This window comes from Pecten maximus, chromosome 6 (genome assembly GCF_902652985.1).
Source record: "Pecten maximus chromosome 6, xPecMax1.1, whole genome shotgun sequence".
Taxonomy (NCBI): domain Eukaryota; kingdom Metazoa; phylum Mollusca; class Bivalvia; order Pectinida; family Pectinidae; genus Pecten; species Pecten maximus.
This window is the reverse complement of record NC_047020.1, coordinates 9,114,430-9,172,171: the sequence shown is the minus strand read 5'-3', so window position 1 is coordinate 9,172,171 and position 57,742 is coordinate 9,114,430. Positions and strand designations below refer to the sequence as shown.

The window sequence follows — 57,742 nt, the reverse complement described above, 5'->3', positions numbered from 1 at the left end:
AAATGGTTCAATATGCATTTGACTCACACCCAAACGAACGTCACTGTCCATTTTTGACAACAAAGCATTGCTCAGAATAAATTTGAGGCCGCTATTATACCACAATCGATGTAAATGCATATTTAATTTCTACGGAGTAGGTTTCTCACAACAGTCAGTTCTTACCAGTCTAATATGCATCTGATATATATAGCGATACAAACGCAACAACATACAATGGGCACATTTATATGAACAAGGGAAGTTATGTGCTATTTGTCTCCAATAAAATAAGATAACACACCACATTTTTTAGTAAATAAATCCTGTATGTTGTTTACATGCATCAATATGAATTTCACATGTAGAAAATGCAACAGTTTCGTCTCCGATACCATACTTCAAGATATATTATTATTATTATTATTTCGTTCACGACAAACGTGTAACAAGAGGCAAAAAGAAAAAAGAAATGTCGGATGGACAGAGTAAACAATACTAAATTCGTCATACAATATACATTTGCATAAAAATTCTACAAGCCTGAACAGATCTGATAAAGGTTCATTTCTAAACATATTGAGCAGCTTAATGAAGCCCTATATTAAGGGACTTACTTTACTGAACACAGAAGTATTATATATATATATACATTGTAGTTCCTTATATTCGTTATTACAGTCAAATAAATAGTGGTATTCATCTCCAATACAGTTTGTGTATAGGACATAACCTTTCCTCGCGAGGGACGTTATTCCATCTTCCTGTTTCTATTGGGGGCTTTAAACAAGAAGTTCTAAATTTACGTTAAAATATTTATTCATTGTGACTAAGCTTCTCCATTTCATTGAGTGCTTACATGTCATTAAATCCAGTATTATTCGATATCTAACCGCTTAGAACTAAAAACTAAATCCTTGTGCAACTTATACATTAATTCATACAGCGCAGTAGATAATTTCGTTATAAGTGGTAGAAGTTCACGCCAAAACATAACCATTCTTGTTTTTATTCCAATTTCTAAGGGGAACCTGTCCAATTCACCAAAGTTGAGTTTCGCCAACTCAGTTCTCATGTTAAGAACGCGACAATGCCTGGATTCGATTAGATGAGACAGAAGACGATTAATTTCCGGAACGCCTGAACTCTGGGAGGCTACTAATGGGAGATCAAGTAATCCCTCTCACACCTTACAGGGAGAACCCACAGGAACCACTCATGGTGTCCATTGCTAGGACAACTATTCCCTCAACATGAACTTATTTTGACATTTTTCATCCTTATTATCTTTTCTTAATAATTTGCGGTCATACACGTATATTTAATCATTTATGTTTTACGGGAGAAGACGGATCATAAGGTGTTTGATCCTTACTGTACTTAAGTAGATATATATATATTTATATATACACATATGTATAACAAACATAACACGTGGTATTAACACAGTTCCTGGTACACCAACTTTAATTCGCTTTCGAATTTCGGTCTGTGTGAATGCCGTCAGAAAAGTTATCAAAGTGTATTTACTCCAGACAATTACGTTAAAAACAACAGAAAATGATTTAATCTTAATTGTAACAAGTATTTCTAATGGCTTAAAAAATGACGTCGTCGTTTGTAACGCCGCTTTTGATTGGCTGATACGGTGGAGTACTAATTTCTAAGAGTTCGTCAATAAAAAGTGAATTTCCACAGGGATTGCCTCCTCTAGATTGAGTAACAAGGATTAACTTGAATATCTATTTTATGCTATGGAGGTATAACACGAAAAACCGCAGTGTGCTCTCATCCTGAACGCTTCTTGGTTTATTAAGAGTACACTCCCGATTTTTGTGTTAAATCTCCAATACATCAAAAAAAGATATCTATCCAAGTTAATCCTTAAATGCTTTTACATCCGAATGATTTCCTACTTTTCAAAAACATGTTGAATGAACAGTTTTTTTTTCAAACGATTGATACTGGCCATACAGTAGCTACCATGGTCAGTCAATCAGATCTGATGTATGTCGTGGTTAGTAGGTGATTTATTCTACTATCACGTGACAATAGCTCTCGGTGTTATTGGTTTATAACAACATTTTTTGGTACTGTTAACTTGCCTTAGAAAAGTAAAAAAAAAAAAAAAAACCTGCATGCATGAACAGCATTACTTGTTTTCATTATAGTGCCATTTACATTGTACACGTATTTCAATTCTAGAGTATTGTGCAAGACCTTCATTTTCATTAATATTTAATGTTTGAACAATCATTTGTGAGATATAAAACATTGAATAGTGTAAGATGGACATTACTATTTGTTTTAATACATTAGTAATAAGACAGTGTAGCGCTATATACCTGTAGTGTAATGATAGTTTGAGTTTGGAGCAAATCAGAAAGGGGAGTAACTACATATTGGAGCTGATAATATACAAATATTATATAATGTATGTGTTCCTGTTTAATTTTGCTCCATTATAATACATAAGAAATTCAATTTTGGACACATGTTAGCATATTAATCATTTTATTTGACACACCATTTCATATTAAATTTACATCATTTTCACAATGTTCTTAAATTTGTTCCTCCATTACATGTGGAATGAACACATTTGTTCTAAACATATACAGAATAACTTCGCGTTTGTCTTTCAGTCACTGTTTGTTCAGAAGCTGTTTGAGAATTACCCTTGCACTTTGAAAACGAACATCAACAGATTTCCTCTTAGCTTGACTGGCTAAGTAATCTAATAGGTTTTCCTGATTTCGTTTAAGTTTTGCCTTTTTCTGAAATGGACAAAAATACAAAATCAATACATCTCATTTCGTAGATTTTTTTGTTGATGTGGTTGATAATGATAAATGTAAGCTGAGTTATACTGTTCATGTCATGTTAATCACAGCTTCACTTTATAACGATCGTGTTCTAATTAATCAAACATTGAGGCAATCTTTTAAAATGTTAGGTAAAAAACATTCTAAAAGGACCTGTTACAAAAACAGGAAGAAATTTTGCCCACAAACCAATTTGGTCGAAATTGCATGTTCTTTGTAGTAGCACAAGAGGCGACCGATAATGTGTACTTAAACAATCAAAAGGTCCCCTGGGCCTGTGCTATGACCTACTTAGTATTGCCGGCAACAGGTATATATGAAAGATAACTATGTCATCAATATAACTATTAGAAGATGGTTGCTCTCTAATCGTATAGTGTTTTAAGAGTTTATCTGTTGTTAATTATGAACTCAAATATTACAGTAGTAGCTTAACATTGCACAATAAAAACCTTTAACAATCTTAACACATAAACTGAATTAATAAATATGCATATATTTCAACCATGACACTTTTGTCATCGACGTGATACAATACTTCAAATCCTATGTTTCCTGTACATTCATCTTTAGTTATTATTGTTTCATTATGTTGAGTGATGATGGTGATTTTTTTTAAACTCAACAGCCGATAATAGTTCCAATTACAGTAAATTATACTTCTAAATTATGTTGTATAAAAAAAACATTTGGTATAGGACGATGTTCATAATTTGTTCTTTAACCAATAACCAGAAGTGGGTGTCACTTCCGTTTAAACCTGACATGGCTAAAACTGTGTAGCAAAGGAAATAAACTACATTCAATTCATATCTATATAAATCAATAATTATGTGAAATATAATCAAAGAGAGAGTAGACAATATTACCGGATTGGATCCCTGTTCAAACTCATCCAAGACCTGTTGACAGATATGTTCCAGCTGTAAGGGATCTTTATTTCCCGTTAATTTCTTTTGTCTAATGTGATTTAAACGGGCCTCTGATGGAGGGTTTTCCAACAGCTCATCCAAAACCTGAATTACAATTTACTGAATATGTTGGCAAGGTATGTATTTCAGAGATAAATTTATTTTACAGCTTTTCCCATTGTAGGCATTCCACTAAATTATGATCGCACTAACTGCAGTTTCTTTATGTTGTTTATGTACGATTACAGTAAGGTAATGTTTCTGATATAATATTTCAAAACATATTCTTTATATTTAATAGCTACCCTGTATCAAAATAAATTACTGACAAAGATGATAATTTGAATGAAAACAACCATGGTACATACCTTTCACCAAGATTGATACAAGAAAAACGTATATATATATTAAATTACCTACATGACAATACATTAAATTATCAACAGGACAATATATAAAGGATATTGAATGGTTTCCCGTTTAATATAACATAATTATATTTCACGAGTATGACAGAATATCGATATTTTAACGAGTGCGAAGCACCAGTGAGAAATATAGAAATATTCTGTCATACGAGTGAAATATATGTTATATTTAACAGGAAACCATTCAATTTTCTTTTTATTGTATTTCATATGATTATTTTTTCTTTGTTTTCATGGTAAATACTCAAATGTGATTGGTCGGAAAATTCTTTTCATTCTTCTATAATTAATTTTTCTTTGTTTTCATGGTAAATACTCAAATCTGATTGGTCGAAAAATTCTTTTCATTCTTCTATGAAAGAAATTCCGAGAATGGCGCGAAAAATGTGACGTCACAATACGACAATTGACGTTGCGTATTGATTTGAGAAAAAGAATCCCATTTAAAAAGAGTAAAATTGTACATAAAACATGTTTTAAATCAGAAAATCATTTTCAAAAATTAATTATAAGCGTTGATGTCAATTATTTTTAGTTTCATCGGGGTATGAAACAAATTTTGTTTGCAAACTTCTTTTAGAATCCGTTACCCGGATTCATACAGTTTGCAAACAAAATTTGTTTCATACCCCGATGAAACTAAAAAAAATGACATCAATGCTTAAATACTTAAAAAAAAATGGAAACATTGAAAATGAATATTGTCAAAAAGTGCGGGAATCAGTAATGACGTCATCTCTTTGTGACGTTACTCCACGTCAACTTGCCGGCGCCATTTTGAAAGGACTGATAAGTGTTTTCTGCTGTTATCGGAGAATCTGTTCATGAATGGCTAACGTCAAGCGAGTATTTAGTCAAAAACTAGTCCGAATATTTAGGAAATACAGCAAAATAACTCATTTATCTATCTCCGCTTCGACTGGAAAAAATTGGCAAGTTTCAATGAGGTGAATACAAAGGTCCGTTCTGATTGGTCAAAAACGGAAAACCTTATATTTTCACTGCAAAACTTATATTTTCACTGCTCATCGCTGCAGTGAAAATATAAGTTTTTATTAGTTTGATAATTTTTCTGTATTTCACTGGCAAAAATGCAATAAAATAAATTATTCCCAGGACCATTGATACATTAAATTGATGACAGGACAATTCATTCAATATTGACGACAGGACAATACATTAAATTACCCACAAGACAATCAATACAATAAATTACCCAAAGGACAATTGATACAATAAATTACCCAAAGGACAATTAATACATTAAATTACCAACAGGACAATACATTAAATTACCCACAGGACAATTTTACATTGAATTTAGGAGTTTTAATGTCCACAGGAACAGTTTATTTATATATGGAAGCAGACTTACAATATTATGATGTGTAACAAGAGGACCAATAGGCCTGTACTGCTCACCTGGCTCTACAGCAACTTTGAAGATGATCTAGGTCATTTCTGCATATGCTATGCTGATAACCACTTTATTCACATATTAAAGTAAAGTTTATTCATGTCAATGAATTTTCTAGTCTTCATTGCAGAATGCAATTGACAAAATACTAGTATCAGGTCTCGGAGTCTCTTGGCTATCGAGTAATCATTGTTTAGATAATACAGCTTATAAGACCCCTGTGACCTTGAATGTAGATCTAGGTTATTCATTTGAACAAACTTGCAAGCCCTTCACCCCAGCATTTTACAGGCCAAATACCAAGTCTCTTGGCCTCTTGGTTATTGATAAGAAGTCATTTAAATATTTTAGCCTATTTGACCCCTGTGACCTAGAATGTAGGTCAGGGTCTTTCATTTGAACAAACTTGGTAGCCCTTTACTCCAGCATGAGTATCTGGGCCTCCTGGTTATTGAGAAGAAGTCATTTAAAGATTTTAACATATTTGACTCCTGTGACCTTGAATAAAGGTCAAGGTCATTCATTTGAACAAACTTGGTAGCCCTTCACCCCAGCATGCTACAGACCCAATATCAAATATGAATATTAAAAGGGATTTTATTGGTTATGTTATTGGATAATGTATGCTACTGGATGATATAAATATATCTGTTTTTTAATGTATATACCTATAGACATACAAATATATCTAAAGACATGTACATAAATTGCTATGTATTTTCCTTACCCACATAAAATTTTTCACTGACATCACACGTAGATTACACAAATCACATGCCTCCCCAAACATCTCTGGACTCATTTTTCTGTAAACAATGGAAGTAGTCATTCAATATGTAGTTATCAATTAGAATTGATATCCAACAATACCTATCCAACTGTCAATTCAGGCTTAGCATGACATACATAATGTTACACTTGTTAAACTGGCATAAAATAAATACATCAAAATAAAATCCTGAAATACTGAAGTAAATGTACATCAAAATAAAACTCCAAAATACAGGAGTGATATGTGACGGATCTTATTTCGGAATATGAGATAAACATTATACATAATACTGAATAAATTATATCTGCATAATAATGAAATGGAATTTGTCAATTAAGATATATAAATTGGAAGCTACAATTCAGTTAAACAAAACAAAGCTGTTAACATGTTGCCAGGGACATTATACATATACATATGTATACATTGTATGTCCCAGTTAATGCTTTCAAAATTTACTATTAGAATATGCTTAAGATATACCATCCATCATTTTGTCACTATATTTCCAAGTGTCTGTCTTAGTATTAGATTTTACGATAAAGACAATGTAGTTGTTCCCCTGATAGGCCGGTATCTGTCCCTCGAGATCATATACTTTATTTTAATTTACAATACCTATTGTTTATGTTACCCCAGACCTAATTCACCTAATAGGTTCCTTGCAAATGAGTTAAGAAATAATTAAATAGTACAGAATTGATACTTACACATCCTTGAATTCAAGGCTCCGTTTATTCATTAAGCCTAACAGTTCTCCCATCATACGAACTGCTATATATTGAGGGTCTGTAGGTCTGGCCTCAACAACTTTTTTGTAAAATTCTGTCATACCTGGCTTCACCTATGTACAGAATGAACATGTACAATGTAAGCTAGAACCAATAAATACTTCATCGTTACAGCCACATTTACAATGTTCAGCAACCTTCACATCATCAGTCTGATCGCCAACCATAGATACAGCAGGACATTGTTAGTAATTGTGATACGTCAAAAAGATATTTCTCTATGTCAAGCAATGAAAGGGCAGTAACTCCTATTCCTTTACCCTAGTAAGTTAGTCTATTCAGCAGTAAGAAGAGTTGACACGTGTCACAACATTTTTCAGTTGTATCACTATTAGCTAGCTGTCTATACAAAATTAAATGGTATTGTTATAATCTGTCTTAATTACTGGAGATGTCTTTTCCTTCAGTGAAAACATATCCTTGATTAACACCCTTTGCCCAATACTTGATCCACACAATGTGCGAAATAAAAAAAATCCTAATTGTGAAAAAAACTCTAATATTTAATAATATACAATATGTATAATACCTCTTAATCTCAAGGTTTCTGAAGTTTTGTCGACTTTTGAAAATCTGAAATGGGCCGACTAACAACAGAACTCCTGCCATAGAGAAAATGGGGGACAAACAACCGGCTCTCTGGTCAGCGCTTCAGTGTGTTTTCAACTATTGAATACCGCCATCACTGTTTTAAAAACCTGACTATATATAGACATACATGTCACCACACATAAACAGGTCATGATTCATATGATTAAAATCTCACAGGAAACTATTTTCAGCCTGAGTATTACCCTGTGTCACGCGAGATCATGACAGGTGACATGAATGTGGTCAATACAAATATTAACACGAAATGTATGTATAGTCAGGTATGTCAAAAAATATTTGATGTTTCGATAATTGTTATTTTCTATCCATACTACGGTATTGATTAGTTGAAAACACACACACACCGTTTCCACTATGGAAGGAGTTCTGATGTTAGTAAGCCCATATCAGATATTTAAAAGGCCAATAAAACACAGGGAAACTTCAGATTAAATATCTCTTTGCATTGTTGCTTTATAATTTTTTTAATAAAGTTAAACCCTATGACCTTGAATATGGGTCAAGGCCATTTATTTTTTACAAAATCTATCAGGCTTATTCCCAGATACCTACATGTACATGTGCGCTAATTAAGTATCATGATTCAATTTCTTCCAGTTACTGAGAAGAAATTATCTAACTATTTTTAAAAATATGAACACAGTGACCTTAGATACTTGTCAAATTAATTTCTTTTTGGAAAATTGTAGAGCTTCCACCTAGGAAGCCAGTGCCCCAATATCATGATTCTAAGAAGAAGTCCATTGAATGAAAAGTTCATCAGTGGACAGATATACCACACCATAGGAATGAGCTAGCTCACTTGTCCTTTAGATATACGTAGGTGAGGTAGTAAATGACAAGATGCTAGTTCTTTAGCTCTGTTGTGAAAAACTAAACCTCAGAAGAGAATTTGAGGGATTTTACCCATGTTTTTTATGAATCTAAAATTGATGACCAAGCCATATGATTCAACTCATATTTATACAGCTTGTTATGACAGACTTTACAGGCAAACACATTTCATTCAGTACAGATAGTGTGATCCTTTAGATGGAAGAGACATTGAATTTTGACAGTGAAATGTTGTAGTCTCCATGGTTACAATTATGATAATAAAACACTGGTCTTAATGGCCCATGTCATTGTGATCTTGACTGCAGCCTCGATCAATGCATTAAATCCTATGTAACACAGTGTTTATATATGATATCATTGTGCAACTATTACTGAACACTAAAAATTAGATCCGTAAAATCTGTACATAAAAAAGTCTCCTTACCACAATTCTGTGTGCATATAAGTCAGGTAAACCGTAATTCTTCACTAGTTCTTCTTTTCTTTGAGCTGGAAGGGGAGGTAATTGTTGTTGAAGAACATCTATATTGACAATCTGTGAGGAATGAAGCCCTTCAGGGACAGTGGCATTATCATACACATGCAGTGGTGGTAAGTTTGGTTCCGGCATAAATCTGTAATCCTGTTCTATTTCTTTGTCCCTCATAGGAAGTGTGAACCTTAACATATTGTATAAAATAGGTTTTACAAATCATAAAATATTCACAAAAAAAACTGAATTGTAATGAGTTTGTTTGATCCCAGCAGCTGTAAGTATGTACAATACTTTACACCTACTAACGTTGAATACTCATTGCAATATATATTATTTATCGGAATAGGTCTATGAAGTTAAGTAAAAGCTTTGTTTATTATTTCTTATAACTACAGACTAAAATTTAATGCACAATTTAAATTAATTGTGTTTGTAATCTATACATACGTCCTTATTACAACACATTCCATATTTTCGTAAATTCACAATATTGATCATCCTATCTGAAGAAAGGAGCATTGATTATGAATATAACCCATGCAGGCCTGCATGTCTACCTATTGATATCACAATTTAACTCCCCACACACACTGTTTACAATAGTACTTACCCCGATGCTATATCAAAAGATCGTGTATCATTAATAATTCTTTTGTCCTGTTGTAACAGCTGTGTTTGTCTCTTTATCTCATAATCTGTGGATTAAAATGCAACGTCTTAAACTTTTCATTGTCTATGGTCTATAAAAACAATTTCTTACATTTTTCATTTCCCGTGGATTAACAAACATTTTCTTAGATTTAATGCATTAACAAACAACTTTTTCCTCGATTTAATCGACTAACACACAACATTTCTTTGATTTATTTAACTACTTTCTTCCCATTTCATCGTCATGTACAAGCAGTAATACTCACATTGACAAATTTGGCCAGGGATATGGAGCTCACAGAGCCAAAATCGGCCAGGAATATAGTGCTCACAGAGCCAAGATAAGTAAGGCAAATGAAACTCGCAGACTCTATATCAGTCATGAATACAGAATATAATGAGCCTAGCTTAGTAACGGCACAAAGCTGACAGAGGTTCAGCGAGGGGAAAGAGCTCAACTGATCAACGGATCATAAAAGGAAGTAAGAGCCCAGATTAGAGAAGAGGTGATGAAGCTTAAACAGAGGTTCTATCTGACATGGCAACACTACATACCAATGGTGTTCTTTATCTGACATGACAACACTACATACCAATGGTGTTCTTTATCTGACATGGCAACACTACATACCAATGGCGTTCTTTATCTGACATGACAACACTACATACCAATGGCGTTCTTTATCTGACATGGCAACACTACATACCAATGGTGTTCTTTATCTGACATGACAACACTACATACCAATGGTGTTCTTTATCTGACATGGCAACACAACATACCAATGGCGTTCTTTATCTGACATGACAACACTACATACCAAAGGCGATCTTTATCTGACATGGCAACACTACATACCAATGGCGATCTTTATCTGACATGGCAACACTACATACCAATGGCTGACATGACAACACTACATACCAATGGCTGACATGACAACACTACATACCAATGGTGTTCTTTATCTGACATGACAACACTACATACCAATGGCTGACATGGCAACACTACATACCAATGGTGATCTTTATCTGACAGGACAACACTACATACCAATGGTGTTCTTTATCTGACATGACAACACTACATACCAATGGCGTTCTTTATCTGACATGGCAACACTACATACCAATGGTGATCTTTATCTGACATGACAACACTACATACCAATGGCTGACATCACAACACTACATACCAATGGCTGACATGGCAACACTACATACCAATGGCGATCTTTATCTGACATGACAACACTACATACCAATGGTGTTCTTTATCTGACATGGCAACACTACATACCAATGGCTGACATGACAACACTACATATCAATGGTGATCTTTATCTGACATGACGACACTACATACCAAAGGCTGACATGACAACATTACATACCAATGGCTGACATGACAACACTACATACCAATGGCGTTATTTATCTGACATGACAACACTACATACCAATGGCGATCTTTATCTGACATGACGACACTACATACCAAAGGCTGACATGACGACACTACATACCAATGGCTGACATGACAACACTACATACCAAAGGCGTCTTTATCAGACATGGCAACACTACATACCAATGGCGTTCTTAATCTGACATGACAACACTACATACCAATGGCTGACATGACGACACTACATACCAATGGCCGACATAACAACACTACATACCAATGGCGATCTTTATCTGACATGACAACACTACATACCAATGGCTGACATGGCAACACTACATACCAATGGCGTTCTTTATCTGACACGACAACACTACATACCAATGGCGATCTTTATCTGACATGGCAACACTACATACCAATGGCTGACATGACAACACTACATACCAATGACTGACATGACAACACTACATACCAATGGTGATCTTTATCTGACATGACAACACTACATACCAATGGTGTTCTTTATCTGACATGACAACACTACATACCAATGGTGATCTTTATCTGACAGGACAACACTACATACCAATGGTGTTCTTTATCTGACATGACAAAACTACATACCAATGGCGTTCTTTATCTGACATGGCAACACTACATACCAATGGTGATCTTTATCTGACATGGCAACACTACATACCAATGGTGTTCTTTATCTGACATGGCAACACTACATACCAAAGGCGATCTTTATCTGACATGGCAACACTACATACCAAAGGCTGACATGACAACATTACATACCAATGGCTGACATGGCAACACTACATACCAATGGTGTTCTTTATCTGACATGACAACACTACATACCAATGGCTGACATTACAACACTACATACCAATGGTGATCTTTATCTGACATGACAACACTACATACCAATGGCTGACATGACAACACTACATACCAATGGTGATCTTTATCTGACATGACAGCACTACATACCAATGGCTGACATGGCATGACTACATACCAATGGCTGACATGACAACACTACATACCAATGGCTGACATGACAACACTACATACCAATGGTGATTTTTATCTGACATGACAACACTACATACCAATGGCTGACATGACAACACTACATACCAATGGTGTTCTTTATCTGACATGACAACACTACATACCAATGGCGTTCTTTATCTGACATGGCAACACTACATACCAAAGGCGATCTTTATCTGACATGACAACACTACATACCAATGGCGTTCTTTATCTGACATGGCAACACTACATACCAATGGCGTTCTTTATCTGACATGACAACACTACATACCAAAGGCGATCTTTATCTGACATGACAACACTACATACCAATGGCTGACATCACAACACTACATACCAATAGCTGACATGACAACACTACATACCAATGGCTGACATGGCAACACTACATACCAATGGCTGACATGGCAACACTACATACCAAAGGCGATCTTTATCTGACATGACAACAGTACATACCAATGGCTGACATGACAACACTACATACCAATGGCTGACATGACAACACTACATACCAAAGGCGATCTTTATCTGACATGACAACAGTACATACCAATGGCTGACATGACAACACTACATACCAATGGTGATCTTTATCTGACATGGCAACACTACATACCAAAGGCGATCTTTATCTGACATGGCAACACTACATACCAAAGGCGATATTTATCTGACATGGCAACACTACATACCAAAGGCTGACATGACAACACTACATACCAATGGCTGACATGGCAACACTACATACCAATGGTGTTCTTTATCTGACATGACAACACTACATACCAATGGTGTTCTTTATCTGACATGACAACACTACATACCAATGGCGTTATTTATCTGACATGACAACACTACATACCAATGGCGATCTTTATCTGACATGGCAACACTACATACCAATGGCGATCTTTATCTGACATGGCAACACTACATACCAATGGCTGACATGACAACACTACATACCAATGGCTGACATGGCAACACTACATACCAATGGCGATCTTTATCTGACATGGCAACACTACATACCAATGGTGATCGTTATCTGACATGACAACACTACATACCAAAGGCGATCTTTATCTGACATGACAACACTACATACCAATGGCTGACATCACAACACTACATACCAATAGCTGACATGACAACACTACATACCAATGGCTGACATGGCAACACTACATACCAAAGGCGATCTTTATCTGACATGACAACAGTACATACCAATGGCTGACATGACAACACTACATACCAATGGCTGACATGACAACACTATATACCAATGGCTGACATGACAACACTACATACCAATGGCGATCTTTATCTGACATGACAACACTACATACCACAGGCGATCTTTATCTGACATGACAACAGTACATACCAATGGCTGACATGACAACACTACATACCAATGGTTATCTTTATCTGACATGGCAACACTACATACCAAAGGCGATCTTTATCTGACATGGCAACACTACATACCAAAGGCGATATTTATCTGACATGGCAACACTACATACCAAAGGCTGACATGACAACACTACATACCAATGGCTGACATGGCAACACTACATACCAATGGTGTTCTTTATCTGACATGACAACACTACATACCAATGGTGTTCTTTATCTGACATGACAACACTACATACCAATGGCGTTATTTATCTGACATGACAACACTACATACCAATGGCGATCTTTATCTGACATGGCAACACTACATACCAATGGCGATCTTTATCTGATATGGCAACACTACATACCAATGGCTGACATGACAACACTACATACCAATGGCTGACATGGCAACACTACATACCAATGGCGATCTTTATCTGACATGGCAACACTACATACCAATGGCGATCTTTATCTGACATGGCAACACTACATACCAATGGTGATCGTTATCTGACATGACAACACTACATACCAATGGTGATCTTTATCTGACATGACAACACTACATACCAATGGTGATCTTTATCTGACATGACAACACTACATACCAATGGCTGACATGGCAACACTACATACCAATGGCGATCTTTATCTGACATGACAACACTACATACCAATGGCTGACATGACAACACTACATACCAATGGTGATCTTTATCTGACATGGCAACACTACATACCAATGGCTGACATGACAACACTACATACCAATGACTGACATGACAACACTACATACCAATGGTGATCTTTATCTGACATGACAACACTACATACCAATGGCTGACATGGCAACACTACATACCAATGGTGATCTTTATCTGACAGGACAACACTACATACCAATGGTGATCTTTATCTGACATGACAACACTACATACCAATGGCTGACATGACAACACTACATACCAATGGTGATTTTTATCTGACATGACAACACTACATACCAATGGCTGACATGACAACACTACATACCAATGGTGTTCTTTATCTGACATGACAACACTACATACCAATGGCGTTCTTTATCTGACATGGCAACACTACATACCAAAGGCGATCTTTATCTGACATGACAACACTACATACCAATGGCGTTCTTTATCTGACATGGCAACACTACATACCAATGGCGTTCTTTATCTGACATGACAACACTACATACCAAAGGCGATCTTTATCTGACATGACAACACTACATACCAATGGCTGACATCACAACACTACATACCAATAGCTGACATGACAACACTACATACCAATGGCTGACATGGCAACACTACATACCAATGGCTGACATGGCAACACTACATACCAAAGGCGATCTTTATCTGACATGACAACAGTACATACCAATGGCTGACATGACAACACTACATACCAATGGCTGACATGACAACACTACATACCAATGGCGATCTTTATCTGACATGACAACACTACATACCAAAGGCGATCTTTATCTGACATGACAACAGTACATACCAATGGCTGACATGACAACACTACATACCAATGGTGATCTTTATCTGACATGGCAACACTACATACCAAAGGCGATCTTTATCTGACATGGCAACACTACATACCAAAGGCGATATTTATCTGACATGGCAACACTACATACCAAAGGCTGACATGACAACACTACATACCAATGGCTGACATGGCAACACTACATACCAATGGTGTTCTTTATCTGACATGACAACACTACATACCAATGGTGTTCTTTATCTGACATGACAACACTACATACCAATGGCGTTATTTATCTGACATGACAACACTACATACCAATGGCGATCTTTATCTGACATGGCAACACTACATACCAATGGCGATCTTTATCTGACATGGCAACACTACATACCAATGGCTGACATGACAACACTACATACCAATGGCTGACATGGCAACACTACATACCAATGGCGATCTTTATCTGACATGGCAACACTACATACCAATGGTGATCGTTATCTGACATGACAACACTACATACCAAAGGCGATCTTTATCTGACATGACAACACTACATACCAATGGCTGACATCACAACACTACATACCAATAGCTGACATGACAACACTACATACCAATGGCTGACATGGCAACACTACATACCAAAGGCGATCTTTATCTGACATGACAACAGTACATACCAATGGCTGACATGACAACACTACATACCAATGGCTGACATGACAACACTACATACCAATGGCTGACATGACAACACTACATACCAATGGCGATCTTTATCTGACATGACAACACTACATACCACAGGCGATCTTTATCTGACATGACAACAGTACATACCAATGGCTGACATGACAACACTACATACCAATGGTTATCTTTATCTGACATGGCAACACTACATACCAAAGGCGATCTTTATCTGACATGGCAACACTACATACCAAAGGCGATATTTATCTGACATGGCAACACTACATACCAAAGGCTGACATGACAACACTACATACCAATGGCTGACATGGCAACACTACATACCAATGGTGTTCTTTATCTGACATGACAACACTACATACCAATGGTGTTCTTTATCTGACATGACAACACTACATACCAATGGCGTTATTTATCTGACATGACAACACTACATACCAATGGCGATCTTTATCTGACATGGCAACACTACATACCAATGGCGATCTTTATCTGATATGGCAACACTACATACCAATGGCTGACATGACAACACTACATACCAATGGCTGACATGGCAACACTACATACCAATGGCGATCTTTATCTGACATGGCAACACTACATACCAATGGCGATCTTTATCTGACATGGCAACACTACATACCAATGGTGATCGTTATCTGACATGACAACACTACATACCAATGGTGATCTTTATCTGACATGACAACACTACATACCAATGGTGATCTTTATCTGACATGACAACACTACATACCAATGGTGTTCTTTATCTGACATGACAACACTACATACCAATGGTGATCTTTATCTGACATGACAACACTACATACCAATGGTGATCTTTATCTGACATGACAACACTACATACCAATGGTGATCTTATCTGACATGACAACACTACATACCAATGGTGATCTTTATCTGACATGACAACACTACATACCAATGGCTGACATGGCAACACTACATACCAATGGCGATCTTTATCTGACATGACAACACTACATACCAATGGCTGACATGACAACACTACATACCAATGGTGATCTTTATCTGACATGACAACACGACATACCAATGGTGATCTTGATCTGACATGACAACACGAGATACCAATGGCTGACATGGCAACACTACATGTACATACCAATGGCGTTCTTTATCTGACATGACAACACTACATACCAATGGCGATCTTTATCTGACATGGCAACACTACATACCAATGGCGATCTTTATCTGACATGACAACACTACATACCAATGGCGATCTTCATCTGACATGACAACAGTACATACCAATGGTGATCTTTATCTGACATGGCAACACTACATACCAATGGCGATCTTTATCTGACATGACAACACTACATACCAATGGCGATCTTCATCTGACATGACAACACTACATACCAATGGTGATCTTTATCTGACATGACAACACTACATACCAATGGCTGACATGGCAACACTACATACCAATGGCGATCTTTATCTGACATGACAACACTACATACCAATGGCTGACATGACAACACTACATACCAATGGTGATCTTTATCTGACATGATAACACGACATACCAATGGTGATCTTTATCTGACATGACAACACTACATACCAATGGCTGACATGGCAACACTACATGTACATACCAATGGCGTTCTTTATCTGACATGACAACACTACATACCAATGGCGATCTTTATCTGACATGGCAACACTACATACCAATGGCGATCTTTATCTGACATGACAACACTACATACCAATGGCGATCTTTATCTGACATGACAACACTACATACCAATGGTGATCTTTATCTGACATGGCAACACTACATACCAATGGTGTTCTTTATCTGACATGGCAACACTACATACCAATGGTGTTCTTTATCTGACATGACAACACTACAAAGGGTGATTTTATCGGCATGAAAACACACATACCAAGGCGCTTTACGACATGGCAACACAAATACCAAGGCAAATGACAACACAATACCAATGGCGACATGAAAAACACTACATCCAAATGGTTTTCTTTATCTGAATGACAACACTACACCCCAATGGCTGAATGGAAACACTACAAAAGGGTGATCTTTTTGACAGGCCCAAACTACTCCCAAATGGTTTTTTTTATCTACATGCAAATCATACCAATGGCGTTTTTATTACATGGCAAAACACATACCAAGGGTGTCTTATCTGACATGAAAACCACATCCCAAGGCTACATCACAACCCAATCCATGGCTGACATGGAAAAACACTAATCCCAATGGGATTTTATCTGACATGACAACCTACTTTACCAATGGTGTTCTTTTCTGCAGGCAAACCTACATACCAAGGGCCTACATGACAACCTACATATCAATGGTGATCTTTTAAACTGACATGACGACACTACATAAAAGGTGAAGACAAACTACATACCAATGGCTGACATGCAACACTAAACCAATGGCGTTTTTTAAACTGACTACAAAACAACATACCAATGCGATCTTACTGAATGAGACACACATACCAAACTGACTGACGACACTACAACCAATGGCTACATGCAACACTCATCCCAAAAGGCGTCTTTACAGACTGGCACACTACATACCAAGGGCGTCTTAACGACTGACAACACTAATACCAATGGCGACATGACGAACACATCCCAAGGGGCCGCATAAAAAAACCTAAAACCCCAAGCGATCTTTCTAAATACAACACTAAAACCAATGGCTAATGGCAACACTACATACCAAAGGGCGTTTTTTTATCTGACACACAAAAACTAATAAAAATGCGACTTTTTTTGACATGGAAACACTACATCCCAAAGGGGTGACATGAAAACACTACATACCAATGACTGACATGAAAACACTACATTACCAAGGTGATCTTTATCTGACATGACAACACTACATACCAATGGCTGACATGGCAACACTACATACCAATGGTGATCTTTATCTGACAGGACAACACTACATACCAATGGTGTTCTTTATCTGACATGGCAACACTACATACCAATGGTGTTCTTTATCTGACATGGCAACACTACATACCAAAGGCGATCTTTATCTGACATGGCAACACTACATACCAAAGGCTGACATGACAACATTACATACCAATGGCTGACATGGCAACACTACATAACAATGGTGTTTTTTATCTGACATGACAACACTACATACCAATGGCTGACATTACAACACTACATACCAATGGTGATCTTTATCTGACATGACAACACTACATACCAATGGCTGACATGACAACACTACATACCAATGGTGATCTTTATCTGACATGACAGCACTACATACCAATGGCTGACATGGCATGACTACATACCAATGGCTGACATGACAACACTACATACCAATGGCTGACATGACAACACTACATACCAATGGTGATTTTTATCTGACATGACAACACTACATACCAATGGCTGACATGACAACACTACATACCAATGGTGTTCTTTATCTGACATGACAACACTACATACCAATGGCGTTCTTTATCTGACATGGCAACACTACATACCAAAGGCGATCTTTATCTGACATGACAACACTACATACCAATGGCGTTCTTTATCTGACATGGCAACACTACATACCAATGGCGTTCTTTATCTGACATGACAACACTACATACCAAAGGCGATCTTTATCTGACATGACAACACTACATACCAATGGCTGACATCACAACACTACATACCAATAGCTGACATGACAACACTACATACCAATGGCTGACATGGCAACACTACATACCAATGGCTGACATGGCAACACTACATACCAAAGGCGATCTTTATCTGACATGACAACAGTACATACCAATGGCTGACATGACAACACTACATACCAATGGCTGACATGACAACACTACATACCAATGGCGATCTTTATCTGACATGACAACACTACATACCAAAGGCGATCTTTATCTGACATGACAACACTACATACCAATGGCTGCTGACAAAACCCCTCCAATGGGATCTTATTACAGGGCCCCACTACATACCAAAGGGATTTTATCTGACATAAACCCTACATAAAAAGGCGAATTTATCTGAAAAGGCAACACTAAATCCCCAAAGGCTGACATGAAACCAAACCAAGGGCTGACGGGCAACACAATACCAATGGTGTTCTTTATCTGACATGACAACATACATACCAAGGGTTTTCTTTATTAAATGAAAACCCTCAACCAAAGGCTTTTTTTTTATCTGACTGACACACTACATACCAATGGCGACTTATCTGACAGGCAACACACATCCCATGGCGATTTTTTTATCTAAATTTTGGCAACACAAAAATCAAGGGTGACAACAACACTACAACCCCAAGGGCGATCTTATCTGACAGAAAACCTAAACCAAATGGCGACTCAAACAACATCCAATGTGAATGACAACACTCCAACCAATGGCGACATGGCAACACTACATAAAAAGGCATTTTTATTGACATACAACATACTCCCAATCTGCAGACAAACAAACATACCAAGGGCTGACTGACAACACTATATCCCAAGGGCTGACATACAACAACTCCAAGGGCGATTTTTATCTGACTACAACACTACTACCACAGGCGATTTTATCTCATGAAAACAGTACATCCCAGGTCAGAAAACACTACTCCCAAGGTTATTTATCTGACATGGCAACATACATCCAAAAGGGCGTTTCTTTATCCAGGGAACACTACAACCAAGGCGTATTTTTAATGGCAAACACTACTACCATGGCGATTTCCGAAATGACAACATACATAAAAGGGCTGACTTGGCAAACTACATCCCCAAGGGTGTTTTTTATCTAATGACAAACACATACCAATGGCTCATGGCAACACTAAACCAAGGGTTTTTCTTTATCTGACATGAAAACATACATACCAATGTTTTTCTTTTCGACTGACAACACTACATACCAATGGGTTATTTTTGACTGACAAACTACATACCAATGGCGATCTTTATCTGACATGGCAACACTACATACCAATGGCGATCTTTATCTGATATGGCAACACTACATACCAATGGCTGACATGACAACACTACATACCAATGGCTGACATGGCAACACTACATACCAATGGCGATCTTTATCTGACATGGCAACACTACATACCAATGGCGATCTTTATCTGACATGGCAACACTACATACCAATGGTGATCGTTATCTGACATGACAACACTACATACCAATGGTGATCTTTATCTGACATGACAACACTACATACCAATGGTGATCTTTATCTGACATGACAACACTACATACCAATGGCTGACATGGCAACACTACATACCAATGGCGATCTTTATCTGACATGACAACACTACATACCAATGGTTGACATGACAACACTACATACCAATGGCGATCTTTATCTGACATGACAACACGACATACCAATGGTGATCTTTATCTGACATGACAACACGAGATACCAATGGCTGACATGGCAACACTACATGTACATACCAATGGCGTTCTTTATCTGACATGACAACACTACATACCAATGGCGATCTTTATCTGACATGGCAACACTACATACCAATGGCGATCTTTATCTGACATGACAACACTACATACCAATGGCGATCTTCATCTGACATGACAACACTACATACCAATGGTGATCTTTATCTGACATGACAACACTACATACCAATGGCGATCTTTATCTGACATGGACAACACTACATACCAATGGCGATCTTTATCTGACATGACAACACTACATACCAATGGTGATCTTTATCTGACATGACAACACTACATACCAATGGTGATCTTTATCTGACATGACAACACTACATACCAATGGCTGACATGGCAACACTACATACCAATGGCGATCTTTATCTGACATGACAACACTACATACCAATGGCTGACATGACAACACTACATACCAATGGTGATCTTTATCTGACATGATAACACGACATACCAATGGTGATCTTTATCTGACATGACAACACTACATACCAATGGCTGACATGGCAACACTACATGTACATACCAATGGCGTTCTTTATCTGACATGACAACACTACATACCAATGGCGATCTTTATCTGACATGGCAACACTACATACCAATGGCGATCTTTATCTGACATGACAACACTACATACCAATGGCGATCTTTATCTGACATGACAACACTACATACCAATGGCGATCTTTATCTGACATGGCAACACTACATACCAATGGTGTTCTTTATCTGACATGGCAACACTACATACCAATGGTGTTCTTTATCTGACATGACAACACTACATACCAATGGTGATCTTTATCTGACATGACAACACTACATACCAATGGCGATCTTTATCTGACATGGCAACACTACATACCAATGGCTGACATGACACCACTACATACCAATGGCTGACATGACACCACTACATACCAATGGCTGACATGACAACACTACATACCAATGGCTGACATGACAACACTACATACCAATGGCGTTCTTTATCTGACATGACAACACTACATACCGATTGGTGATCTTTATCTGACATGACAACACCACATACCAATGGTGTTCTTTATCTGACATGACAACACTACATACCAATGGCTGACATGACAACACTACATACCAATGGTGATCTTTATCTGACATGACAACACTACATACCAATGGCGTTATTTATCTGACATGACAACACTACATACCAATGGCTGACATGACAACACTACATACCAATGGTGATCTTTATCTGGCATGACAACACTACATACCAATGGCGTTCTTTATCTGACATGACAACACTACATACCAATGGCGTTCTTTATCTGACATGACAACACTACATACCAATGGCGTTATTTATCTGACATGACAAAACTACATACCAATGGCGTTATTTATCTGACATGACAACACTACATACCAATGGCTGACATGACAACACTACATACCAATGGCTTTATTTATCTGACATGACAACACTACATACCAATGGCTGACATGACAACGCTACATACCAATGGCGTTCTTCACACTTTTGATACTGTTTAGGTTCTTCACTTCTACTCTGGTTCCTAAAGGTTCCTCAGGTCGGTGGACTGAGATGTTAGCATCCACTCGGAATGATCCCTCTACACATGAAACCAAACACAACAAGGTACTACTACTGTCTCACACAGGGGTTCAGATCCTTGATAATAATATGATGATATACAGTATGGATTGGTATATGTTGTACAGTACAAAGTACTAAACTTATTTGTATATTTATTGTTATTCAAACTTCCATATATATGCTTACATTTCATACAAGAATTAAAACTTCCTCAAATAGTATCACCAATTCCATTTTGTGAGGTGTGTATATTGAATGATAAGAAAGATTAATATTAAATGAACATCTCTCTATCAATCTGTACCAGGTTCCAAAATTTCTTTACATTATCAACATTAAATTAACCCCATAATCATTCTTTTCAATTATGTGCTTTATCAATTTTTTTGTTCTTCAAACAAATTGCTATCAAACTACAATGTAAACATACCTTCCATTTTACAGTTACACGCTGATATAGTGGTAAGGATTCCAATCAGTTCATTTAGAAATGACACAGCTTCTAATCCAGACCTCATGTCAGGGGCTGTAATAATCTCCATGAGTCCAACACCTACAAAAGATTTAAAATACTGAGGTGTCTCCCTAAATTATAACAACATTTACAACAGATGTAAAATACTGAGGCGTCTCCCTAAATTATAACACTTACAACAGATGTAAAATACTGAGGCGTCTCCCTAAATTATAACAACACGTACAACAGATGTACAATACTGAGGCGTCTCCCTAAATTATAACACGTACAACAGATGTACAATACTGAGGCGTCTCCCTAAATTATAACACCAACAACAGATGTAAAATACTGAGGTGTCTCCCTAAATTATAACACTTACAACAGATGTAAAATACTGAGGCGTCTCCCTAAATTATAACACCTACAACAGATGTAAAATACTGAGGCGTCTCCCTAAATTATAACACCAACAACAGATATAAAATACTGAGGTGTCTCCCTCAATTATAACAACACCTACAACAGATGTAAAATACTGAGGTGTCTCCCTAAATTATAACAACACCTACAACAGATGTACAATACTGAGGCGTCTCCCTAAATTATAACAACACGTACAACAGATGTACAATACTGAGGCGTCTCCCTAAATTATAACAACACCTACAACAGATGTACAATACTGAGGTGTCTCCCTAAATTATAACAACACCTACAACAGATGTACAATACTGAGGCGTCTCCCTAAATTATAACAACACCTACAACAGATGTACAATACTGAGGCGTCTCCCTAAATTATAACAACACCTACAACAGATGTACAATACTGAGGCGTCTCCCTAAATTATAACAACACCTACAACAGATGTACAATACTGAGGCGTCTCCCTAAATTATAACAACACCTACAGCAGATGTAAAATACTGAGGTGACCCCATAAATTATAACAACAGCTACATCAGATGTAAAATACTGAGGTGACCCCATAAATTATAACACCTACAACAGATGTAAAATACTGAGGTGACCCCATAAATTATAACAACACCTACAACAGATGTACAATACTGAGGCGTCTCCCTAAATTATAACATTTACAACAGATAGAAAATACTGAGGCGTCTCCCTAAATTATAACAACACCTACAACAGATGTAACATACTGAGGTGTCTCCCTAAATTATAACAACACCTACAACAGATGTACAATACTGAGGTGACCCCATAAATTATAACAACACCTACAACAGCTGTACAATACTGAGGTGACCCCATAAATTATAACAACACCTACAACAGATGTAAAATACTGATATGAATCCCTAAATTATAACAACACCTACAAAAGATGTAAAATACTGAGGTACGGTAACTCCTTACACAACAACAATATCTACAATAAACCATCAAGTGACTAAGTATTTACATCAAGCCTACAACTGGTACTGGGTTTGATCCCAAACTAATACCTCTGTTACACATGTAAATAATGAAGAGACTTTATAATCAGGGCAACTAGTGTAACAGATATAAACATCAAGTGATCTGTGATCTACACCAGAACGCTAGAATGGGACTAATTATTTCCATATCTGTGTCAGATAAAAATGGACAGGTGATCAGGTGGTGTAGTGAATACCACATTCACCTTTCATAAACACATAAAAGGTATGGGTCATAATCTAGATCATATAGCTTTAACCATGTACATTCCTTCATAATTATTGTAGGATAAATACTGTCACACTAGGTAGAAATAAGTGGATATTAAGTTGGGTACTTCACTGTAAGTATTGATACCGAATAGTAAGCACTAGTTACAAATACATGTCTGTTTAATATTAAGAAACAACAGAAGCCTCACTCTGATCTTTACATATCTATCGACTATCATATATAAATAGCTTACCTGCTCGATTAAGATCTATGAGACTCTGTTGATCGACCTCATTGTGTATACTCTTTCCACTGTCCTGCTCTAATTGTATCTGCTCCAGTCCCACAGTCATGTAATTTAAAGGACGTTTTGGAGAGACATCTTCTGTAAAGACAGGACACCGGAGTGATCCCCCCTTGGCTAAGGGCTGGCTCAACTGAGTTATCTGGTAGCCAGCCTGAGGATAAAATTCAATTATTAAACTTTTTTTCTCTGGTATAAGCAACTTTGTGGATGTCTTAAAATGCTGCTTATCTTTAGCATCAGTACTCAAGATCAAACTGATTTCATATTTATTCCCAGTATATAAAATGTTATTTAAATAGATATGTTATATAACATACATGTATTATAGTATATTTTTCATAATTTTGAACCATTTATTTTACCATTAAAATCTACTTTTTCTTTAAGGTTTATTTTGCTAATTCAGTCCCCATTTGTCTACTCCCACAATCAATATATCTATAAGCAGACATACTGCTTGCCCAAATTTCCTCTGGACCTGACACCAGATTTAGACATTCTGGCAGATGTCTTGAATGTCTAAGTCTGGTGTCAGGGCCAGAGGAAACATGGCCTAAGATACTGCACAGTTACACTTATCTCAAAATAGACAATGAATTTAATATTCTATAACACTAAACTCACAGGCAGATCTACGTAGAAGTAATGTTTACGATCAAATAACACTAAACTCAAAGGCAGATCTGCGTAGAAGTAATGTTTACGATCAAATAACACTAAACTCACAGGCAGATCTGCGTAGAAGTAATGTTTACGATCAAACTTTGACACTCTGTTGACATGACAGTTAAGAGCAAGGGCGGTCTGGACCCCAGCTTCTACACACCTCTTGTTGATTGCCTGCAAGTCAGAAAAGTAATAAAAAAAATACTCATTGAATAGTGGGAACATAACATATCACATTTAGTCATTACAGAACACATCTGAAATAGATCTTTTTGAAAGCTCACATCTTTTTCATCAATATTTTTTTGTCATAAAAAGAAACTAGCATTTATAATATCAAACACATAACAGATCAATCATATTTCAAGATAATATACAAAAAATACTTATACAGATACAAATATATTTATTCTTTATAATAGTTGCTACTCTATCATGTACAACATCATATTTTTTTCAAGGTTGCTTCAAATCTTCAAAAAAGTCTAATAAACTTGGTTTATAACTGTTTTACATGTACATATCTACCCAATGAGAATGGCCCAATATATTGGTAGATAATTGAAACTTTGTTACTATAGTATAAGAATACCAAAAATACTAAACTGTTCTGAAAACCTTAGAAATTAGCTGTTGATATTCATAAATAGGATTTCAGAACAAAGCTATAAAAATGTCAGTTATGCTGCAGAGCCTGAACTTAGAACATGAACGCTATTACACAGTTATTCTGTCTTTTTGTAATATGGGGAGTCATCTGCCCTTGTGACCATGTACAGATTGGTACATCATCACATACTAGTTTGCTTGAGAAAATTACATTGTTTTCTCTCAAATCTTCTCTATCTCTTACTCTATATTTATTACGAAAAGACAGAAAAGTTTAAATGTTAATTATTTGAAATAAATTCTTCATTTGCTAAATCTAATATGTCAACACTGTATAAGCTTGATATATATACTAGGTCTGCTGACTTACAGGGAGTGTTCCAGGAAAGGCAGCATCAAACAAAGAAACTTGATTATTTGTACTTCCACCATACTTAGTGCAAGCTCCAGAAAAGAGTTTACTTTCTGCTGAAATCTGAGCATGGATTTCTAATCCCACAACCCCTTTCCATTCTCTGAAAAAAAAATCAGTAAGTATTCAACTTTTCATCTTTTCAAAAGAACCTCCATAAAAATATGCTATTTGATAATTAACATGAAATTTACATCAGATAAAGAAGTTTTTTGTAATATTTTAGAGTGTATTTTTATTCATTTATTTTTATTGATTTTTATTTATTTATTTTTATTTATTCAATTTTTTAATTATAATTACCTAGCTCATAAATATCAGTTAGAAAAAATGCACCTTTCATCATAATTGTCGGAATAAACAATGTTTATATCATGCTTATATAGCAAGATTTTCTGTTTCTACAAATGATACCTGTAAGTCTGAACAAAAACGTTTAAGGGGTATTGCCGAGGGAAAAAGCTGACACCATCAAGTGAAAACAGGTTATTCAGAAAATGTGCATAGAAACATTTTCACACAAAATTAGTCGTTTATTGACGTTAATATAAAGGATGAAATAATGGGGAAATGTTGGCAAAAGTGAAATTTGTCATTTTCTGTATAAGTTATTACATATTTTCCAGTTTTTTGTAGAAAACTGTCGGGAAATATCACAAAACCACATTCATATCCATGTCCAGAATATCCAAAACAGTAGCTGAGGTGACGAAGCTTTGTATGAACTGAGTCATTACTACCTGACAATACAGTGTAGGTGGCTTCTGAGCTATATGAAGAATTGCGCTCATGCATGCATGCACGTGCTACAAGTATTTCATTCATACCCAGAAAGCCTTGTCACCTCAGCTACTGTTTTGGATATTGTGGACATGGAATTGATCGTGGTCTTGTGATGTTTATCGCCAGTTTCTCCAAAAAGCTTGATAGGTTGTCGTTGACAAAATACATACATGAAGGTACAGGATAACACACGTGTAGGAAAATAATATATATTTCATTAAACGAAAATACTGCCGCCCCGTGAACAAAATATGTGAAAACTTTTACCGAAAACGACAAATTTCACTTTTGCCACATTTCCCCATTATTTTATCCTCTATTATCGTCAGTGAAATAATAACTATTTTTGTGTGAAAATGCTTCTATGCATGTTTTCTGAATAACCTGTTGTCACCTGATGGTGTCGGCCATTGCACTCGGCAATACCCCTTGAAGTAACTGCAGTATCATTATCACTACAGATGTACCGGGCAATACTAAGTTCAGTCATACAATATCAATGTGCATAACAGAGACTAGTGTCTGTGCATTTATCTACCATAACCTAACAGCAATGTATATGGTATCGTCGCAAATGTACCATCACTTACGATCTTTTTGTATGAGATGACCAGCAGCGTAAATACGAAGTTTGGAAGAATTTACAAAATCGACATATCCTTCGTGTCCTCACTCTCATGGGCGCAGCCATCTTGGCAACCAAGGGAAATTACTCTATTAGACCAAAAAACTACTTTCATTTTACTAAATCATTATGCATCTGGTAGGAGGGAAACAAAGAATTTCAACCAATGTGTAATGAGAAGAACGCTCGAATATGACCCATTTTATTCATACGCTAAATATTTCTTTTTCAATATTGATTATTGAACAAAATATTTAAGAAAAATACGTTATATTAACTAATCCAGACATGGGTATGATTCGCGATGTCTGTCGTTCTAACTCAGTATCATTATAATAGAACATGATATGTATCGATAGATATTTTTGTCTTTTTTTCTGGAAGTTAAAAAGCAAAACCAAACAAGGAGCCGCAAAGCTTGGTATTATCCCCCGCGCCCCGCAGTTGGTATGAAAACCCAAATACATGTATATATCAAGCTCAAAGTAAGAGTTATTAATTAATATACAGAAAGTTTCAAGGAGCTGCGTTGAACGGCTTTGGGGTTATAGCCCGGAAACAAAAGGAAACAGTAATTTGGTATTTTTGATTAAGTTTCCATGGTGACAGAAAAAATACCGAAAATGGAAGGTCCGCAATAGCAAAAGGCACAACTAGGGCACTAGTATGATATATACAGAAAGTTTCAAGTAGCTGCGTTGAACGGTTTTGGAGTTATAGCCCGGAAACAAAAGGAAACCGTAATTTGGTATTTTTGATTAAGTTTCCATGGTGACAGAAAAAATACCGAAAATGGAAGGTCCGTAATAGCAAAAGGCACAACTAGGGCACTAGTCTGATATATACAGAAATTTTCAAGGAGCTGCGTTGAACGGTTTTGGAGTTATAGCCCGGAAACAAAAGGAAACAGTAATTTGGTATTTTTGATTAAGTTTCCATGGTGACAGAAAAAATACCGAAAATGGAAGGTCCGCAATAGCAAAAGGCACAACTAGGGCACTAGTCTGATATATACAGAAATTTTCAAGGAGCTGCGTTGAACAGTTTTTGGAGTTATAGCCCGGAAACAAAAGGAAACAGTAATTTGGTATTTTTGATTAAGTTTCCATGGTGACAGAAAAAATACCGAAAATGGAAGGTCCGCAATAGCAAAAGGCACAACTAGGGCACTAGTCTGATATATACAGAAAGTTTCAAGGAGCTGCGTTGAACGGTTTTGGAGTTATAGCCCGGAAACAAAAGGAAACAGTAATTTGGTATTTTTGATTAAGTTTCCATGGTGACAGAAAAAAATACCGAAAATGGAAGGTCCGCAATAGCAAAAGGCACAACTAGGGCACTAGTCTGATATATACAGAAAGTTTCAAGGAGTTGCATCGAATGGTTTTTGAGTTATAGCCCGGAAACAAACGGAAACAGTAATTTGGTATTTGTGACTAAGTTTCCATGGTGACAGAAAAAATACCGAAAATGGAAGGTCCGCAATAGCAAAAGGCACAACTAGGGCACTAGCCTTATATATACAGAAAGTTTCAAGGAGCTGCGTTGAATGGTAATGGAGTTATAGCCCGAAAAAGAATCTCGGACGGCCGGCCGGAAGGACGGACGGAGCCCAATTTAATATCCACCGCAAACGCGTTTCGCGGGGGATAATAAAAGCGAATATTGGTGAGTGTTCGGTTCCCTAAGAATGTAGGCCTAGTCAAATGGACTACTTTCTGGCTAAATAATCCGACGGTTCACGTGTTTTATTGCCCTTATAAAATACACCTCAGAATGAACCAATGGCTAGTCATGTTACAAATATAAAAACTGATTGATTTCCGAGTACAATCCCAAGTTTAAAAATGTAGTTTTGTTCAATCATTGTCTATTGATATGAACGATCATTTAACCCCCCAAAAATACATGCATCTAGTGGCGAAGCTACCGTGTGTCTGTATGCCAAAGCATCCATATGGTTCCAATAAAAAAAATGAGTAAAAAAATACTCTTACCAGACAGGCTAGAGAGACCTAGTTTCGAAAACACAGCAGTTTTTAGAAAAGTGATAAATATTCCCCACAAAACAGGCTTTATAAAGTGATATCTACGAATCACCATAAACATCAGAACATTGATAAATATGAACCACAGGCATGTTATAGAGAGATAGTTACGAATAACTATTTCACAGAAAAAGGCTATTCAGAGATTGCTTACTTATTCCCCCTAAAAATCAGATCAGTAATAAATATTTCCCACAAAACAGGCTATATAAAGTGATATCTACGAATTCACAATAAACCTCAGAACAGCGATAAATATTAATCACAATGGAGAGAGAACCTAAGAATAGTGATACGTGTTCCCCACAAGACTGCGTATATAGAGAGATACTTTTTTTGTACTTACTAATTCCTAATTCTACGCATACTTCAGAACAGTGATACGTGTTCCCCACAAGACAGGCTATAGAGAGATACCTACAATTTCCCCAACAAACCTAAGAACAGTGATAATATTTCCCCAAAGACCCCAAAAGCTAAAGGTAAGTTCCTAGCTGATTTGAACATCATACAATGTAGTTCGGGGCCTAATATAACTCTAACAAATTGACAATCAATACTTCTGTTTATGTTAACGAATTTAAGATTTGCGAAATTCAGTGGCCAGACGTATGCTTACACCATATAAATGTTCAGTTCTCTGTTCGTTCAAACTTTTATTTCATTTCTCTTCACAAAATTAGATGTACAGAGGAAAACATATTTACAACAATGTACAAACAAAGCACTGCTGTATGTGGAGGACAGATCATGTTAAGTTGGAGCTGAATCCCACTGATGGAATTTGAAATAGGTGTTGTTCAGAAGAACCATGATTGCGCAATCATGTTACAAAATTGCCGCCATGGCTGCCATGTCAAAGTTTTTACTTGGCCGAAAAATAACAACACTTTGTTGGCTCTCCTTCCGTAACATCCTCACCAATTTCCAGCTCAATGGCACGATTGGAACTGGAGAAGAAGTTTCAAATGTGTTTTCAAAATGGCGGCTTTGGCGGCCATCTTGGATTTCAGACTGACCCGAAAAATAACAACACTTGGTCAGGATCATCCTAGCATCATTTCAGGCAAGTTTCAGCTCAATCCCACTGGTGGAACTTGAGAAGAAGTTTGAAATGTGAAAAGTTTACGCACGGCGCACGACGACGGACAAAACATGATGACTATAAGTCATCCTGACCCTTCGGGTCAGATGACCTAAAAATGGTCATAAAATTCAGAGAGACTTAAATCACTTTTTCTATTAACAGGTTTTTTTTTTATTGAAATACTGAAAATACGATCGCCCTCTGACCCGAGATATCTACGCTTGACCCATCTTCGCTAACCAAGGGTTACTCTACGCTAAGCTCCATTTCACGTGAAATGGGGCTTAGCGAAGAGTAACCCTTGGTTATAGCGAAGATGCGCTTGACCATACGTTCATGACATTTATACTTACGTTTTACATTAACCAGGGATAATCTGTGAAATGGAGACCTATCAGCATTAAAGAGAAATGGTACGTTTGGAAGAATTATACAACCGTCCACACTTATCATCAAACCATGGCTTGTTTAAACCATAAGGAGTTTGTGGTATGCGGCAAGGGCTAAACACCTCGCTTATTACTAATCCATTGATGAAAAAGATTGGACGATTCCAATAGTTCATAATAAGGAAGTATATTTCGATAAGATTTGTTATTTACTACGTTATGAACAGTAAGCGGCAATTACGTAATATCAATGATTATTTATACAAAATTTCCTCCAAATCATTAGTTACAAAAACTTAATTAGTGCACATATAACTGTAATAATAAAAAATATATACACACATACATGTATTAAAGTGTCATACATGGATCAACAATAACATACAATTCACATTTATAAAATGTACAAATAAAAGTGATCCATACCCAGCCATAATTATTTGACATATGAGACGCTATGAAACACTAAAACTCATAAAATTACTCGCAATCAATTGACATATAATTATCCACTCATACATTGTGACTAGAAAAAAGTATCATATCAGAGCATATTCACTGTGTATTGTACTTTGATATCAAACGTGAAGACATCCTTCATTGCACATATAACTTACTGATATATACAAATGAATATTCAACTCCAGGTAAAAGTTTTCTTCTATTAAAGAAGGCAGTAATACAACTCGCAATTGTTAGATAAAGAACGCCATTTTCATCATATTTACAACTTGCATTCTATTAGAAGATGTTTCTCATCCTTCACTTTAACTATTTGAAATTAATCCACTCATATGCTGGGACTAAAAATGTATCATTTCAGAGCATATTCACAGTGTATTGTACTTTGGGTATAAAACGGGAAAACGTCGTTCATCACACATAACTTGAATTCAGTTCTACTAATATATACTAATGAATCCTAAAGTCTTTGGAAAAGTTTTCTTCTATTAAAGAAGGCAGTAATATAATTCGCAATTGTTGGCTGGAGAACACTATTTTTCATTATATTCATAAATTTATTATCCAAATCCATGTTTAAAACGTCATCAATAACATGTGAACATTTTTCAAAGAAATCATTTCTTATGTAATTATATAACTTGCATTCTATAAGGAAGTGTTTTTCATCCTCTACTTTTACTTGATCACAATTGGTGCAAAAGTCTGTTCAATAGTTGAACGGACGGCCTGGCATATCGACCTGTCTCTACGGCCAGGGGAAATGAGCCCGCTCGATAAAGGGCGAGGTTACGTCTGTGCTGTCTAGGCATGTCCACTCGGACGTAACATTCGACGGTGACGTCAGTCTTGACCATCTGTACGTACGAAGCTTGTTTCCGTTCACATTGTTACGGTCGTTGTAAAGCCGAGTTTGTCATTCACGATTATCTTTTAATACTAATTTCATCACATAGACGTTGTAATGTTGTATTCCATCCTCGTCGTTGTCGAGATGACCAATGTAGTACGTATTTTACTCTGTAAATATATACACAATGGTATAAGCCACGACCTCAGCCCCATATCACCTTTTGTATATAGCGATATTGGAGGTACATGTATATTTTCCAACACCAAGAAAGAAACGACATGCCTTTTTTTGCACAGTGTTTATAACCGAATGCATCGTGTAACTTATGTTCGTCCCTGATGTGCACAATCGGTGTGGGGCAAGGGGATAGTGTGTATAGGTAATTAAAAATCTGTTGAAGATACATAATTGTAGTTCATGAGTTGACGGTGAGCGATTTCAACGAATGGTCTGATCATGCCCCAATTTTACAAAAATCAATAAAATATTTTATTATAGTGTCACATGATAATATATACACATATCAGTTACAACTTTTCAAAATACATAAAACTATATCAACATCCAGCCATTACTGGCTTACGAGACACTTTGTGTCATTAAAACTATATTTCATCAAATACACAGGGACATGCATCTAAAAATATTACATAGACTAAAAGCATAGAATACTACTGATATACATGTACATTTGAATAGATAAAAAGACGCATTATCTTAAAAACACTCTTCTTCTACGAAGCATTAAAAATATTGCTTTACCTAATAAATACTGAATATATGAATTATCCATTAATAAATTAAACTTGTTATTGATATCACATTCTTTAAAATTTTCGCAGACGCTTTCCATAGAATGAAAAAGATTAAGTCTTAGATCACTGTACATAGGACATTCACACAAAAAGTGAATTTCATTTTCTACACTGTTTGTACAAAATACACAAAATCGTTCGTTTAAAGGAGTTTGAGGTATACTGAAACGACCAGTCTCGATCCTTAAAGGAGCACTACCACAACGTAACTTGGTTAGTACTGTTTAGCATAATGTTCTGGTTTGCGGTCTTTCTTAACTTCCGGTAAGTCCGTAACTTATTACCGTACACAAGACCACGATCGTTCCAAATTTGTCCGAACCAGGAACTTTCGTCTTTTTGTTGAACTTTAAGTTTAATGGCGTTTACAGTGTGATAAGTGGGTCTGACGGCAGATTCCAATACGTTTTCGATACTGTATTTTTTCCCGAGTTTCACTACCCGCGCGTCCCACGAATCACGCCTTCGCATGGACCAGTTGTGAATCTTTCTTTTTTTTTTTTTTTTTTTTTTTTAGTTCCAGACAAACATATACATCAATACTCTCTTAATTATGTACATGTAATCAATTTTTATGAATACTCCTACATTTTTGGTGTATTTTAAATCTATTATAATCTACTATTACATTCTTAATTATTGGGCAGTATAGTGTATGTAGAATTGAAAACAATCAACCAATGAATATATTGCCTGGAGCTAATTGAAAAATGGGATTGGGGGATAGTTTGGATAAAAAGTAGAAGCTGATTTTGAAAAGGAAATACAAAGATAAGAGAGAAAGGAAACATAAAAGGAAGAAGAGAAGAGGGAACGAGATTTCCGACGAAAGCAAAGGCAATTTCTGAAAGGGTGACAAAAAAATAACTGACTATTGCTAATAAAAACATTTAATGGAAAAGAAACTAGTCCAACAAAAACACAAGCAAATTGAAAAAATATAAAAATTAATTACGTTGGTAAATTGAAATCTATTTCATAATGAAAGACACTACCTTAATGTAATGGTTATATTTATTTTCTAAAAGCTGAATGGTAAGCACTGAAATCCTCAATAAAAGTAGCTTCCTTGTCACATTTTTTTGCTAAGTATCTCTCGATGTTATATGAAGTTTTAAGGTTACTAATTAGAGTGGGTAAGTACAGAGCTTTACCTAAACACTTTTGACAATAAATATAGTGCTTCATATTTAGTATTATAATATTTTCTGCTCTGTTATTTTGGTGTGGGTTTTGTGCTATTTTACCAAAAATGAAATCTTTTTTACATACATTAAATGTCTCATTACAAGTAGCTTGCAACCAAATTTGGAAAGCCATAATTAAATTTTGGACTTTATTACATTCCCAAAGTACATGCTGTATTGTTTCTTTTTCTATGAAGCAGAAATTACACAAATCAGACTGAACAAAATGAATCTTTTTCAAATAAGTGTTTGTAGCTAAGACATGATGATTAATTCTAAATTGCATCCATTGTAGTTTTGAATTTTTATTTGTGTCAAAAGGCAATCTGTATATTTTTTTCCATTCTTCAATAGGTATATTTCCAAATATGGTGTCCCACTTTGCTTGGCCTGTAGGCAATACATTATTTTTATTCAATACATTATACATATCTCTTGTACCTTTTTTACTTTTAATAACAATATCAATATACAGTGGTATCAATGGTAATGTAAGTTTTTTTTCAAAATTCCATCCTAATCGTTTGACTGCCAATATAATACCATTATAATCAAGGAAGTTAGTATTTAAATTAAAAGCTTCATTAAATTCATTCTGTTGAAGATAGCTGCCATCTTCTTTAAGTAAATCATTTATAAAAATCACACCTTTATCAAACCATTGCTTATAATATACAGTATTATTACCTATTTTTATTAAATCATTATACCAAATTGGTAGAGATAATATTTGTTCTGGCATAAATATTTCAATTTTCCCTCTTAATATATTCCACGCATTAAAAACATCAATCCAAAATTTGTTATGAAGTACATTTTTGATATTATATTCAATATATCTATTTCCTAACGTTAAAAACTTATTTCTATTAATTTTTGTAAAAAGAAGTGTCTGCCAATTTGAACTTTTAAGACAAATATTTCTACGAATCACGCCTTCGCATGGACCAGTTGTGAATCTTTCTTAGTAAATTGTCAGGGTTAGCAGACTTCACACGACAGTAGAACCTGAACACTTCAATCCTCTGTTTGCTAAGGGTAGACAACCAGCCCATGTCACCAATGACGCCGGCATTTGACGTATTCTTTGTCGCTCCAAGAAACAATTATTTACAACAACTAATGAGTCTAGCAGTTCTGTTGTTAACGATGTGACGAACAATTATGTTAATAAATCAGCACAATAGTATGTATACAGGAATGTTGACGAGGAACACGAAATGAAAAGTTATCTAGACAATAATAAACAAAGGTTAAATAAAATAGTAAATGACATCCAGTCATCCAGTTTTACTATTGACGATGAAATCGATCAATTTTCTCCTGTAAAAAGCTGAATGAATTTCACGTGCACTGATTAAAGGGTTTTAGACACAAAAAGGTTAAAGTTGTCTATAGGTTAGTTTCTGAAAAGCCAGTCAAATAACCCTCACACTCCTGGGGTTGTGTATATACACGCTGAGATACAGGGCACAGCATGGGCCCATCTGGACAACTGACCTATATGCAAAATTTCATTCTGATAACGAGGTCGGTCAGCCTCCTACGTCACAGGTTCACTGCTGCCGAGATGATAGTATAACTAACGTTATAATGTCGCATTAAATCACTATTTACACACTATCTACCAAAGGTTTTGTGATGTGGGAATACTTTACATTAATATATTGGGTTACAACAGTGAATTGGTTACATGTACTCCAGTCTGACTTTAAACATATTTTATTTACACATATTTGCAAATAGGATTTGGCACAAGTTATTACAACTTATGAAGCCATTTCCTTACAATAGTTACATAGACAACAGATGATATTACAGACTGATCAACTGCAGTACGAAAGAGATATAGGCCTACATAACATTAGGCACTCACACAAAATAATATAACAAAGTCAATAAAATTTTCAAACATGTTAAATACATGTATTGTTAAAATCTTGTTAAAATCTTCCGCTGGATTTTATAAAATTTTGTACTTTGTTAAATACAACACAATTTAAATCCAAAGACATATTTTCATTTCCAAAAAGTAATAATCTTAAAGATATATTTATATCTAAATCACTTAAATGATTTAAAAGCACAACTCGAGCATTTGTGTAAGATTGACATTCAAAGAAGAAGTGATAGGCATTCTCACAATAATAGCCACAATTTACACAATTTGAGTTTTGGACCAGATTTGAACGGTAAAGATCATGATTAAGGGAACTGCATTCATGTCTTAATTTAGTGTGAATAATATTAAGTTTTCTATCACCAATTAAGTAATAAGGGGGTACTGAGCATGGTAAGTTAGGGGCTAATGCTGACTTGAAAGCAGAAAAAGGCATGGATCTAATATCAGAATGTATAGAGTTCCACATCGTCAAAGAGGAAGGTAGAAAAGATTGTTTTGTAATAGACAGTCTGAAATTTGGGATTCTATATTTTTCATTATTTCTTAGACTCTGTCTGTTTTCACCGACTGTAGAGGGAAGTAAATTTGTAATGTAGTTTGGAGTTTGATGTCTATCCATTTTGTAAACTAATTGTAATTTCCGTCTTTTCCTTCTAACTGAAAGTAATTCTAGACCTGTTTCTGAATACAATGACTCGTTTCTAGCAAATAATGGTAACCCTGTTATTATCCTAGCTGCCTCCCGCTGAACCTTCTCTAACTTTTCTGAATCACTTGAAGTGCACCCATCCCAAACTTCACACGCATATTCTAAAACTGGTAAAATATAAGTTTTATAAATTCGTAAAAGAGCATCACGCTTTAATGTATATTTAAGTTTTCGCAATATATTTACTTTTCCCATAGCCGACTTATAAATTTCATTTATATGATCTACCCATTTAGCATCTGAATTTAATGTAACTCCAAGATGTCTATGCTTACTACTAAAATTTAAAAAATGACCATCAAAAATCAGTTCCAGATCTTCATCAACGTTATCCGAATTAGAAATAAAAATAACTTCCGTCTTATTTGGATTAAAAGTAACTAGCCAAGTACTTGCCCATCTGTTTAAAGCATCCAGGTCTCTATTTAAAACTGTTTGTATTTCTAGACATGAAGATGAAGAGACTTTCAAAGAGGTGTCGTCAGCGAAAAGACGTGCAGTAGATTGAAGAATTTCTGAGATATCATTGATAAATATTAAGAAAAATAGAGGCCCAAGAATGGAACCTTGAGGGACGCCAGCATGTATCAAACCAAAATCCGAAAAACAATTATTTATAAAAACTTTTTGTCGTCTGTTGGTTAAGTAGTTTTCAATCCATGATAGAAAATTTCCGCATATCCCGTATGACTTTAGTTTTACTAATAAACCTTTATGCCAAACCCTGTCAAACGCTTTAGAAATATCACAGAAAACTAAACAAGAATGTTTTTTTTCTTCTAGATCAAGGCAAATGTTATGATATAAATCAATTAATTGATATACGGTCGAGTGACCCGGCTAAATCCTGATTGATACTGATAGAAAAGTGAATTTTCAAGAAAATAATTATGTAAATACTTGAAGATAACTCTTTCAAATGTTTTACCAACAGAGGACAAAAGTGATATAGGTCTATAATTAGAAGGAGAATGCCTATCACCCTTCTTAAAAAGAGGTATCACTTTAGCAAATTTCCAAGTATCGGGATAAATACCAGTTGATAACGACAAATTAAAAAGCAATTCAAGTGGTCTACATACAGTTTTAGCAGTATACTTCAACATGTGGTGGCTAATTTCATCAGAGCCAGAAGCTTTACCAAGTTTTAAATTCATCAAAACATCAGATATGTCATTTTGACTTATTACAGGTAACTCAAAAGAACTCTCTGATTTAGGTTCTAACAAAGGAACATCGTTATTGTTGTCATCTATGCTAGTGATACTGCAAAAATAGTCGTTCAATGCATTACATTTGGCCTTATCATCGACTAATAAACGTTTCGAAATTGGATCAACTAAAGTAGGGATAGGACGTGATGTCTCAGAATTCCCCATCAATCTTTTGACAAGTCGCCAATAGTTTTTAGGATCAGACGAATGATAAAACTCAATAAGATTTCCAACATTTTCATAAAAAGACTGTCGTGCATACTTTTTCATATTATTCACTTTATTTCGCTGATTTTTGAATTTAGCTATGTCCCGTGGATGATTGGTACGTTTGGCTATTTTCCGAAATCTATCACGAGCTCTCATATTTTTTCTAAGGTCTGAAGACATCCAGGGCTTATCGTTTGGTCTTACAGTAATTTCCTTATGTGGTATCGATCTACGAGCAAAATCAAGAAAAATTTCAGTAAAACGTTCACTGGCCGAATTGTACTCCAGTGATGATCCCGTTATTCATTAAACAACTGTATTAAATTCAACTTTATTGCATAAGTTTTACAACTTATTGGATAAAATAGTATATAACATTAATGGACAAAGGCATCCACTCTTACATGATTTATAATTCAATCAGCTAATTTGTCAGATTTGTTACAGGGAAACAGAGAAATAATCATTAAAAATGAATATATTCTAATTAAAATCTTATAAAAAATCTTTCCTTTAGTTTATTTGCTAGTGATAAATATATTCCTAAATTGTTAAGTTCTTTCATATTTTCTACTTTGAGTAACTGAATACGTTTAAACATACTACAGTATTTAAAATGATATGTTTTAATCAAATCAATACGAATGTCTGCGTAGCATTTTCACCACATCAAATACATTTCCTTCATAACCTTCATAAAACATTCTTTAAGGAAATTGTCAAAAAAGGACGTTGTTTGAATACATTACTGTAAAATTGATCAGAACAGTAACTGATTTCTTCAAACATTTACCCAAGACTGACAGTTCAAAGTTACTGATTTAAATAAAGAATCCAAGGATATTTAGTTTCCAACATGTCATCATAACATGCTTTGAGTAAAAAATTATCTGGACGCTTTAATTTCAACCAATATTTAAAAATTCTTGATTTAATATGTACAAAGGAAATCCTCAAAGTTCAATGAACAAAAAACCCATGTATCGTCTCCGATAAAAAAAAATCAGTTCTGTGATTACGTACTATCTAATTAAATTACATCAGGATGAGACAACTGTATTTCAAACTACTGCATTTTTATCAAATCTTTATCCTGCAAAATTAAGAAATGGATATTTTTATGTTAATATTACGTCAGGAAAGGGTAAAACATGTTCTTAAAAGTGTACAAAATCTTATCAAATTATGCCAAAAATAAAATGGTTAACAAGGCTAGGAAAATTAATCACCGTAAAAAGACTTCACAAGTGAGATCATTTTGTCACCACACTGTATAGCAGACCAGAGATGTATATATCATATATGTGATATTTACATCTCTGAGTAGACCTATAGTGTATATGCCATTGTTTGAGTTTTTAAAATAAAAAAATAAATAAACAGATGACATGTGATATTAGTAAATAACCAAGGTTATGATATTGTCCGCTGGTCTACTATTTTGATTATACAATTACAGACATGAGGTGTGGAAAGAAAATCTAAACATGTAAGATGATAAAATCAGGACATTCACTGTCATTGCTTTCAATGTTTACAAAATAATATGGGGCTTTTTGAAGTTTCCCTCTATAAATGCATATAACAAGGCAGATTCTAGCCTAGTGATACTGGTGATGTGAACCAGATGACGCGTCGGACCACGTGACCACCTAGCTCATTAAAATTTTTCAGCCAGCAGCAATATCCCCCTACTGGCCTAAAATAGATAAACAGCTTTGTATGGCGAGGTAAAACCTGTGTCAGCCAACATTTATGGGGTCGGGCTAACAGAAAATGGAAAAATACCCTATGTGTCCAAAACCCTTTAAGTTTTTGAAACATATTTTTGTTATAAATTATAAAGTTATCAAAATATTGCATCAAATCAGTGACAAATATAGTTTATTTTTAGCAAATTCCCCCGAAACGTACTTATCCGATTTTGTTCATTATTGAATCAATGAAAAGCTGAATACGTTTAATAGCAAACGATTTTTAAAAGGTTAACTTAATTGGTATATATGTAGTAGAGATAAAATGTAGTCAGGCCTTCACGGCTCAGTGCACAAATACAAGTCAGTCTTGGAGAGTCTAAACATTATTTATGTCCCTGATACACACGCATAATATAGTATACACCTTATCATAATTAGTTCGCATTATAAATTATTAGCAATATCTATTCTCTGTCGGGACATGTTTTCAGAAACAACATAATATCGGTGTTACTTTCGTTTTCTGTGGTTTCAGAGAAAATGACTAGTGCCGCGGCTGTGTGTGCTTACCATTGTTAGACAGAGCCTTTTATTTTATGGGAATTGCTTCAAAACAGACATCAGATGTCCAGTTTTTACTATGGGGTTACACATGTATACGTTGTTTAGTAACGGTAGTATAGATGTATGCGTTATATCTACGTCTAGAAATCTAGAGGAGTAAACTTTGTAAAAAAAATAACATTTTCTTGGAGTCAATCATTGGTTATAAATAGCAGGGACATGTATATCTATATGTCTCTGATATATAGCAGGGACGTCCCTGTAGACAGATATTATATGCTAGTTATATACTAGTAGAACAGTCTGTGTAATGCCTATCACACACAATGTATATAAGCTAGGCGAGTCCTCTTAACTTTGGAAAAACATGCAAAATATAGAATCTGTCAAGTTGTAGCTACACACAAACATCTACAACCAACACAGTTGAGTCGCTTCGCCCTTGTTATGGTAGGCGCTTTTATAGACTGCAGTTAAAACTGCGCAGTGCTGTGTGTGTTAACGTTTGTCCCAGGCTTGTTACGTTTCAGTCCATCGCCGAGAACTAGAATCTACAAAATGGACGGCTCTACAAAGACCTACGTTGTTGGTGTTGCAATAGTAACGCTGGTGTGTCTGGGTAAGTTTTGACACGAAACAAAGAGCACGGCACAAATTAACATATATTGTACATGTACATGTAGCCTTGTAGGCATTCGACGACGGCTTTAATAACCACCCGGTCGTAAATTGCAATGGGAATCTCGTAAATTGGGTGGACCGGATTGCCCCTTGTTAATAATAGGACATTGTTTACTGTAGCTACACATTTCATAACGTTCCCATGGCCTACGTATAAAATGTTTATAATGTATTTATATCTAATAGTTATTTAGAACGAATATTCATACCCTGCCTACACTGCTCTCCGGCAGGAATCCAGAGCTACATTGTACGTTATCGCAGCTAATAGTTATTGTCCACTGTAAATCAGAGACGCGTTTACCTGTCTCTGTGTAAATCAATTTGTGATACAACAGAATCTTAAGGCCCGTACACAATTTGTGATACAACAGAATCTTAAGGCCCGTCAATTTAATTGTGCGTTTCATTACGTGTATACAGTATATCTGACGAAAATATCTATACCTATCCTTACAGCTGATATGGGGTACATCTGAATATCCATACCCTATTAACCTATCTGAATATTCACACCCAATTAATTAAACCATCTGAATATTCATACCCTATTAATTAAACCATCTGAATATCCATAACCTATTAACCCATCTGAATATTCATACGCTATTAACCTATCTGAATATTCACACCCTATTAATTAAACCATCTGAATATTCATACCCTATTAAGCCATTTGAATACTCATACCCTATTTACCCATCTGAATATTCATACCCTAGTAACCCTACCTACTCTGCTCTCCGGCATGACCATCAGAGAAATTGTGTGGCTCCCACCGAACATGACAATTGAAAGCTACCACCACCAGACCACCTTATAAAAAACTTGGAATAGAGTGTAAAATGCATTCTCTAACTGACTATGGTGTCTCCAGCTGTCATTAAAAGTTTCAATGCAGTCATGTTATTAACCACTATCTATAACTAACTTATTAAGTTGTTTCAGTGACATCCAAAATTCCAATTTTTGTACAATACATACAGACACACACAAAAGTATATATCTAATAGACCTTTGGCTGCATTTTGTAAACATGCATTTTTCTATAGATAATTCAATTAATATTGAAAGTCAAGCCAATCTTTGCCATTTTAGAGTGTAATGTAGCTGTTCTATATTTAACAGTAAATTAACACCCAAATTGATGTAATCCCATTGATTATTTTCACCAGTTGCAAAAAAAAATCACAGTGTTAATCAGTATGGTATTAAAGCTACCAGCTCACCCCAAAAATCACAGTGTTAATCAGTATGGTATTAAAGCTACCAGCTCACCCCAAAAATCAAAAGGTAAGTGGCAAAATTTGTGGACAGGGAAAACAGTTTCAGATTTTAGAGTGTATTTCAAGAGAAAGAAAGAAACATACAAAACAAGCAATGGGTCAAGGTCATTGATTGGTAGGTCTAGATTGGTCTTGATGTATGTATGTTGTATATGGCCAATTGACAATATGTATTTGTTTTGCTGTTAATTGTTTTCTTCCATATATTGGTCATTGTTTACTCCTGAAAAAGTCTTCACAATCCACCAGTTTTCTCCCAAAATGAGACAAAAAGGCCCACTCCAAACCATGAAGAAAAAGTCCTGAGGTCACATAGGTCAAATGTGTTAAAATCTTTAAAAACAAATCTGAATAATTAGAAGCCAGGCATTTAGTGAGTAACAAAATATCATGAGACAAATGGCTATCAAGTTTGACAAAGTGAATAAGTTAACCTTGATCTATAACTGTCAAGGTCACACTGTGATAGCAGTCAAAAGCAATATATTTTTGATATATTTGAATAACTTTTACTGCATAAACAAAATACCTTTAAAGTAAAGATGTTTTGTCATAACAACCAGGGTAATGTGCTGTTTAAATGAAGTACTTTGTACGAACTAAATCACATTAGATTTGGTTGTTTTTTTCTCTCATCATATTTAATACCATAGAGTAACATTACTTGATGAAGTGTTATATTAGTATAGAACTGCTTGACATTAGATTTGGATGTTTTCTCTCTTTTGATACCATACACATTACCGAGGTGACCATGAATACATTCAGCAAATGTCACGTTATTACACAACACCATTGACATGACTTGGATTAATAGTTATCTTTGATAACTGTCACATTATTAGCTCACCTGGTCCGAAGGACCAAGGTGAGCTTATGCCATACCGTGGCGTCTGTCCGTCCGTCGTCTGTCCGTCCGTCGTCTGTCGTCCGTCCGTCCGTCAACAATTGACTTCTTCTTCATAACCACTGATCAGAATTTGACCAAATTTGGTCAGAAGCATCCCTATGGGTAGGGGACTCAAAATTGTACAAATGATGGGGCTGACCCCCCAGGGGCCTGAGGGGCGGGGCCAAAAGGGGTCAATTTGGCTATATTGATATAAACGACTTCTTCTCTGAAACCGAGCAAAGGATATTGCTCCTATTTGTCTGGAAGTATCACTATGGGGTGGGGATTCAAAATTGTACAAATGGTGGTGCTGACCCCCAGAGGCCTGAGGGGCGGGGCCAAAAGGGGTCAATTTGGCCATATTGATATAAACGACTTCTTCTCTGAAACCGAGCAAAGGATATTGCTCCTATTTGTTTGGAAGCATCACTATGGGGTGAGGATTCAAAATTGTACAAATGGTGGTGCTGACCCCCTAGGGGCCTGAGGGGCGAGGCAAAAATGGGTCAATATAGCTACCATATTGATATAAACGACTTCTTCTCTGGAACCGAGCAAAGGATATCACTCATAATAATATATTTGCCTGGTAGCATAACTTTGGGGTGGGGATTCAAAATTGTACAAATGGTGGTGCTGACCCCCTAGGGGCCTGAGGGGCGAGGCAAAAATGGGTCAATATAGCTACCATATTGATATAAACGACTTCTTCTCTGGAACCGAGTAAAGGATATCACTCATATTTGTCAGTAGCATCACTTTGGGGTGGGGATTCAAAATTGTACAAATGATGGGGCTAACCTCCAGGGGCCGGAAGGGCGGGGCCAAATGTGGTCATTTGGGCTATATTGATATAAACAACTTCTTCTCTGAAACCGAACAAACGATATTGCTCATATTTGCCTGGTAGCAACACTATGGGGTGGGGATTCAAAATTGTACAAATGGTGGTGCTGACCCCCTAGGGGCCTGAGGGGCAAGGCAAAAATGGGTCAATATAGCTACCATATTGATATAAACGACTTCTTCTCTGAAACCGAGCAAAGGATATCACTCATATTTGTCAGTAGCATCACTTTGGGGTGGGGATTCAAAATTGTACAAATGATGGGGCTAACCTCCAGGGGCCGGAAGGGCGGGGCCAAATGTGGTCATTTGGGCTATATTGATATAAACAACTTCTTCTCTGAAACCGAACAAACGATATTGCTCATATTTGCCTGGTAGCAACACTATGGGGTGGGGATTCAAAATTGTACAAATGGTGTGGCTGACCCCCGGGGGGCCTGAGGGGCGGGGCCAAGAGGGGTCAATTTGGCTGTATTGATATAAACGACTTCTTCTCTGAAACCGAGCAAAGGATATTGCTCCTTTTTGCCTGGAAGCAATCACTATGGGGTGGGGATTCAAAATTGTACAAATGGTGGTGCTGACTCCCTAGGGGCCTGAGAGGCGGGGCAAAAATGGGTCAATAAAGCTATATTGATATTAACGACTTCTTCTCTGAAACTAAGCAATGGATATCACTCATATTTGCCAGGTGGCAACCCCCTAGGGTAGGGATTCAAAATTGTACAAATGACAGGGCTGACCCCAGGGGACCTAAGAGGCGGGGCCAAAAGGGGTTATTTTGGCAAAATTGATATAAACAACTTTTTCTCTGAAAATAAGCAATGGATATCTTTAATATTTGACTGGTAGCATTCACTTTGGTTAAGGATTCAAAATTGTACAAATGATGAGGCCGACCCCCTGGAGGCTGAGGGGCTGGGCCAAAAGGGGTCAATTTGGCTAAATTGATATGAACAACTTCTCTGAAACAGCTCATATTTGACTATTAGCATCCTATTGGGGTAGGGATTCAAAATTGTATAAAGGAAGGAGCTGACTCCCAGGGGGCAGAGGGCAGGGCCAAAAGGGGCCAATTGGTCTAAACAAAATCTTCTCTGAAACTAAGCAATGGATATCACTCACATTTGTGTGGTAGCATCCCTATGGGGTCGCGCCAAAAGTCAATTTCATTTCATGGATTAATGTACCTTTTGGCATTTTTAGTATTAAAATAAAACCAATGTACATGTACCCATATAAAATGCTTATGATATATATTGACATAGCAATACCAGCAACAAATATACTTAAGCATCATTCTTGTTTCATATCTCATGAAACCAGGTGAGCGATACAGGCCCTCTGGGCCTCTTGTATTACACAACACCATTGACATGACTCGGATTAATAGTAATCTTTGATAACTGTCACATTATATTACACAACACCATTGACATGACTTGGATTAATAGTAATCTTTGATAACTGTCACGTTATATTACACAACACCATTGACATGACTTGGACAAATAGTAATCTTTGATAACTGTCATCTTACACAACACCATTGACATGACTTAGATTAAGTGGCCTTATAGACAGGTACATTTTTTGTATGTCTATAAATATCCTGAGAGCTTTCCATGTTTCAGTCGGACTTGGAGAGAGTGGGGAGTGCTGCAAAGCCCACTACAATATCATTGGACAGGAAGTATCCAGTGATCAAAAATGGTGTGACAACTATTGCTGCTTCAACTTGGCCCAGTATGACTGCTGTGATGACATCCGTCAACAAGCACCTGAAGGCATGAGGATGGGAATGTGTATGGCCTGGATCACGGCACATTGGTGAGACACAGTGATACAATACTTATTTTCTTTCTTTGTGTTCATTTGGAATTCAACTAGTTTGGTTTTTACTCCATAACGAGCTGAAGGAAAGGGTTGGAAATTGGTCTTTTAGAGGTGTGTTCAGGATTGGGCACGCTCACGTAAGCGCTCGCATGACAATAAACTGGCAATCCTGAACGGTAGAGCATGCTCGTGCTTGCATTCAAAGATATGTATGTTGTATGTTAACAGTGTAAAGTACATGGTGAGGTGTTTGTGTTAATTTTCCAGTTTGCAATGCATGTTTGTCGTTATTTTTAATGATACATCCATCTTACCGGAATGACAGTGGCCACTGATTTAGTCGGTCGTGTGACAAGCTCGGCCACTGATTTAGTTGGTCGTGTGACAAGCCTGGCCACTGATTTAGTTGGTCGTGTGACAAGCCTGGCCACTGATTTAGTCGGTCGTGTGACAAGCCTGGCCACTGATTTAGTCGGTCGTGTGACAAGCCTGGCCCCTGATTTAGTCGGTCGTGTGACAAGCCTGGCCCCTGATTTAGTCGGTCGTGTGACAAGCCTGGCCACTGATTTAGTCGGTCGTGGGACAAGCCTGGCCACTGATTTAGTTGGTTGTGTGACAAGCCTGGCCCCTGATTTAGTCGGTCGTGTGACAAGCCTGGCCACTGATTTAGTCGGTCGTGTGACAAGCCTGGCCCCTGATTTAGTCGGCCGTGTGACAAGCCTGGCCACTGATTTAGTCGGTCGTGTGACAAGCCTGGCTACTGATTTAGTCGGTCGTGTGACAAGCCTGGCCACTGATTTAGTCGGTCGTGTGACAAGCCTGGCCACTGATTTAGTCGGTCGTGTGACAAGCCTGGCCACTGATTTAGTTGGTCGTGTGACAAGCCTGGCTACTGATTTAGTCGGTCGTGTGACAAGCCTGGCCACTGATTTAGTCGGTCGTGTGACAAGCCTGGCCACTGATTTAGTCGGTCGTGTGACAAGCCTGGCCACTGATTTAGTCGGTCGTGTGACAAGTCTGGCTACTGATTTAGTTGGTCGTGTGACAAGCTCGGCCACTGATTTAGTTGGTCCTGTGACAAGCCTGGCCACTGATTTAGTCGGTCGTGTGACAAGCCTGGCCACTGATTTAGTCGGTTGTGTGACAAGCCTGGCCCCTGATTTAGTCGGTCGTGTGACAAGCTCGGCCACTGATTTAGTTGGTCGTGTGACAAGCCTGGCCACTGATTTAGTCGGCTGTGTGACAAGCCTGGCCACTGATTTAGTCGGTCGTGTGACAAGCCTGGCCACTGATTTAGTCGGTCGTGTGACAAGCCTGGCTACTGATTTAGTCGGTCGTGTGACAAGCCTGGCCACTGATTTAGTCGGTCGTGTGACAAGCCTGGCCACTGATTTAGTCGGTCGTGTGACAAGCCTGGCTACTGATTTAGTTGGTCGTGTGACAAGCCTGGCCACTGATTTAGTCGGTCGTGGGACAAGCCTGGCCACTGATTTAGTCGGTCGTGTGACAAGCCTGGCCACTGATTTAGTTGGCCGTGTGACAAGCCTGGCCACTGATTTAGTCGGTCGTGTGACAAGCCTGGCTACTGATTTAGTCGGTCGTGTGACAAGCCTGGCTACTGATTTAGTCGGTCGTGGGACAAGCCTGGCCCCTGATTTAGTCGGCCGTGTGACAAGCCTGGCCACTGATTTAGTCAGTCGTGTGACAAGCCTGGCCACTGATTTAGTCGGTCGTGTGACAAGCCTGGCCACTGATTTAGTTGGCCGTGTGACAAGCCTGGCCACTGATTTAGTCGGTCGTGTGACAAGCCTGGCTACTGATTTAGTCGGTCGTGTGACAGCCTGGCTACTGATTTAGTTGGTCGTGTGACAAGCTCGGCCACTGATTTAGTCTGTCGTGTGACAAGCCTGGCTACTGATTTAGTCGGTCGTGTGACAAGCCTGGCCACTGATTTAGTCGGTCGTGTGACAAGCCTGGCCACTGATTTAGTTGGTCCTGTGACAAGCCTGGCCACTGATTTAGTCGGTCGTGTGACAAGCCTGGCTACTGATTTAGTCGGTCGTGTGACAGCCTGGCTACTGATTTAGTTGGTCGTGTGACAAGCTCGGCCACTGATTTAGTCTGTCGTGTGACAAGCCTGGCTACTGATTTAGTCGGTCGTGTGACAAGCCTGGCCACTGATTTAGTCGGTCGTGTGACAAGCCTGGCCACTGATTTAGTCGGTCGTGTGACAAGCCTGGCCACTGATTTAGTCAGTCGTGTGACAAGCCTGGCCACTGATTTAGTTGGCCGTGTGACAAGCCTGGCCACTGATTTAGTCGGTCGTGTGACAAGCCTGGCCACTGATTTAGTCGGTCGTGTGACAAGCCTGGCCACTGATTTAGTCGGTCGTGTGACAAGCCTGGCCACTGATTTAGTTGGTCCTGTGACAAGCCTGGCCACTGATTTAGTCGGTCGTGTGACAAGCCTGGCCACTGATTTAGTTGGTCCTGTGACAAGCCTGGCCACTGATTTAGTTGGTCCTGTGACAAGCCTGGCCACTGATTTAGTCGGTCGTGTGACAAGCCTGGCCACTGATTTAGTCGGTCGTGTGACAAGCCTGGCCACTGATTTAGTTGGTCCTGTGACAAGCTTGGTCACTGATTTAGTTTTGTCCTGTGACAAGCTCCTGTCATCGCATATTAAAGTCAGTTTCTCCATGTTCAATGCATTGGATGTCATCTAGGTATTTCTGGCGAACAGCTCAATGGATTAGTACGCATGCACTCAAGAGCGCTTGCACGTTCATGTCTGTTCGAAAGCGCTTACTCGCCATCCTGAACACACCTCTGTTATGTTGTTTAAATAAAAGTCACTTTTCATATCCTTGGGTGATTAAGTTATAATTAAAATGCTGGTGAATACAAGTATTTACATAATTTGATACTTTTGACGTTTTTATATGTCAAATTGACCACTAATGTATGGATGATGTTCATGTAGATATATATATATGTATATATATTTATTACAAAATGTATTTGATTTTCCTTAACTATATCCATAAGGTATATTTTGAACTATTGTACGGCTAAAATGACTATAGCATGGTTACTTACAAACTATTGAACACCTATATATCTATGACATTTCGGAATTTGGTCAAGTGCGAATTACATGTAATGAACACCTTCGGCCTCGTGTAATAGAACAGCGGTCGATTGCCAGTACCTTGTGTCAAATATTCTGGACTATTGCACAGATACCCATGATATATATAATATATACCCAGGTAATTTATAATGAAAGCACTTATACTTTACCAATTAGTGTTTCAAATCTTAAAATTTTTATACCTGGTAAATGCATACTGGACACTAAGAATTAGAGTTTTTTCATAGCTATATATATGTATTTATAGGGTTTAGTAAGTTATTATAACATCAGTATGGTCCAGTATAGGTACTTGATTCTAACAAACAGTTGTTCGCTGGATGTGTATTACTAGAAATAGATAATTGGTCATTTAGTTATATCGTCAGTTTAAGTAATTTTTCAAATTTCCGAGGCAGTCTCTCCCTTTACCATCTGTTCACCATCACACAAGATTTTTAGGCCAAGTACCTGAAACAAAGTCTCTATCAAGTGACTGATTCGAATTGCCTTTACACATTACATCTGACAATGCATGTTACATCTGACATAACACACTACATCTGACATGACATGTTACATCTGACATTACACACTACATCTGACATTACACGCTACATCTGACATTACACATTACATCTGACATTACACACTACATCTGACATTACACATTACATCTGACATGACATGTTACATCTGACATAACATGTTACATCTGACAATGCATATTACATCTGACATGACATGTTACATCTGACATAACACACTACATCAGACATTACACACTACATCTGACATAACATGTTACATCTGACATTACACACTACATCTGACATAAAACACTACATCTGACATTAAACACATCTGACATTACATGTTACATCTGACATTACACACTACATCTGACATTATATGTTACATCTGACATGACACACTACATCTGACATGACATGTTACATCTGACATAACACACTACATCTGACATGACACTACATATGACATTACATGTTACATCTGACATTACATGTTACATCTGACATGACATTACATCTGACATTACACTACATCTGACATAACATGTTACATCTGACATTACATGTTGTATCAGACATTACATCTGACATTACACACTACATCTGACATTACATGTTACATCTGACATTTCTCACTACATCCGACATTACACACTACATCCGACATTACACACTACATCTGACATTACACACTACATCTGACATTACATGTTACATCTGACATTACATGTTGCATCTGACATTACATCTGAAATTACATCTGACATTACACACTACATCTGACAATGCATATTACATCTGACAATGCATGTTACATCTGACATAACACATTACATCAGATATTACACACTACATCTGACATGACACACTACATCTGACATGACATGTTACATCTGACAAAATGTTACATCTGATATAACATGTTACATTTGACATTACATGTTACATCTGACATAAAACACTACATCTGCCATTACACACTACATCTGTTATTACAACTATATCTTACATTACATGTTACATACGACATTACACATTACATCTGACATTACATGTTATATTTGACATTACATCTGACATTACACACTTCATCTGACATTACACACTACATCTGACATTACACACTACATCTGACATTACACACTACATCTGACATTACATGTTACATCTGACATTACACACTACATCTGACATTACATGTTACATCTGACATTACACTCTACATCTGACATTACACACTACATCTGACATAACACACTACATCTGACATAACACACTACATCTGTCATTACATGTTACATCTGACATTGCACACATCTGACATGACATGCTACATCTGACATGACACGTTACATCTGACATTACATCTGACATTACACACTACATCTGACATAACATGTTATATCTGACATTACACACTACATCCGACATTACACACTACATCTGACATTACACACTTACATCTGACATAACATGTTACATCTGACATTACATGTTGCATCTGACATTACATCTGAAATTACATCTGACATTACACACTACATCTGACAATGCATATTACATCTAACAATGCATGTTACATCTGACATAACACATTACATCAGACATTACACACTACATCTGACATGACACACTACATCTGACATGACATGTTACATCTGACAAAATGTTACATCTGATATAACATGTTACATCTGACATTACATGTTACATATGACATTACACACTACATCTGACATAACACACTACATATGACATAACACACTACATCTAACATTACATGTTACATCTGACATTACACACTACATCTGACAATACATGTTACATCTGACATTACACACTACATCTGACATTACACACTACATCTGACATTACACACTACATCTGACATAACATGTTACATCTGACATGACACTACATATGACATTACACACCACATCTGTCATTACATGTTACATCTGACATTACGCACTTCATCTGACATTACACACTACATATGACATTACACGTTACATCGTGTCTATCGGACATTTCATATTACATCTGACATTACACACTACATCTGACATTACACACTTCATCTGACATTACACACCACATCTGTCATTACACGTTACATCGTGTCTATCGGACATTTCATATTACATCTGACATTACATGTTGTGTTCTACATTTGTTAAAATATTTCTATGTTACAGGTACATTCCATTTCTGGTTGTCCTTGCCATAGTAGGAGGAATCATCACTTGCTGTGTGTGTTGTTGCTGTGCTTGTTGTCGTAACAGAACCAGTGGAACAGTCATGCTACCACCATCACAAGGCATGTGTTATTATTTAAATATCTTTTGTATAAGAGATGATCACCAGCATGTTACATTGTGAAAAAGTATTCTATAACTCTTTCTAGATGTGAAAACAGCATTTAATTTGTCAGTGCAATTTCTGTCATTATAAACATAGTTAATTATTGTTTATTTCTCTATACATACATGTACACATCAAATTGGACAGGAGTATTATGGCATGTTTTTTGTCCGTCTGGAGATCTTCATTTTTCAACCGATATCTTTCAAACGTGGAATGCATTATAGTCATGATATAAATTTATAATTTATGCCCCAGATTGTTTTTGCCAGAGTATGACAGAATATATCAATATTTTTCACGGTGCTTCGCACTCGAACAAATATCAATGTTCTGTCATACTCGTGAAATATATGTTATACTCAACGGGAAACCATATAATATCCTCTATATACATCACTTGCTCAAATTCCATACACTTTGGTTTCAAACAATTGTGCACAATATTTAATGATTGAAAAAAGAACATTAGTACACCTTGTCAGTTCTAATTACTACATTTATGGTATGATAAGATTTATATTGTATATTGACAGGTATGCTGGTTGTGACCCAACAACAGCCAACACAGTTTGCAAATGACCAGGCCAGTCCTCCGGCTAACCAATTCAATGCTGGTTATGACCAGGTCAGTCGTCCAGCTAACTCATTCAATACTGGTTATGACCAGGTCAGTCGTCCAGCTAACTCATTCAATACTGGTTATGACCAGTAAAGATCTGGAGCTGACCATGCAACCACACTGTACTTGTAAAATCTTAGACAGGAATTATTATCTCAATCACGTTCTATTGAAATCTTAAGACACTGGAATTATCATCTTAATCATACAGTAAAATCGTGGTGTAGGAATTATCATCTTAATCACATACTAGTAAAATCGTGGTGTAGGAATTATCATCTTAATCACATACTAGTAAAATCGTGGTGTAGGAATTATCATCTTAATCACATACTAGTAAAATCGTGGTGTAGGAATTATCATCTTAATCACATATACTAGTAAAATCTTCAGACAAGAATTGTCATTTCATGGCAAGGTAAATTAAAATCTAAATGGATTTCTAATCTTATAAATTGACACATTTTCTGATGACATTGATGAAAATTGAACCCAGTAAATTAAAGACTTTATGGAGTTTAGATCTGTAAGATCTGTAAAATATAGTGCATACAAAATGTACATTTTCATCATTGCAATGTCTGTCAATCGCTACATGTTTTGTATATTGTTTGAAGGTACTGATGTTTGAAAGAATCTCTGTCTACTTTATTAATTTTACTGTATCATCAACTTAGAATTGTCATCAATTACAGGTTTAGTTACATTTTTTGATTTTAATATTGATTTTGTGAGATGTTGCGTATGTTCAACAAGTAGTTACCCATTTGATGACAATACAATGTGTTATGTACAAGATATATCATTTATTTTGATGTTTTGACAATCTTCATGCAGTGTAAATGGCAACAAATTTATTTTGATGTATTGATAATCTTTATACTGTGTAGATAATGACAAATTCTGACAAGTTTGATGCCTTCTTTCTCCCAAAACACTCAAACATGCAGTAATGAAAACTGATTATATGTATCATTAATGATAGGTACATTGTTTGTATATGCAACATATTGGGACATGTACTTTGTATATGCATTATACAATTATGTGACATATAAGGATATGTACATTGTAAATGTAACATATAGGGATATGTACATTGTAAATGTAACATATAGGGACATGTACATTGTATATCACATATAGGGACATGTACATTGTATCTACATTATGTATTGAACACAAAGTGATATGTACATTGTATATGTAACATATAGAGACATGTACATTGTATATGTAACATATAGGGACATGTACATTGTATATGTAACATACTGTATAGAGACATGTACATTGTATCTACATTATGTATTGAACACAAAGTGATATGTACATTGTATATGTAACATATAGAGACATGTACATTGTATATGTAACATATAGAGACATGTACATTGTATATGTAGCATATAGGGACATGTACATTGTATATGTAACATATAGGGACGTGTACATTGTATATGTAACATATAGGGACGTGTACATTGTATATGTAACATATAGAGACGTGTACATTGTATATGTAACATACTGTATAGAGACATGTACATTGTATATGTAACATATAGAGACGTGTACATTGTATATGTAACATACTGTATAGAGACATGTACATTGTATATGTAACATATAGAGACATGTACATTGTATATGTAACATATAGAGACGTGTACATTGTATATGTAACCTATAGGGACGTGTACATTGTATATGTAACATATAGAGACATGTACATTGTATATGTAACATATAGGGACATGTACATTGTATATGTAACATATAGGGACATGTACATTGCATATGTAACATATAGGGACGTGTACATTGTATATGTAACATATAGGGATATGTACATTGTATATGTAACATACTGTATAGAGACATGTACATGTACATTGTATATGTAACATATAGGGACGTGTACATTGTATATGTAACATATAGAGACATGTACATTGTATATGTAACATATAGAGACATGTACATTGTATATGTAACATATAGAGACATGTACATTGTATATGTAACATATAGAGACATGTACATTGTATATGTAACCTATAGGGACATGTACATTGTATATGTAACATATAGAGACATGTACATTGCATATGTAACATATAGAGACATGTACATTGTATATGTAACATACTGTATAGAGACATGTACATTGTATATGTAACATATAGAGACATGTACATTGTATATGTAACATATAGAGACATGTACATTGTATATGTAACATACTGTATAGAGAGATGTACATTGTATATGTAACATACTGTATAGAGACATGTACATTGTAAATGTAACATATAGAGACATGTACATTGTATATGTAACATATAGAGACATGTACATTGTATATGTAACATATAGAGACATATACATTGTATATGTAACATATAGGGACATGTACATTGTATATGTAACATATAGAGACATGTACATTGTATATGTAACATATAGAGACGTGTACATTGTATATGTAACATATAGGGACGTGTACATTGTATATGTAACATATAGGGACGTGTACATTGTATATGTAACATATAGGGATATGTACATTGTATATGTAACATACTGTATAGAGACATGTACATGTACATTGTATATGTAACATATAGGGACGTGTACATTGTATATGTAACATATAGAGACATGTACATTGTATATGTAACATATAGAGACATGTACATTGTATATGTAACATATAGAGACATGTACATTGTATATGTAACATATAGAGACATGTACATTGTATATGTAACCTATAGGGACATGTACATTGTATATGTAACATATAGAGACATGTACATTGCATATGTAACATATAGAGACATGTACATTGTATATGTAACATACTGTATAGAGACATGTACATTGTATATGTAACATATAGAGACATGTACATTGTATATGTAACATATAGAGACATGTACATTGTATATGTAACATACTGTATAGAGAGATGTACATTGTATATGTAACATACTGTATAGAGACATGTACATTGTAAATGTAACATATAGAGACATGTACATTGTATATGTAACATATAGAGACATGTACATTGTATATGTAACATATAGAGACATATACATTGTATATGTAACATATAGGGACATGTACATTGTATATGTAACATATAGAGACATGTACATTGTATATGTAACATATAGAGACGTGTACATTGTATATGTAACATATAGGGACGTGTACATTGTATATGTAACATATAGGGATATGTACATTGTATATGTATATGTAATATATAGGGACATGTATATTGTATATGTAACATATAGAGACATGTACATTGTATATGTAACATATAGAGACATGTACATTGTATATGTAACATATAGGGACATGTACATTGTATATGTAACATATAGGGACGTGTACATTGTATATGTAACATATAGGGATATGTACATTGTATATGTAACATACTGTATAGAGACGTGTACATGTACATTGTATATGTAACATATAGGGACGTGTACATTGTATATGTAACATATAGAGACATGTACATTGTATATGTAACATATAGAGACATGTACATTGTATATGTAACATATAGAGACATGTACATTGTATATGTAACATATAGAGACATGTACATTGTATATGTAACCTATAGGGACATGTACATTGTATATGTAACATATAGAGACATGTACATTGCATATGTAACATATAGAGACATGTACATTGTATATGTAACATACTGTATAGAGACATGTACATTGTATATGTAACATATAGAGACATGTACATTGTATATGTAACATATAGAGACATGTACATTGTATATGTAACATACTGTATAGAGAGATGT

General features: G+C 36.2%; 2 protein-coding genes across 3 annotated transcripts; one reads left to right on the top strand and one right to left on the bottom strand.

Moving 5' to 3' along the window:
- Positions 1-2,476: 2,476 nt before the first annotated feature.
- Positions 2,477-28,651, bottom strand: LOC117328894 (glutamyl-tRNA(Gln) amidotransferase subunit B, mitochondrial-like). Its single transcript, XM_033886497.1, has 12 exons — positions 28,525-28,651; positions 27,110-27,254; positions 26,191-26,304; positions 25,411-25,615; positions 23,468-23,590; positions 22,940-23,053; positions 9,658-9,742; positions 8,997-9,231; positions 7,043-7,176; positions 6,288-6,366; positions 3,674-3,820; positions 2,477-2,756 (listed from the first exon to the last, which is right to left on the bottom strand). The coding sequence occupies exons 1-12, from the start codon at positions 28,623-28,625 to the stop codon at positions 2,625-2,627; spliced, it is 1,614 nt and encodes a 537-aa protein (XP_033742388.1). The 5' UTR covers positions 28,626-28,651; the 3' UTR covers positions 2,477-2,624.
- Positions 28,652-42,147: 13,496 nt separating this feature from the next.
- Positions 42,148-55,319, top strand: LOC117328893. Of its 2 annotated transcripts, XM_033886496.1 has the most exons (5): positions 42,148-42,316; positions 47,040-47,235; positions 53,105-53,226; positions 53,807-53,940; positions 53,983-55,319. In XM_033886496.1, the coding sequence occupies exons 1-5, from the start codon at positions 42,256-42,258 to the stop codon at positions 53,983-53,985; spliced, it is 516 nt and encodes a 171-aa protein (XP_033742387.1). In that variant the 5' UTR covers positions 42,148-42,255; the 3' UTR covers positions 53,986-55,319. The 2 variants fall into 2 exon arrangements, with proteins under 2 accessions (XP_033742387.1, XP_033742386.1); XM_033886495.1 differs by having other exon boundaries at positions 42,149-42,316; positions 53,807-55,319.
- The last annotated feature ends 2,423 nt before the right edge of the window (positions 55,320-57,742 follow it).

Bases quoted from the DNA above. Each gene is read 5' to 3' on its own strand.
- LOC117328894 (XM_033886497.1), bottom strand. From the start codon at position 28,625: ATGGCTGCGCCCATGAGAGTGAGGACACGAAGGATATGTCGATTTTGT. The intron at 26,305-27,109 runs GTAAGTCAGCAG...TCTGACTTGCAG, and splicing joins CCTTTCCTGGAACACTCCCT to GCAATCAACAAGAGGTGTGT. The intron at 25,616-26,190 runs GTGAGTTTAGTG...TTTTATCCTCAG, and splicing joins ACTTCTACGCAGATCTGCCT to GCTGGCTACCAGATAACTCA.
- LOC117328893 (XM_033886495.1), top strand. From the start codon at position 42,256: ATGGACGGCTCTACAAAGACCTACGTTGTTGGTGTTGCAATAGTAACG. The intron at 47,236-53,104 runs GTGAGACACAGT...TCTATGTTACAG, and splicing joins GCCTGGATCACGGCACATTG to GTACATTCCATTTCTGGTTG. The intron at 53,227-53,806 runs GCATGTGTTATT...GTATATTGACAG, and splicing joins CATGCTACCACCATCACAAG to GTATGCTGGTTGTGACCCAA.